The sequence below is a fragment of the Cryptotermes secundus genome, unplaced genomic scaffold (genome assembly GCF_002891405.2).
Source record: "Cryptotermes secundus unplaced genomic scaffold, Csec_1.0 scaffold724, whole genome shotgun sequence".
NCBI classification, from domain to species: Eukaryota; Metazoa; Arthropoda; class Insecta; order Blattodea; family Kalotermitidae; genus Cryptotermes; species Cryptotermes secundus.
This window is the reverse complement of record NW_019727403.1, coordinates 196,164-268,252: the sequence shown is the minus strand read 5'-3', so window position 1 is coordinate 268,252 and position 72,089 is coordinate 196,164. Positions and strand designations below refer to the sequence as shown.

At 39.1% G+C, this 72,089-nt stretch overlaps 3 protein-coding genes across 4 annotated transcripts in view; 1 reads left to right on the top strand and 2 right to left on the bottom strand.

The window, feature by feature from the left end:
- Positions 1-2,633, bottom strand: part of LOC111864733 (nuclear pore complex protein Nup107) — a 68,060-nt gene extending 65,427 nt beyond the window's left edge. For both annotated transcript variants that reach the window (XM_023852218.2, XM_023852220.2), the window contains exons 1-2: positions 2,307-2,633; positions 570-734 (exon numbers count right to left, since the gene is read on the bottom strand). In XM_023852218.2, coding sequence (XP_023707986.1) covers positions 570-734; positions 2,307-2,469 — 328 coding nt within the window. In that variant the 5' untranslated portion in view covers positions 2,470-2,633. The remainder of the gene's footprint in view (positions 1-569; positions 735-2,306) is intronic.
- Positions 2,634-21,030: 18,397 nt separating this feature from the next.
- On the top strand, positions 21,031-39,144 carry LOC111864735 (D-3-phosphoglycerate dehydrogenase). Its single transcript, XM_023852224.2, has 9 exons — positions 21,031-21,478; positions 27,673-27,824; positions 27,949-28,014; positions 29,338-29,491; positions 31,765-31,897; positions 32,935-33,041; positions 33,638-34,004; positions 35,772-35,984; positions 38,139-39,144. The coding sequence occupies exons 1-9, from the start codon at positions 21,344-21,346 to the stop codon at positions 38,402-38,404; spliced, it is 1,593 nt and encodes a 530-aa protein (XP_023707992.1). The 5' UTR covers positions 21,031-21,343; the 3' UTR covers positions 38,405-39,144.
- A 1,422-nt stretch (positions 39,145-40,566) lies between these two features.
- On the bottom strand, positions 40,567-58,068 carry LOC111864740 (cation-dependent mannose-6-phosphate receptor). The gene is made up of 6 exons (XM_023852232.2): positions 57,876-58,068; positions 50,603-50,705; positions 45,596-45,714; positions 43,302-43,386; positions 41,832-42,074; positions 40,567-40,844 (listed from the first exon to the last, which is right to left on the bottom strand). The coding sequence occupies exons 1-6, from the start codon at positions 58,064-58,066 to the stop codon at positions 40,785-40,787; spliced, it is 801 nt and encodes a 266-aa protein (XP_023708000.2). The 5' UTR covers positions 58,067-58,068; the 3' UTR covers positions 40,567-40,784.
- Between the last annotated feature and the right edge of the window lie 14,021 nt (positions 58,069-72,089).

Sequence of the window (72,089 nt, the reverse complement as noted above, 5' to 3'; positions counted from 1 at the left end):
GATAAAGTCGTGTCTTATTTATACTCTGTTCTACTGACAACAGGCCAGCGAAAAATCTAACAATCTACAGCAAAACCATCAATTATTATGGGCGTTATAACATAGGTGTGCAGCTGGACGAAACATACACGTCGAACCCCCCCAGACGATTTAAATACCTGACGAAACATACACGTCAAACCACGGCAACGGGTTAATAGTTGTGTCTCACATAAGATATAAAGCATACAAGAATATACCGTCTACACAACAACACTCTGTATTTTAAAACAAAAAAAAACTACTGCGTCAACATTTGTTTTATTAAAGCTTCTATGGATGCGACATGTTTTGACCCCTATATCAGAACATCATCAGGCATACACTGTTTGGCTTTAGGCTGCTGAACTGCATCCAATTATCATTCAGTTCACTAAATGAGGATCCTTATTGTAATTTTGGACTTAATTCAAATACATAAATACGTATAAAATAAGTCTTGGTAGACAGTATATTCTTGTATGCTTTATATCTTGTATCTTGCTTTAGTTATTTCGAACATACCATGACATAAAAAACTAATTACTCACCATTTTTCCATGGCTCTTGTTCTGTAAGTAATGCACCTCCTCTTGAGACATGCAGCAACTTACTGAGCTCATCTGGGCCAACAGTGACAGATATATCATGTATATTATGGAGGAACTTACTGGGGGTACCTCCAGTACCATAGCGATCTGAACCATAGCCATCACCTGCAATAAGAAAATGAAATGCAGCCATAATCTTAATGTTGAAAAGCAAATCATTTATCTCCTTTTAGTGGGTCACTTTATATCTGATCAAAAAGAGGTTCAAGCAACATTATCTCATCACTTGCCACTGGATCCTGTTCGAATCCACTAAAACCTCTCCACACCAAAGAACCCATTTCTAGGTTGAAGTAGTATCATAAGAAAATATTCACCTGCATGTAAATAGGAATCTCATTTCTCTGTCATATTTGTTATTATAGCTCTACCCAATAAAATTAAATATTTATTTCATGACACATTTCTGAGAAAATACATATAAAATTATTCCAGTCCAAATACAGCAAAATCCTGTTAACCCTTTAAAGCAAAAATTGCATTCAAACAATATTTAAAAATGTAGTTCCCACCTCAAAGAAAGCACACTACATCTCCATTACAAAGATCTATTTAGGGAAATATTGCCATCCGTTTCAGAGAATCATAAGAAACTTATACACATATTCTATGGGAAAAATGCACTTTCAGTGTCCTTAATGACTAAAATCTGCAATGGCAACAGCTTTGTGCATCCACAGTCTATGATAACTTTCAATGCCAGCATTGCTAAGAGAAAGAAATGCACAAGATATTTTACAAATCCCTAAAGCAAAAGTATCATGTTAAAAGTTCAATAATGCTAATATGTGAAAGAATATAAGATTTGATGCTCTTATAGCAGTGGTTATTTAGGGTTCTATTTTGTGGAATGTAACACAGTGTAGTCCACTGAAAGTCAACCAAGGTTTTGGAGGAACATGTCCCCATTTTCATGGTCAAAGTGTAATCCAAGCAAGAAACCGGCATGACGCAGGTACAAGCAAAGGATTACACAGCTGTTTTGGAGGAACATGTCCCCATCTTCATGGTCAAAGGGTAAGCCAAGCAAGAAACCAGCATGAAGCAGGTACAAGCAAAAGAGTACACAGCTCTATATCCCAGAAGAGAGAACTCTTCATGTGAAAGAATGTTTCATCAAAATAAAGCTGTACTGTAGGCCTGGGTTGACCTTTATACATCATACCTGTCTTTGAGGCTGGCACGCTACAGTAAGTAGTCTGTGACTGCAAGACTCTTCAGTACACTAATGTATGACAATATTATTGTACAGCAGCAATTTGACTGGTCCACCATTACCATACACCCATATTTCTCTAGCAAGAAATATAAAAGTTGCGACTATAGTGTAGTTCCACCCAAACTCAGGGCATGAGTTTATGTTTGTTAGCTCAGTCCGTGAAGTGACTAGGCTATGGGTTGGATTATCAAGGAGTCAGTATTCGAATCCTCGTACAGGCAAGAGAGTTTGCTCTTCTTCATTATGTCCAGACCGGCTCTGGGGCACTGCCATCCTTCTATATAATAAGTACGGGAGTTGTTTCCCTCGGGGTAAAGTGACTGGGTCGTGAAGTTGACCAATAACAATCTAGTGCAAGTTTATGAATGGAAGAGCTCTCGCTAGGAGACTTTATGGTGCGGTCATTAATCAATCATGGCCAGGGATAAGTTTACCTTTACCTTTACAAATATACCAACCTCTTCGCAGGCTGCCTAGAACTCTTCTCTGAGGAATGTTCCTCGATACACGAAGCAAACTTTTACCTGTAGAACTCAAAGCATCATCCAAAAGTCTTGCAGACTTTTCAAGGTCTGCATTTGTTTTCTTTACTGTACTTGAAATACGTGGTGAAAATTCCATTTTCAGTTGTAGAGCTATGCCATTCGACGATAGTAATGTTAGACGACTATAAATGTGCTATCTTCGATAACATACTTAATAACAAAATTGATACAAAACTTCCACACGCGTACCGTTTGTACTCATACACCGACAAGGACGACAGGGCCGACAAGCACAAATAACTACGGATAACAAGTTTCAACAGCTAACTTACACATCTGTGATACTTGATTCGATAGCTGAATGAACAAATACTCATGCACCTCGACCACGGATCTCTCTCACAATGCTGATTCCATGCAATGACCAATGGCCGACATCAATGCACAGAGATACTCAGAGTACAAAAGTTACTTGAACCAGGTACGGGCAAGTAATTCCAATTATTTACACGGATGTCGCATAGTAGCATATCTGAACGAGAATCAAAGTTTCACATTCATACAGAACCACATGCAGAATTATGGTTCTGTATATTCCAAATTTACATTCTTATACAGTAGACGTGAAGACAAAAGGTTCTGAACTGAGTTGTATCAATTCATCACGAATCAAATTTTGATTTCTTACTGCCGCCCAAGTATATGAACTTCGCCACATTTTCGAAGGATTTATTAACCATCTTTATGTTATGATCTTTCCCTGTATTCTGCAGATGAAACATCAATATGTACGTTTTTTCTCTTTTTTACTTCTCGACTAACCTCATTACTAACGTCAATTAGAGTTTCTACGTGTTCCAGTACAAGGAACACAAAGCAACACTAGGTACACACAACTAAGAGAGCGGCACACCCAATGGGACACGAAAATAGCCGCAATATTTAAGATAGAAAGAAAATCAGCCTATAAAAACATCCTAAAATATCAGAATTGAAAATGAAGTGCCTTAATGAATACTATTTGACCAAGTGCACAAGGCAATAGACTCCTTTAAAAAGTGTTTTGTCTGAACTCGGCCTATGTGGCTGAAACATTTAGCATAAACTCCGAATGTATATACATTTTAGTGATTTTTATGACACTTTAAACATTCAACGAACAGTATTTAGTGAATTAAGTGTCAATTAATGTTGTTAAATTAACATTAATGCTTTATGGACGGAAAACAAGACTGCAAGACTCACTGTGCTCGCATTGTTCCTCAGTATTTCAAGAGTTCAAATTACTTGATAGATAGTTGACCCGTTACATCAAAACCCCCACTATCAATCCACAATAATTTCACCTACTTGAGTGTTTAACCTTTAGAAAATAATATTGGATACAATTTTGTAAGAAGTTGATAACAGTGATGCGAATATGCCTCGATAATTACTGCACTCGGTTTTATCGCCCTTGTAAATTCGCACAATAACAGGCTACTTGAAAAACTCAGTCAATTGTCCCTTATTCTGAATGGAATTCAGTCCATGATGTTACACCTCATGTTTTAATCAGTTCCTCCAGAATTTCGTCAATATCTAGCGATTTATAATCTTGAACATTGCAGTAACAATTTCAACCTCAAAATGACTAGGCTCAGATATTAATGGTTCAGCTGTTTGTATTTCTGTCTGCTGAACACCAATAGCTTTATGTACATTCAATTGCCGAGAGAAATAATTCTTCCACTTATTCAAAATGCCATGGGAATCTGATAGATCATCAGCCTCATCTTTTACAGAGTTAGTTCTACGTTGGTAAACCTTCCTAAATTCATTTACTCCTCTATACCAGTCTCCGGCGTTCTTGTTGTTACTCTTTAAGTTGCTAGTTCATTAATTTTGTTTTTCAGATATTTCCTGTTATTCTTCCTGAAATATCTGCTATCCTCATGTCACTCAGCATTTATTTGTTCCAGATCCCGTAATATTTAAAATTCGGCTTGTTTCCTTCGATATAATAATTCTGACTTTTCTTCATCGAACTTTGGCTTATGCTGCTTCTATTCGTAATAACTCTAGACCCTCTTTGGATGAAATTTATCTGTTCTCTCCAGTCGTTTTCCAAGCTCTGTTAATATCCACACACTGTTCTACATTTTAAGAAGCTGTGAAACTTCTTGAAATTTAACCTGATACTCTTACTTACCCTCGACCTCATTCAGTTTCTCGAAACTGAATCTCTCCATTAACATTTTTTGCAACTTCAGTAATTCCCTTTCCTCTCTTCCTTCTTTCCTTCTTCTTCTCTTCCTCAATTCATCTGCTTCTTATTCGACTCTTATTTATTATCCTCCACTTACTTTTATTTTCTTTTTCTGACCCTCTTTCTGTTCCTTAGTCATTTTTCTTACAACCATTTTCCTCTTTCAGTGTTGCCACTCAACATCAGGAAGTGAAAGTTCTGTAGGAAACACGATACAGAGTGCCCATAATGGCACTGGTTTTTATAACAGTATATCTGATGCGATTTGCTAAACCAAATAGCGAAGAAATTACACGAACATGCATAAACTAACGGATTTTATGTAACCATATTTTGACAATTCTCATTGTAATAATTCCGATAAGAACCAAGGGCAAATTGACTTAATTTTCTGACAGAAATGTGCTGATCACTGAAGCGAAACTAGTTCCTTAGGTTCCTCTGTCCTGCTGCAGAAGACTGTATAAGCAGGAAGTGCATTCTCCCTGCCGAATACTCGACATTGCCTAGCTTATTTAAGTCTATAACAGTTACATTGGTTTAGTTTCTTAGGGTGGGGTGAGAATGAATCCACTTGGTACGTTGGCCACTATTTGGTCAATTGTACCAGCCCTGGATGACAGATGACGATGAGTGTGGAGAATTAGCAAGGGAAACCGAAGTACTCGGAGAAAACCTGCCCCAGCGCAACTTTGTCCATTATAAATCCCGCATGACCTAGAATGGAACCCAGGCCGACTCGGTGCGAAACCGGCGACTAACCGCCTGAGCTACGGAACGACCGTATACCAGCTATATTCTGTATGTGTTGACGAATTGTCCTTATTGAGTATATTCACTGAAATACTGCGTAACGTGCCTGCTGACTGAACACTGGGCTTGCACAGTTCACATAGCGATTACTCCGATCTAACCGAGCAGGTTGTCCGTAAGGAAAGAGGAAGGATTTTGAGACGTTTGACTACCAAACTAAATAATCAATTGGCTGTGTATGTGACTAGTCAACTAACAACTAACTGACTGCCTAACTAAATAACCAGCTACCTGACTCTTTGGAAGCAGAATCTGAAGGTTTAACACGGCTAATAAAATAGCCCAACTTCCCCCACGGAATTAAATCCGGTTCATGTCTAATGTGCCGTAAAGTAGTCCCTATGCTTAATTAATTAAGCACCACACCATGAAGACATATGAGGGAGTGGAGGTATAACTCTACACCATTCTTGATCTCGGCACGAGGCGCTGGACGCTTTACCCCCGATGAAAGTGCCAACGGTACCCATTTGATGGGAGGCTGGGTGAGTCCTACAAACTGTTTGACGCTGCGGACTGCCGGCAATGAACCTCGGCCTTCCAGCCCGTAGTCCGTCGGTAATATATTGTGGTTCTTAGCATCTGTTCACCTTCTCCTTTTCGGTCTTCAAACTGATTTATTTCAAATCTGTTCCCATACCAGAATTCTGTACGCTTCTTAATTTCTCTCATCCAAGCTACGTACATGATACATGCAGCACAGGCAGCCTTTGAAGTTATCTGCTGATGCTGATAGCAGCACGCGGTCATTCCGACGTTTGTCCAAATACCAGTGAACACGAGTTGTCTGGTCTGGAATGATCTGGTTAAGGATTTAACCTTTCAACCTCTGAGTTACAGTTCACATCCAGACTATAATAATTACGTATATTTATATTTAGAGCGCACAATTTTTGTGGATTACAGGAAATACCGTGCATGATTTTCCAGGAATATCATGCCTGTACCTTTTGTTTTAACCTATAGAAACAGTTTTATTGGACCATATTTCTCACTATAAAGTTCTCAGAATTTAGTTAAACATGACAGATATGCTTTTGAAGGGAGTTTGAAACATGACGTATATAGGCTGTATCTGCTACAAACTCAGGCACACACACAAATTCAGGCAAAGAAATAAAATATCCGTTATTTCGGTATACAATGACGACAAAAGCAATTCCACGGCGTTTACTAGAAAATTTCTGCCCATTTGCCTCCAATGAAGACCACCTACCTTCCAGCTGCACAAGCAGGTTTCACCCAGTGTAAGCTATTATTACTCGTAAGTTACCCGGACGGTTGAAAATTATAAGCGGTTTAGAACGTTTAGAAGTCTCATGCATGAACCTCATGGGTGAAGCACAAAGGCTCATATAGGCTCCTATAACTTATATAATAGCAGAAGTACCCGTTCTCTGTTTGAGACATGACTGCTTCCCTCGTCAGTATTATATTACTGTCGCTGAAATTTTAAAGAAGGAATTACACACAAATATTGTATTGCTTTTAATTAAGGTGGTTTATATGTGGTCAGATTATAATCATTAGGAGCAGGATTGGCAAAAGAGCCCTTTTTGAGCCATAGTCTACGTTAGAAGATTCTGGTAGGCTTATGGCTACGTGTCGTGAATTCGACCATCCAGTTTTTGGATTTCGCAATAATAACTTTCTTGCAGAGCAACGTTTCGAGCCTCGCGTCCAACCCGCAACCTGGAGAACCAGGTCCCTGGATTTGTGTCCCCCGCAATGAGAAAGTGGTCCAGTTATATTCCAATGCTTCGGGTCCCATTTTCGCCGCCTTCTACGACTCGCAGGGGTAACTGGCCGCCACGTGGGGATGTATGGTTTTAAACTGATATTTTACTTCTTAGTAAAAATGCGAAGCAAGTCAACAGTTGCATATATTTCACATTGGCACTACCCTGAACAACTGATATCATGTATTTTTGTGAAATATTCTAATCCTCAGAATAAGCACGCAGCCTTTTAGCCGGCAACACGTGGCATGCCCACGAAAGCGTCCTTGTCAATGGCAGAATGGCGATATATAATGAAGGAAACTGAAAAAATATATATATACTTTTATAAAGCGTAAATATGCCACACTAACAGTTTTAAAATGAAATTAAAATTCATGCACAGGAAAAGGAATAAATTATGCAGCAAACTCCTTGCAAGCATATGGCATATTCGAACTGTTTTCTGTACTGCAGAATATAATGGTTACGGAATCACATCTGCAGGAATATGTTTCTCACTGAAATATTTATGGATAAAGGTCAGATGAAATTAAATTTTAAATGATGAAACCATAATTACAGTTGCGATTATGAGCCGTCGAGAAGCCCACGCGATATCGTATGAGAACTGGAACTGTCCCAGCTGAGGATCATCTAAATACTTCAAGACGGTCGGCTGCATTCATACCACTAGTCGTGGAGAGCACGTGTCAGGGCGATCGTCCTCTACGAATGCAATTTTGGGAACAGTCATGAATCGACACACTATGGATGAGCTATTTTGCCTCATATTCCGTGGACAGAAGAGGCGTGTTTCACGGGTGACGGTGTGTTAAACGTCCACAACAGTCGCCTCTTCCACAACAGTCGCCTCTGTGCACGGGATAATCCTCATCATATCCGTGAACCTGGATATCAGATCCGCTTCAGCGTCAGCGTTTGTGCTACAATCGCCGGGGACATTGTCGTGGGCCCCTGTTCACTGCCTGACAGGTTGACTGCTCAACAATATCGCGATATTCTGGAAAGTATTCTATAGGGGCTGCCAGAAGTTTTGCCCCTAGGTGTGAGGCAGGATTTGTGGTTTCACTGCAACAGAGCTCCTGCCCTCTGAGGGGAAGTGTCAGGCAGAGGTTGACTGCGATATATCCAGGACGGTGAACTCACCGTCGAGGCACATTGCATGACTTCCTAGGTCGCCCTCTGTATCTCTGATTAATTTCTATTTCTTGTGGGGCTATCGTGTGGAGCACATTTATGCAGTCCCTCCCACGAGCAGCGAAGATCTCACGGCAAGATTTTAAGCAACTGAGACAATGTTCGATGCCAAAATGTTAAGGCTTGTTAGTGAGAATGTCGAGAAAGTCACTGCTATTTACCTTGAAAAGAAGAAAATCGGCTCTAGCCTCTAAACCGGAGCAGGCATCGAAGTTTGCTCCGATGTAATATGTTGCGTAGTAAATTATTAAAATTGCTGGAAAGAGCACGTGCATCTACAAGCGGAAGTCAAAATGATACAATCCAATTTGAAGGCATATAAATATAAACTGAAATAATTCATAAACCAGCAAGCCAATCTAACATGAATTAACCTATAAATTCACACCCTAACCTAACCTAATCATATCTAAGTAAGTAAGTAAAGTAAAGTAATCCCTGTAACAGGCCATGAAGGCTCATAGGGTTGTGAGACGTTGAGGGTTCCACATTATAGGCTCAAAGATGGCTGTAAGGTTGTCAGCCTTACGCGCCGGCCGCGCTTTACTCCCCAGGAAAATTATTTATTTAATTCCTGGTACTCATTTCTGTTAGAGGCTGAGTGAACTCCAGGGCCATAGTGCGGCCGGAAGGATCTGTATTTGAACCCGCGACCTTCCGACTTGTAGCATAGTGCCTTAACCACTACGCTACCGCGTTCCCCCAACCTAATCAAATCTAACATAACCTAATCTAATTTTACCTAAACTAATCTAACATAACCTAACCTAACATAATCTAGTCTATCTGGCCTATCTTATCCTAATAAATTTAATGCTGCATCCGATTACGCTTAAAATGACTGATAGTCAGGGCAGCTAATCAATAGTACATTTACTTGGAAAGTAACTGTAGATATGTGCCACCATGCGGTACCAACCGAAAAATTTGGAAGGGGTTCGACTCTGCTCATCTCGTTTCCTTCGATGTAGTGTGCACCAGAATTTATACATTTTTTACTATTATTTGAGGCTAACGAACTGGATTAATCTGGCTCAGGATTTGAACCAGTGGCTGGGACTCTTGAACACGGTAATGAATATTCTTGTTCCGCAAAATTCTGAGAATTTCTTGATTGGCTGAGCAACTATTAGCTTCTCAGCAAAGAAGGACTCTGTTTCGTTTATTTAGACAGTAGTTAGCTAAATAACAGGCCGCGCCATAGCTCTAGCGGTTAGTCGTTGGCTTCCCACCGCGGCGGCCCGGGTTCGATCCCGGATCTGGTCAAGTGGGATTTGTGATGGACAAAGTGGCGCTGGGGCAGGTTTTCTCCGAGTACTCCGGTTTCCCCTGCCAATCTTCATTCCACCAATTGCTCCAAAATCACCCTCACCTATCATCAGGTGCTGGTACAATAGTCCATAAGTGGCGGCAGTACAAGGGACTTAGTCCCTCCTCAGTACCAATAAAAAATAGCTAAATAATTAAGTGCCTCAGATAGCAAACCGAATGTTTGATATCGCTGTTTCTAAAGACCTTCGATGACACAATTGGAAAAATAAGACCATACTTTAAAATACTTAAAAATTAGGTTTCTGCATTACTTGAAAACTGTTACAATTCTCTCAAATGTTTCTACTATAAGGAGCAGGATCTATTGCAGTATTTACTTCGGCTGAGAAATTCATGATGTTCATATGAAAAGTAGGAAAACAGTTGCAGTATCCTGCATGGGTCATATGACATGTCAAAGGCTGCAATATGGCCTTATTTTGTAATTACTGTGACCTTAGGTACTGCGCTATCATAGTCGACGTCAGAATTCCGCACTACACACGTCACAGTAAACAAAATTTCAGTAATGAATTGTCGAGGAATATGTTGCATCATCCCCACGTGATCTGCCAAAATTTAAAAGCATGGAAATCCAGTCAACCGCTTTGCCTTGAGAGAATTTTTTCAACAAGTACTGCCACTGCCGACAGCAACTTTGGTGGGTACATCCATCGCGCAACATGTAAATTACTGCATTGATTTCTTCTTTCTTGGGGCACCTGAAAATATTCAATATTTCAGTCGGTAAACCTGAAAGAAATACAAAGACTGAGAGATCTAGAAGTAGATAGAACAATGTTAACAATATTGCATAAGACATGAAGGTGTGGATTGGACTCAAATTCTTTCCAGCTCATTAATCACAACGATTCTACTATTCGACCTTACTTACTTGCTGAGGGCCGCGCCATGGCTCAAGCGGTTAGTTGCTGGCTTCCCACTGCGGCAGCCCGGGTTCGATCCCGGGTCTGGTCAAGTGGAATTTGTGGTGGACAAAGTGGCGCTGGCGTAGGTTTTCTCCGAGTACTTCAGTTTCCCCTGTTAATCTTCTTTCCACCAACTGCTCCACAATCACCCTCACCTGCCATCTGGGGCTGGTACAATAGGCCAGAAGTGGCCGCAGTACAAGGGACTTAGTCCCACCCAACTAGCAATAAAAGAAATACTTACTTACCTGTGGAGCTGAGCCCTTCTGGAGGAGCCGCTAATTCTGCAGCTACTCAAGAATTTCCCAGCATTTTATGGAATCCGAAGGTTCATTACCGTGTTCACAAGAGCCCTCCACTGGTTCCTATCCTGAGCCAGATCAGTCCAATCAATCCATCTCATCCTATCTCTCTAAAATCCATTTTAATATTGTTCAACCACCTACGCCTTGGTCTTCCCAGTGGTCTCTTTCCTTCTGGCTTTCCCACCAATAGACGAATATAAGGGTCTGACTGATAATTAACCTATTACAATGAAATCGCGCTGATGATCTAAAATAATTCCTAACGCATCGGTAGAATAATATTAAATTGAATTCTCAAAGTTCGTATTCAGTTTAATTTCCAAACACTAAAATTTAAGTTAAAATATTACCAAAATTTTGTATGGTTGTGAAAAATTACATCTTATCTCAAGGTAAAAAGTAAATTATGGGATCTAATTCTATAAAAGCAAAATACGTGGGAAAAATATTTGGACGTAAGTTGGATAACGTACGTGGAAAGTTTAGGACGTTACATAACGACAACCTTCGTAATTCATGAACGTCATATAGTAGAGCCTACTAAGTAGACTGCCGTTACGACAGTGAAATGAAGGTGGTTACGAGGGACTAGACATGAAACTCTCACGAGGAAGGCAAGAAGTACAAGAATTTTGGTGTGGGTGCGTTTATAAAGCAGATAATGAAGAAACTATGGAGATGTGGTGCAACAGACCCTACTAAAATCAATATTCGAAAAGCTGTTGTTGAGATGTTAGTTGGATAAAGTCAGCTCAGGATCTATCCAAAAGCGAGTTTTATAGAGTTAGTTACATATTATTTCGGTCTTCATAAGATCCTCGCCGGAATTCGAACCATGCACCTCTCGAATGCAAGTCAGACTTATTATAAAATGTCGCCATTTTATCGAAAATGATTAATAAATTATTAATTAGGGTCATCGTATTAGCTATTTTGATGCAAATGTGTGGAGAGAACAATGCGTTGCCATAGGACGCAAAGGAAAGAGGAAAACATGCTGATGTGTCCACTTTAAAGAAACAATATAAACTGACCGAATTTCCACTTCGAAAGAGGCAGTCTCAGCACTAGGAAGACAACAAAACCCGTGCCACGGTCCTGACGAAGTTGTTGTACTCTGTGGTGGATGATACAGCTATGATGAAGTAAAGTGTCGGTTTCAAGGATCCGAAGCCATCACTCCGATATACGGTAGTCGCTTTCTGTTGGACTTGTTTTGCCACCACTGCAGGCCGTAGACGTTAAATGCAACTACGGCCTTCCTTGGAAGATTCCTCTGCCTGGGGCGATGTCCTAACCTCTTCTCGCCGTTGCAGGAACAGGCTAAGAAGGTAGAGGAATGGACGGGCGCCAGTAGACACCTGTCTGGTAGTTATGAATTTGTATGTGCAGTTCTTCGTGTAAGGCGAGACAGGATGGTGAGCAGCTTTGGCTGAGATCGGTAGAGCTGGAGATCTGGTCTCTAGGTCTTAATGAGCTTGGCTTGAACCTGGTTGCATCCTCACACGCCATGATCACGCAGACGTACCTCAGAGAACGACTTTAATAAGTAACACATGTGTACCGGCTCTGGTAATTACACTTGTGTTTATAGAAATCCACTCGAATAATGTAATGTACGAGTACTTCCAACAAGCAACTATAGCTAAATAAATTGTCGTGTTTCATACTGATCACTAGTAAGTAATATATACCAGTTGACCAAATAGTTAAGTGGTTGTTAACTTGGAAATTACGAAGAGTGCAGATTCTGCGACCTACCACTTGAAGAGACTGAGAGCGGATTCCGTGTAGAAGTGGCTCATTCTGTGACGATAGCTTTCTCAGGGCCTTCAGCTTCGGTCCCAAGTTGGCCCATTTCGGAGAGAGGAAGTCTCAACATTTTTGCATTTCCCAATCGGCTACTTTCTCAGGGAAATCTCGACTTTAAGCCTTCAACGGCACGACAGACAGGCCCGTTGGGACTAAGCAACTTCTGCTCCAGAATTAATGACTGCAAGAATCTGTCAAATCTCAGGTGCCCAAAACGACCAACGTTTCCGCCCTTCTCCGCAAAGAATTGGCCTAAGTCACCCAGATGGGTGCAAGATGCTATCCTCTTTTTTCTGGAGTCCCAACAAATGCAAACACATATTAATCAATCTAATTAATATTACTAATAATAACAGCCGGTCATACTGAGCTGTTGCAATACCGGTATTCTCATATGTGGCATTAAGTGAAGGTCAGCAATTTCAAACTGAATCAATAACCAATGGCTGGCTAATGTTTATTTCACTGCATTTTCTCGATTTAATGATATTCTTGAGTGGGATAAGAACAACAAATATGTTTACGATCCATCACAATTAATTTTTCTCAACAAACTTAATCACTTGTTACGTCAGGTTAATCTCTCAGAGAAGCTAAACAAGATCCAACGTCAAACGACTGGAACATTTCATCATTCTATCATTTCGTAATGCATGGAACATCTTTCGTTAGTATCTGTCTACTTCACGTGTTGCCATGGGAACTCAGTTTAATGACTTAACATCTGTGTTCGGTTCATGGGAGGTCTCTATCTGCAGTTACTTCTGACGTCATATCTTATCCGATTATTGTTATGAATAGCTTCAGTCAGCTGAGCGAACAGTTGCTACAAATGTGAGGCAAGAGGTCAAACGATTCGTAAATGTGCACTGAGGGGATGTATAAACTGTGGTTCGCGGTACTTCATAATGAACTGGAAATATCTTGGTTTTAAGCTTCCAAAAAAATACGGAAATCACTGACATGGAGATAGAATGAGTGGTAACATGCACATATGTACAAGAGACCACGACTTTCCACAATCGATGTGTGAGGATGAATTTGGCCCAACCTACCGTGATTTTGTTATCATGATTTCTTTCATTGTTGCACTCACAGCGGTTAGTAATTTTGCTTACAACATTCTTTCATTTTCATAAATTACATGAAAGGAAAGACAGTACAATTATCGATACCACCGCTATTATCTGACAATAACAACATAATCCGGCCACTGAAAAAATTAAGTACGCTGATGTACATGTTGGGAAAATAACGAAGGGATTTTCCGTCACTGAATACTTAACAAGTCAACAGGAATGTTTCCAGAAGCAACTGCAATTTCAACGGTATCTGAATGAAGGAGAAGTCAATTCTAACCCATGAACTGCAATAAATATGTATATCAAGGCCAATGAATGGCCGCGCCATAGCTCAAGAAGTTAGTCGCTGGCTTCCCACAGCGGCCGCCCGGGTTCGATCCCGGGGCTGGTCAAGTGGGATTTGTGGTGGACAAAGTGGCGCTGAGGCAGGTTTTCTCCGAGTACTACGGTTTCCCCTGCCAATCTTCATTCCACCAATTGCTCCACAATCACCCTCACCTATCATCTGGGGCTGGTACAATAGGCCAGAAGTGGCCACAGTACAAGGGACTTAGTCCCACCCCACTAGCAATAAAAAAAAGGCCAATGAAGCTTTAAAATCCCAAACACATTTGAAAAACAAGTGCATTGCAAATTAAAATACAGATTTCGATTCCTGTTATCTCGTACACGAAGTACGTTTTGTACGGCAGTGTTGGGCATGCGTTTTCGTGTTGTTGATTAACCAATGAAGAAAGCAGTCTTCTGGGATGTGGCGCCGTGTAGAACTTGTGTTAACCGACGTTTCGGAGGAACGTATCGCATCCATCTTCAGGGTAGAAGAAAATTCGCGAGCGAGGAACCAGCGTGAGCAGGTGCTAACAGACTAATGTCGAGTCGAATAAACCCAGTTGTATAAGAGCAGGAAGAGAAGAGAGAGGGGCTACATGGGAAATCAGTAGAGAAGCGAGGGGAAGAGTTTGGGGAGGTGGGCCAGCAGGTAGCAGGTATTATTTTATTGCTAGTGGGGTGGGACTAAGTCCCTTGTACTGCGGCCACTTCTGGCCTATTCTACCAGCCCCAGATGATAGGCGAGGGTGATTGTGGAGCAATTGGTGGAATGAAGATTGGCAGGGGAAACCGAAGTACTCGGAGAAAATCTTCCCCAGCCCCACTTTGTCCACCACAAATCCCACTTGACCAGACTCGGGATCGAACCCGGGCCGCCGCGGTGGGAAGCCAACGACTAACCGCTTGAGCTATGGCGCGACCCAGGTAGCAGGTATAGAATACCTAATTAACCAACATCGGATGGCATGAATGTTAGGCAACTCATGTCGATCTTCAGTATGTTGGGTCACCTATGTCGAAACCGATAACTGTCTCTATGCAAATAATATCCCAATGCAAGAGCTATTCTTAAGCTTCGATGCAGATAGTCAATATTTTATTTCAGAACCAATGCCTCAGTAGCAGACAAAGTATTACTAAGCGGTGATTTTTTAATTTGGAAATTACATATAAATGTCAGTCTTTTAAGAGTTCTGACGATGGTGTGTAACACTCAGAATTACCGGGTCTCTGAACTTTGTCCGTTCTATAAAGTAGAAAACACAACGTTTCGGAACGTTGATCTATTTCCGTCCTCAGGTGAACGGTGGGGGGAGACATCTACTCAGTTTTGATTTCTCAGAAAGATCTAACGTCAATCACTGCTGGAATATCGGACGATGGACAAAGCCCAAAAACCAAGTAATTCTGAAATATGAGTCTTTTTTATTTTCCTTCTATCCACTTTTTTGCGACACAATTATGATTGAAATAATCATTACAGACTCTTGAGACAGGGAAGTTATTATTTGAAATTAGTTTTCTTAAGTAGAGACTAATAAAAAATATTTCAAATAAAAGTTATAAACCGTAATGAATTTTACATTTTATGTCACTTACTAATTATGCGTAGGAAGAGCCGTTTCCGACAAGAATGTAAATACAGGGTTTATACTGTAGCAATACGGGCCAAGATCAAGTATGACCAACGACTTCTAGTATAAAATCCAAATTCATTCATTCATCAGTAATCTGTCAAGACGACAGGTCCACAGTCTCTTCCAAAACAGTTCCTCCACTTGATGCGATCTAGAGCTTTCTCCTTCAAATGAAAATATCCTCTTCTGTCCCCAAGGTCATCCAGCATCTTCTTACGTCTTCGTCCTCGTCTTCTGGTCACTTCTATCCGCCCCTCTATCTTTCCTTCAATAACTTCATTTAGGAGGCAATTACTGCGTAAGATATGACCAATCCAATTAGCCTTCTGTTTTCTTATTTCGTGTAGGATATTCCTCTGCTCACTGACTCTAAATAACACTTCTTCATTTCTCACATAATCGGTCCAACTGATCTTCTCCATCCTCCTCCAGCACCACATTTCGAAGCCTTGCAGGTGTTTCTGATCTACTTCCCTAAGTGTCCAAGTTTCAGCCCCATACAAAGTTCAATATTATATCCGCATAATAATTTCGGAGATGAAACTTTCTGACCATCAGACCACCTCACCTTATGCCTCCATTTTATGCAATTCGTGGAAAGAACGCGCTAATACTACACGCTAACATGCCCGCGGGTGTAGTCCCACAAGGACAGCAGGCTTTGAAGCTAAGGATAATAAGTAGATTCGGTCCCGTCATAGATATTCTAACCACACACAAGAGTCTTGGCATGTGGTAGGAGAAGCAACTTGCAATTCTGAGAGAGGAGCTGGTTCCTGAACAGAGTTGCCTGTTTCCTTTTGGAACATATCCACATATGGCCAATGTATTATTATTATGATTATTATTATTATTACTTATTGATTCCTTCTTGAAACTGCGGGAATGTCATCCTCGAATTAAATAGAGACAAACTTGGGTCCTATCACAATGCACAGGCTGTCCATAAAAGAATTCAAGCATTTCAATTGTAGAGATGTATGATTGCGACAAGATAAATAAGAAAACAAATGGGGTCATACAAATGACAAAGTAGGGCCTACATTTCGTATTTTGATGTATTTTTTTCAGCATAAGTTTCATTTTTAAAACTCGCGCATTCTCTCTCCTGCCTTAATATGTACAAACACAGAACAAAATATATACCGGTATCAGAACAAAATCGCCTCTTCTGGCAAAGAAAATATCCACATGTCAGGGACTGTAAATAGGACATAACTGTTGCCGAATTTCGGATTATAGTGATATGCATTTACAACCACAAAAAATGGTAGGTAATAATTTATTCTTTGAAGGAAACGAAGATTAAGTCAATTTGTATTCAGACTTGCTATAAATTTAGGCTATTAAAATTTTTAGGAAAGTCTTAATAACTCAACAGGAGTGCGTAAAATATTGTGTGGCAGTCCCTAAATGTTAATTTTCTGATTAAGTAGATGGATGGAAACTGACAGATTTCTTAACCTCTCCTTTCACTAGACCTCTTTTAATTAAATTTCTTTCATTCATTCCCTATTTCTTTATTTACTTTCGTGAAGAACTAGAAGTGCAGTTAAGTTGGAAGCCACAACTACATTTATGCAAGATGATCTGGCGCGCACGGGGCAATACGGGTTGGAATAGGCAGCGTTACAAAGGGATGTCATATCGAAATAAAATACCAAATTTAATAACAAGTTATAAAATGTACTCACAGTAGAACAATTCTGAACTTTCCGCTACGTTATAGCCTCTAGACATCATTAGAAACCCATTACTTTAATTGCCTAGAAAGCAGCAAGACCTAGGCGTACGGAAAGTGTATATTGATCCCGAAATATATATTCACTCTCCATTTAAATATTTTTAAATTGGCAGTGGGTAAACAAACAACGCACAGATTTCATGTGGAGAAGTTCAATCTCAAGATATTAATTGAAGCAGAGGGTAAAAACAGCATCGGATTGAAATCTCAAACAGGTTCGCAATTTGGGAAACTTAGACGCTGAAGTGGACTTTAATAGAACCCCGGAAACTATTAGAGAGAATAAAAAAAAAGGGCAGTCAAAGAGAGTCTAGGTTATTATGACCTGAAGAAACATAAGCCACGGTTAGACGAAGGATACTCAAAATTATTAGACCAAAAAAACACAGCAAAATCGCAATGGTTAAAGGAACCAAACACAATAAACGGGGATAATCTTAACTATATAAGACGTGAAACCAGCAGGCATTTCAGGAACAAAAAGAGGGAATATCTGAAAGACAAAATTAATGAGCCTGCAACGAACAGTAAGAACAAAAACACTATTGACCTGTATATAGGAATAACTGAATTTAAGAGGGGTCACCAGCCTAGACGTATCTAAGTGAAGGATAAGATTGGTGATCTGCTTGCAGATTCCCCACAACATTTCGAATGGGTGGAAGAATTATTTCTCTCAGTTATTGAATTTCCATAGTATCAGTGATGTTAGGCATATTGAAATATATATACGGCTAAGCAGTTAGTATCTGATCCTAGTATTTTTGAGGTTGAAATTGCTATGGGAAAGTTCAATGAGTACAATTCGCCAGGTAGTGATCAAATCTGGCGGAAATTATTCAAGCAGGAGGTGAAACATTGAGAGTCTGAGATCCATAAACTCATTAATTCTATTTAAAATTAGGAAGAACTGCCTGTCTAATGGAAGGAATCTGTTACTGTACCAGTTTACAAGAAGGACGATAAAACTGGCTATAGTAATTATCGTGGGATATCAGTGTTATTAATTTCATATGAAATTATTTGGGATCATCAGTGTGGATTTCAACGTGGCAGATAAACTACTGATCAGATTGAAGAAAGTCGTCTTCTGGGTTTCGGAGGAACGTCGACCAAAACGAAGAATACACGGCGCCTAAACCCAGAAGACGACTTTCTTCATAGTCATCGCCGTGAAAACCTCAAAACTTACATAGTATTCCTCTATGGGGAGGCTACCCATCGACGCATTCGTAGACTCGAGACGCTGCGTACCAAGAAGTCCAAGCTACTGTGCAACCTTCCCTTCCTCCTTAGATGCAGAGACCATGGCATCATACCTCACTGCTACTGCTCTCTGCATTCCAAGCCATTCAACTGCTCTGAAGATGGACGCGATACGTTCATCCGAAACGTCGGCCAAAACGAAGAATACACGGCGCCTAAACACAGAAGACGACTTTCTTCATAGTCATCGCCGTGAAAACCTCAGAACTTACTGATCAGATTCTTTTTGCATTGGTCAGATACTGGAGAAAAAATGGGCGTACAAAGGGGCAGTGTATCAGCTATTCACACACCTCGAGAAAGTTCACAATTCATTTAGTAGGGAAGTACTGTACGGTATTCTTATACCTAACTAGTTCCTACGAAACTAGGTAGGCTGATTAAAATGTGTTTAAATGAAACCTATAGCAAATTCCGTATAGGAAACATTTGTCTGATAATTTTCTTATCCTGAATGATCTAAAACAAGGAGATGCTTCATCGCCACTGCTTTTCAACCTTGCTTTTGTATATGGCATTAGGAAGGTCCCAGAAAACCATGTCAACTGCAATTAAATGGGATACATCAGCTGTTGGTCTATGCCTACGATATGAATCTGTTGGGTGATAATTTAGATACCATAAAGAAAGACGCAGGCTTTAATTAACACTGCTAAGGATGTTGATCTAAAGATAGACACAGAGAAATCTAAGTATATGTTGTGGTCTTGTCACCATAATGCAGGGTAAAATAATGATAGTCAGCAGGTGTTTTGAAAATGTGGCACATTTAAGATATTTGGGAACGACTATAACAAATCAAAACATGATTCAGGAGGGAATTAAGAGGAGATTGAACTCGAGTAATGCTTGCTACCATTCAGTCCAGAACGTTTTGTCTTCTCGTCTGCTGTCTAAAAACATATAAATTACGTAGAACATACAGAACTATAATTTTGTTTGTTGTTCTGTATGGGTGTGAAATTTGGTCTCTGATATTAAGGGAGGAACATAGACTGATGGTGTTCGAGAACAGGGCGCTGAGGAGGATATTTGGATCTAAGGGGGCTAAAGAGAAGAGAGGTTGGAGAAAACCGCATAAAGAGAAGCTTCATAACTTGTACTCTTCGCCAAGTACGTGTATAATTAGAATGATCAAGCCGAGAAGCATGACATGGGCGGTCATGTAGCACGAATGAGGGAGAAGATGAATGCATGTAGGATATTGGTAGGAAAGCCACTAGGAAGACCAAGATATAGGAGAGTGGGTAATATTAAAATGGGTCTTAGAGAGAGGGTATGGGTTGGTATGGACTGGATTGATCTGGAACAAGATAGGGACCAGTGGAGGGCTTTTGTGGACGTGGCAATGAATCTTCGTGTTTCATAAAATGTTTTGAAATTCTTGAGGAGCTACACAACAGACGGCTTCTCAAGAAGGGCTCAGCTCCATGGACTTAGCACAGTATACGATTCGTGTATATTAACACTATGCAAAGAGGATGTTGCCTTTACCTGGAAAGCACTACCAGAAGTGGCGAGTTGGGTGAACCGCATATGTTGAATAATGAGAGGTGGACCCGACAGGGGGCCAGTTACTGAGGGATTTCAAAATCTTGGAGACACAATCCCAAGATATAATACATACTGTGGAAAGTCTGTCCGGAAACCTAGAGATGTCAGTCCATCTATCTGCGCTGGTCATATGGAATGGAAAGTTTATTCGACTCAGAGCATATATTGTTTGAATTAATTTCCAAGTAAGTATTTCAAAAGTCCGGTTTTCTTTTGCTAGAAGTAGGGAGGCAGGTCTACAAAGAGAAACAGAACTCTACCTTTCTAGAGGTTCCCGGATTTAAACTCGATACAGAGTCATGGAAGATGGATTATTTGCGGTTACTAGCAGCGAGGGATGCATGGGAGAAAAACGGATTGGAAACAGGGTTTGGTGGGAAAGCTGGAAGGAAAGAGACCTCAAGAAAACCTAGATGTAGATGGGAGGATAATATTAAAATCCATCTTAGAGAAATAGGGGCGGGAAATATAGACTGGATTCCTCATTCCCAGGACAGAGACTAGCGGCGGGTTTTTCTGGACACAGTAATGATCTTCAGGAAATTTCTTGAGTGGCCGAACAACAGTTGGCTTATCAAGAAGGACTCGGCCCAGTGGAGTTACTTTGCAACGAGGGACAGTACTGATTGGTACTAACATGAGCCGTCTGACTTCTTCGAAAGGGGGTGGGGGGAAGAAGTAGGGGCATGCAGTTCGCGGACGGACATTAAAAGGGAGAAGCAGCGGCCCAGTCGTCACATAAGAGAGAACGGGAGTAAGCAGTCAGGTTCAAGGAAGCCATTTTGGACGGTTCCTTTTCATTCGAGGTCAGGTGATTCAAGGTTACCTAGTAGTAAACAGAAACGGAAGAAATCTACGTGTCGACAGAAGCTCGTGTTTCTGGGTTAATAGAGAATTAATTGGAATTGTTCTAGAAAAGATCATAGAAGGTTGTTTTCCGGTCATTAGTTCCGTGAAATTTCAGACGTTTAATTACTGAAATATATTGAACAAAGAATACGGGTTAATATTGTTGGAAGATAAACTGATTTAGACAGAGGATGTCCGTGACTCTGAGAAACGTGCTAATCAGTGACGCTGTAGATTCCGCTTGCGTGGAGCTGTTGCAGAGTCATGGCATCAACGTCACCTGCAAGTACAAACTGCCTAAGGACCAACTGCTGCAGGAGATAAAGGTGAGTCCGGTAAACAACTATAAGATCCATATTTCCTGCTTGTAGTGGCAACACTGTCACTGCGCTTAACATTGCGCCTTGACGACGTATGGGGCTGTGGAAATAAAGCTTCACACATGCTAACTCCCTGGAGCTGAGCCCTTCTTAACAAGCCGCCAGTCGCTCAGCCACTCAAGAATCCCCCATTTTAGGGAATCCGAAGGTTCACAAAAACCCTCCACTGGTCCCTATCCTGAGCCAGATCAATCCAGATCAACCACCCAATCTTATTTCTCTAAGATGCATTTTATCCCATATACATTCCCCTTAGCTTAGGTAGTTTATTCAGAGAATCCGTTTAAGTTGAGCCCCTTTGTAACACTTGTAACAAACTTATTTTTTACGGTGAGGAGTTGTTAGCCCCATGCCCAACCCCCAAGCTGGAGGGCCACCCCTTGTCGGCTGTCCGCGACTGCTTATTCCATATGTTCGTAGCTACCCTCCACTTCCAGACGCCGTCTCCTCCATCCGCAACCTGAGGATGCGCCATGCCGTGGTGGCAAGGGCCCACTCAACACGGTCACATTTTCTTAACTGTGGAATTGATGGAGATGAGGGGGCATCTCGACGTTCCAGTTTTATCGCTGTTATGCACTGAATGTGAGGCATGGTGAGTCTCAGAACCAGTCTGGACCGTCTGGACATGGTGTCAGACATGTAAACTTCTCCCCTTGCTGGGAGTCGAAACTCTGTCTCCAGTTATTACCCAGTCACTTTACTTGCTGAGCTGTCACTGCTCAGTTATGTACCTTTTTATTCGCACAGTGTTTTCGAAGAAGAGTCAACAAAGACATACGTATATATATCCTACTGACACAAATGTGGGTCCCTTCGCTAAACATGTACACTGAAACCGTCCTTAAATCAGTAAATACATAATGGCGACCAAAGTATTTGTCAAAAATGCGGCGGAGAATGGACTGCGAGACAACACAGCGACCTACACAGTGTCAGGTAGAAATCGGTATTATGGTGCGTCACATGGCTCTTTGACGTCAGAGCTCGCTCTAACCGCATTCCTAGAGATCAGTTAACACCACTCTGACGTGCTTCAGTTCATCGGTAATCCTACACCTTTTTCGAATGATACAAAGTTCAGTGTGGTCAGCATTATCGAGTGCTTCTGACCCAGAAATGGCGGCCAAGTTAAAAATGGCACGGGTTTATTTTAAGTTTAACGCCTTAACACACTGGGAACGTTATGACAGTAGTCACAATGGAAACAAACAAACTGGAGTTGTGACCGTCCTGTTTATGTAGGTCGAATCAGTTTTTATTTATAATTACTGTATAACGTCAGTCTGCTTATTTGTATGCATAGGTTGTTTTACGTTATTTACCCTATTTTGAAAAAATAAAAGTAGGCTTGTGAAATCACCTTGCTGTCTGTATGTGTGTTCCCCTCTACCGTTGCTGGGCAACTACTCGGCAAACACGTTCCCGCTGCAACGAATAAACGCAACAATAGAAGAATTTTTGGGAGCTTCATTTTCTATGCGGCCCATCTCGCATCGAGGGTAAAGAGGCGATTAGTTCTTCACAGAAGGGGCTTTATACCGCCTCTGTAGCTGAAATTCTTTGTTTAGTTATAGTTTAGTTAACAACGATTTCAGTAGCTCAAGTTACGGAACATCGATGATTACTGAACTATTATTTGGAAGGTATGTGGAAGGACGAGATCGTGGGCTACTTTGTGGTACTATTCCTGTATATTCCTGGAGAAACGGAGGAAAATCACGAATATCCTCAGTCAAGATAGCTGATCTCCGAGCCAATTATCAACCCCAGACCTCTTGAACACGAAATAGGGGTGGTAATTACTCGAACCTGATATTCGGTAATAGGAAGCCGAAAGAATGCGAGGATATACAAAACCTTAATAGAAAAGAAAATGACGCCGCTTCTTCTCTATGACGTCAGAATTTACGCTTCTATGTTATGAACTTCTCACAGTATAATATTTCTGTTTACGCGCTCCTACACCAAATAATGAAGCACTCACGGGAAGTTTCGAGGTAAACAAGTTCCAAGCCAGTCTTCCTGTGCGGAGAAATAAACACGAGTTTTGTAACTAGCGCACGGTACTGTGAGGTACATGATATCGGTCGAAGAGAAACAGTCACATGGAAAGTCAGTTTACCTTTCTAAGAACCAGTCAGTCGGGAAGTCGGTTATGTACTGAATGCACGAGCCAGCAAATCTGAAACAGTAAATAGTAAATACATACGACATGCGTATCATAAAAAAAGTTTTATAAAATATCCTACGCATACATTATTGCATGCAGTCCTCGATTCAAAGAGAAGAAGTAGAATTTTCGTAAAATCTAAACTGGAATGTAGATACACAGCTAAAGTAATCAAGCACTTCAGTTAAAGAGGTAGGAAATTTCTCGCTAACCACTCAAAACATTTACGGCTTCAAAGGCAGGCGTTGTGACTTCCAACACCCTTATCCTCTGACAAATCCTTTACCATACAATTGTCACAAAAATAAAAAGAATACAAACTCCGTGGCCTGTAATCCACAAGCGAACTATACTGACCGAGTGACCGCCGCTTGTCATTGAAGTTAGTGCAAACCTTTGCGAATAGAGGGTGTCATGTGGTCTGCGCAACGGATCCCCAAGGCCGTTAATCTCGGTTTCCTAGACCGGAGCACCTATTTCCTTGAAATAGCTCCTCAATTATCTTCACGAGGCTGAGTGAACCCCGTTCCAGACCCATTACTTCTCAGAAAATCTGGTAGCGCCGGGAATAGAACCCGAGACCACTGGATCTGTAGCAAGGAACTCTGACCACTAGACCATAGCTTTTCGAATATCGATTTTTAATATGGTGTGACTTGTCATTGTTGTTCCAAATTATTTGAACTGTACCACCTTCTCAAAGAATCTGTTAGCTAGCCCTTTGTCGTGATTTTGCCCTGAGGAGACAGCAACATACGTTTTCTCTGTTTACTTCGAGACCAACCTCCTTGATAGCGTCAATTAAAGTTTATCTGTTTTTCTTTATGGTATCTATATTATCACCCAGTAGATTCAAGGTCTATATTTAAATGTTGGGATAAGATCGAAAGCTTAAATATCCCATTAACAAATCTTTGACACTGAAAATAAAGAGAATTCTAGGAAAACAGTTACGATAGTAATGACAGTAATTTCCCATTATGAAAACTAGTTCACACATGTAGGACTGAAATTGAATGGGACATATCAGGTGTTCGTCTATTCAGATGACGTAGATCTACTGGAAGATAACATATATACCACGAAGAGATTCACAGACGCTTTAACTAACGCTATTAAGGAGGTTAGCTTAGAAGTAAACACAGAGAAAACTAAGTATATGTTGCTATCTCCTCGTCAGAATTCAGGGCAAAATCACGACAAAGAGTTGGTTAACAGATCTTGTGAAAAGGTGGTACAGTTCAAATATTTGGGAACGATAATGACAAGTCAAAATTTGATTCAGGCGGAAATTAAGAGGAGATTGAATTCGGGTAATGCTTGCTACCATTCAGTCCAGAACCTTCTGACTTCTCGTCTCCTGTCTAACAACGTAAAAATTAAAATATACAAAACCACAGTAATGCTCGTGGTTCTGTATTGGTGTGAAACTTGGTCTCTGACATTAAGGGAGGAACATAGACTAAGGGTGTTTGAGAACAGGGTGTTGAGGAGAATATTTGGACGGAAGAGAAAAGAAGTGACAGGAGGTTAGAGAAAACTGCAAAATGAGGAGCGTTATAACTTCTACTCTTCTCAAAGTATAATTCGAATGATCAAGTCAAGGAGGATGAGGTGGCCAGGGCATGTACCACGAATTGGGGAGAAAATGAATGCATGTAGAATATTGGTGGGAAAGCCAGATGGAAAGAGACCACTGGGAAGACCAAGGCGTAAGTGGGTGAACAATATTGAAATGGATGTTAGAGAGAATAGGATGGTTTGGATTGGATTGATCTGGCTCAGGATTGGGACAAATGGAGGTGTCTTGGGAAATTCTTGAGGAGCTGTACAACTGGCGGCTTCTCAAAGAAGGGCTCAGCCCCATGGAGTTGGTCGGTTCAGATATATATCCCTTTGTACACCGAACGCAAAACCCACGACCTTGCAGTGGTCATATGGATGAACTTTGCAAGACCCAACTAATGCGGTCCACCTGTAATGGTCTCTAAGGAGAATTGCATTCTGCTTGGCGACATCAGTACCTCAGCAAGCATGTAGTTACACTCATTAACGTTCGAATAAAAAACAGAGTGGACACATATCTTGCTCTGTCCACTTGACAACCGGTTTTAACCAGATTCAAAGTTCATGCAACAGCTGTGACTGGTACACTCGCGTACTATCCACGTTAAAGGCGGAGTCCACAATCTCGGCTTTACAACTGAGCTCATAATTATGTAACTGAGGAGAGCCTGTCATAGCTTACGCATGTCGCGGCTAGAATTACGAATTCTGCCATTACTCATTCAGAAATCAGTTTAAAGGAAGGATTATTAGAGTACAATCTGAACAAACACGTGTCTCTTGTAGGGAAGTTCCGACATTCGAGGAAACATTGTCTTGCATGTCAAGTTCTGTTGTTGCGTTAAGTACCATACCTAATATCCTGTTCATATAATCTCTCTAGTGTCTGTATAACGTGTTACCTGCATGCTCTGCCAGCATTCGTTTAACTCTCTATAAGACGAAGCTCGTGCAGTTAATATTTTGAAAATAGTTCTTTCCTCCCAGAAAACACACTTCTCCTCCATTACAAAGACCAGTTGGTTAGTGATGTTTATGAAAATGAAAGCTGTTTCTTCCTGAGAGCAAAACGAACTTCACATTTTCTTTAGACGAAATGTTGCGTTATTTAATGTGAAAGCATACGGTATGCGTAGTTACCACTGCCCTATAAAGTGTTGACATGAGCCTTATCAGTTAGAAAATTACACCGACAAATCTGTTCTTCAGGGAGCACGTCGTAAAGAAAAGAAAAGATTTTGCAAGTAAACGCCAAGAGCCAAAAGAACACACACGCCCTGAATGAATACGTAATTAGATATTATAAAGAGGGAAAGGATCACTTATAATATTAAAAATTATTTTACAGGGCAAGTTATCACCCATTTTTAATTACAAAATCAGTAACCAATCTTAGTATTTAAAATTCGTTCTTACATCCACTTATCTCATTCACTGAGCTTGGTTCGGACGTTTTCACCGTGCGGCCACTGTACTCGGCAAAATATAGGCCTGCGTCTGAATTCTATAAAAATATACGGATTTAAATTTAAAAAGTCGCGTGTAAGATCTAAGGTGGGCATTGATCGCGTAATTCCTTAACTACATTTTCTGACACAAAACACACTACTTAGAGCGCTGCTAGTGATTTCGAGACGGAAATCTCACATTCAGATCCTACAGAACAAATTAATTTTATAATTAAGAAATAATTCCCACTTGCAAATGAGCATGCCTACCTCCAAATCCACACTTGTATGAATCATGTTCCCAAAACTAAGAATCTCCTTGAAATGGTCTAATTTTGAATCCGACCGCCTCTGTGGATTCGTTGCGCTGACCACGCGACACGTTCTATCCGCCCAAGTTGGCATTAACTTCGCCGACAAGCGGCGGTTGCTCGGTCGGTATAGTTCGCTTGCTGACTACAGGCCACGGAGTTTGTTTGTATAATATGGCCGCGACTTAATGATCTTTCGTATTAGCGGTAAGCTCTGTCAACCCCGAAAGACTCTACAGTGACGTCAGCTCTGCCTGCCTCGAAATATTACTGCCCGAAAATCACGTGCTAGTTGGGCGCGCAGTCAATTGTGTTTTTTATTGTAACCACTTCTTCACTACCACAGTGTTCTTGATTGCATTTTCACACTATGACATGTGGACATAAGCAAACATCTGACAGCAGTGTTAGGATTCTCTCGCTCGATTTAGGGGCTGCTAAGGCACTTACATATAGGCGGGACCACGGATCATTAAATCACGACTTCACTGCGAATGCAAGAACATGTAGTTTATTTATTCCTAAGTTTCGCTACCATAGTGTACACATTGTAGATACCAACAGATATTTACTAAGTGCAAGTCACATCGAAAATCATAAGAAAAAAGAAGCTGCCGGTATACTAGATATTATATGTTTCAGAACTATGATGGGCTGATAGTGCGTTCAGATACCAAGGTGACAGCTGATGTATTTGCAGCTGCTGCAACTCTCCGTGTAGTTGGTCGTGCAGGCACAGGTGTTGACAATATTGACATTGAAGCAGCCACAAGAAAAGGTGTGATAGTGCTCAAGTAAGTAACACTGCTGAATCATACCATGTTGTCAGTGTTCATATGACTTAGAGGTCTTTTAAAGTGTATCTATGATTATATATAATCTAGGAATGAAATTAATGTTCCCTTGTTTTTTTTCTAGTACTCCTGGAGGGAACTCAGTCAGTGCATGTGAGCTGACATGTGCTCTGATATCAGGTTTAGCAAGGTCAGTATAATAACGGGCCCAAAATCTGTTTTCTTTAATGCTGCCAGCATTCTATAGTTCATACAATTTACACTGAAAATAGCCTTTGTGTAAGCACTGTGCCATGGAGGCATACAGGGACAAAAGGTAAAGCTTGATACATTTTAGATGATGGCAATAGATGGAGCACAGTAATCAGCTTCACACTCTAACTACATCATCCCATGGGAAAGAACACCTACTACAGCACAATACAACGCTGAATGCACCCTAGATCCTTCTCTATGTGCCAATACAAAGAAAAATTACTGCACATCCTGGCTAATGGAGCTATAAATGTTAACACTTTGAAAAGGAGTACACTTCTTTGCTTATTTTTCCAATCCTCTAGATAACATGCTCAATTTTAATAGTTAATATACATCCATCTACTGTTCTAAACAGTGGATTTTATTGAGTTTCTTACAAGTTTTGTAGGACTACTTTCACCCTTTAAAGCCCAGTGGTTACTGTATGAACCACCTCCTTTAGATTCTGACACTCTACATTCTGCCCACAGAGTGTATTTGTGTTTTTATAGTTCTCACAATAAACAGAAATTGTTCCCCCAAACAGCATTGACCCTTTAATCTTTGTAGCAGAGATGTAACATGTTTTCTATGAGGTACAAATTGAATTTTTACATTTTATTTAGAAGAAATTCAGTCTTTAATAAATTAATAGGATTTCAATACATTGACATGTATAAAAGCAAGTAGGATTGTACTTGTGGTTGCACTGCATGCTGGTTCTGAACCACGCAACACATAAATCTGCAACCTACCAGACTGTAAAGTAAAATCAGGTAATGAAACTCTGATACTAATTATGATTACAATATTTCCTTACTCAGTTATAGGACAGGTTGATTAGAACTGGAAGGATGGGTTGTGGTAGTAATAAATTCATTCAAAATGCAATTTTTTTAAAGATTTGTTGCCAAAAATAATTTTTAACCATATATAAAGTGATATGAATGTCACTGCCACTACACAAGTATTTGTGTCACCATGTTCTTATTAGCAGTTGTAGGAAATAAGAATGTATGAGATTTGGTTAGCTTCTAATAGCATAACATCCATAGTAAATTTTGTGAAAATATCATCTGGCTTGAGCATTGAAATCGCTTGTGCGTCCATGCAGATGCAGACACATACACGCACACACAATGAACTTGAAAGCTTACTTCAACAGTCTGGCTTGATAGACTAGAAGTGGAAGGCCCTTTTTTCTTAATAATCACCGTTTTCAATGAAGGCTTAGAGAAGAACATTATGACAGTAAATGTATCTCTCTATTATACAGGAATGTAGCACAAGCCTGCCAGTCTCTCAAAGAAGGGCGCTGGGATAGGAAGCTGTACACAGGATCAGAACTATCAGGAAAAACCCTGGCTGTGTTAGGCCTTGGTAGGATTGGACGTGAAGTGGCTACAAGAATGCAGGCATATGGCATGAAAGTGAGTGAACCGACATATCTTGTGTTTGAAATGCAGAGACTTAGGTGTAAACACTGGTAGCAGCAACTTTCATCAGTAATACCAAAGCCTGTCACTGGGCACAGTCCTCATCCAGTACCATTAAGATGATAATAATTACACTAAAACTTCTATGTGGGTCCAATCTCTCAAGGCAAACACTAATGTAGTACCTTACTTGCCCACTTTCTTCCATATCTTTTCTAGGTCTTCATTCACCATCACCCTATCATTCAATGCTATACAGTCTAAGATCCTGACAGCATAAATAGATGGTGTTTAAAACATACTATGGGAGATATCTGAACCAAAAACAGGAGAATGAACAAACTGCATAATTACGAGGGGCTACCCAAAAGAAGCCGAACTTATTTTTTTTTAACTTATTTATTCAAATTTTAAGCACAAACCTTCAATCCCCTTCAAAGTACTCTCCACTTACACTAATACACTTGTCTAGTCTTTTATTCCATTTTTCAAAACATTGTCTAAATTCATCTTTTGAGATGCTTGACAGCGCCTCCGTCGTTTTTTCCTTTCATGTCTCTTTTCATTCGAGGAAACAAAAAAAAGTTGCATGGGGTAAGGTCGGGTGAGTATGGAGGGTGAGGAACAGGGGGCATACATTTTTGGTCAAGAATTGTTGTACAGACAGGGCTGTGTGAGCAGGGGCATTGTCATGATGGAAAAACCAGTCACCCGACTGCCACAAATCTGGCCGCTGAGCTCCAAGTCACTCCCGACAGCTCCACAATTTCTTCAATGATCCGTCGTCGATCTTCCTTGATGATTTCACGAATTTTTTCACCATTTTCATGTGTTCGGGCCGTGGAAGGACAACCAGAACGGGGTTTTTGACATTTCACCATTTTTGAAACGGGAAAACCATTTCCCCATAGCATCATCCTTGTACGCCGTTTTTAACATTTCAAGAGTTTCTGTTCCACTTTTCCCGAGCAAGAAGCAGAATTTCACTGCCGCGCGCTGTTCACGAAAATCAGCCATTGCAAAAACAACGATCACACAAAACAGTTGTCACTATAAACTCTGCCGAAACTAGTCCTTACCTTCTGAAGCAACGGTAGTCGGCTTATCGACTCAGGAATGTTAGCTCTATGCGCTCATAGCGGCAAAACACGGTACTACAAAAGCTCTGCCCACAAAAAAAATAGTTCGGTTTCTTTTGGGTACCGCATCGTATAGTTTCATACTTCTCACTCTCCCACAAACATTATTCCCGTGATAAAATAAGGGGATGAGATAAATAGGCCATGTAGCATATACTGGGGATATGAGAAATGTATACAGAATTTTACTCAGAAAAACTGAAGGGAAGAGACAACCTGGGGGATCTTGGTGTGTATTGGAGCATAATTATTATAACAGATCAAATAATCAGTCAAGAACAACTGTTCATCACATCTTTAGAAAGAGAAGAATGGAGTTCCATATGTTGTGCCCTGATAGGGGGCATTGACTGTACTCACCCCCTATCGGACGTCCGTGAATATTATCACTTAACCCATGCTGTGGAAAACATGCTTCACTAGGAGGGTCACAAAAACTCGAGTTCTCCAAACAACAACAAAAATGGAATATATAATCAAATTAAAACACTTATACACCTCTAAATTAAAAAAAAACACATTAACCCACCAAAATAATTTGAACCAGAAGTTCTAATAAGCCATCAGTGACCCGACCACGGGCAAGTACTCACTCGCGCTATACATGATGCACATGAAAAACACTGGCGCCATCCCAAGGTTTTCCACAGGCACACTTTGCTTTACTCATCCATTTCTGGCAACTGCTAGAAACAGAGTGCCTGAAACGGCCTGTTTTCCCAATTCCAAGATTCAACTTTTTTCCCAAGTTGTGAAAGCTGCGCGTGCAAAATCCCTGAGGTCCGCATCTTGCCGGACATGCCTTGTCGCGCGAAGCGAAACCTGACCGGGTCTTTCCACTGATGTGTAAACAGTCATTTCTAAAGACAATTATATCGACTGCCAAGGAATGCGAAGAGTCAGCCGCGGCTGTCTCCACCACGCCTTCCGGCCAGCCGTCTAACATTTTAACCTAGGCACACAATCTTACAAAAATTATACTTAATAACTAATGAAATGGGCTGAACACATAATACCCTGAGTATCCACACCAGCAGATCAACATATCGATATTGATTACATGATCCTTGATAAAATAACAATTTTTTATTTGTTAGTGCAATAATATTTAATATTTTTCTTCTCTAGACGATTGGTTTTGATCCAGTGGTTTCTGCTGAGTCTGCTGAACAGTTTAATGTAGATAAATTGGAACTGGAGGAAATATGGCCCCTTGCAGACTATATCACTGTCCACACTCCACTTATTCCACAGACAAGAAGTGAGTGTAATACCTAAATGAAATATTAACATTGTATAGGTTCTTGGCAAACAATATGCAATTGGGACCAACAGTAACTAATCACAATAGCATCCCAAAGGAGTTAAGAGAAGGGGAATGGGGAATGTTTGCAACTGCTCAGTAAATAATCTTGTATCTTCCAATATCCTACTAAACACCTACAGACTAAAATACATAAAACTGTTGTTTCTACTTGTCTTAGATTGTAATGGAATTTTGTTTTGTGTCCTAAGGGAAAACAGAGACAAGGGGTACTTAGAAGTATAAAAACTAAATTTAATGCAAATGCAGTTTGCTGAAAATTATTTTGATGATAGTAACTTCAGGATATTTAGGTTTAAGAGATATGTATTTGTAATTCTTCACCAAATCAGCAAAGTAGGAAATGGTTGGGATGCTATTAAAATGTAACTTAAATAAATAACTTGTGAGGTAGTGAACTGGCTTCAGTCAGCTCAATGGTGGGGTCTTGTGAACACAGCGATGACAGTGAAGGTTCCACCAAAGGCAGAAAATTTCTTAATCAGCTGGGTGATTACTGGTATCTGCTTCTCTAGGACTTTTTCATGAAGTGGTGAATTAGTTATATAAGACTTAGGATAAGTTTCACCGTCTTACGTGCAATGTGTCCTTCAGAAACTTGTTTAAAAGTTTCTTACATCACACAATGCGTCTTTTTAAACCTTGTTTAAAAGTTTAAAAAGACACATTGTGTGATGTAAGAAACGTTTAAATAAGTTTTAGAAGGATGCATTGCATATAAAACGAATCGGTGACATTTGTTGAATAATAAATGATGTGCGACAGGATGCTACAATATAATATTATGAAGTGTAACATACTAACATAATGTTTTCAAGTACGATTTTGGGAAGGGGAAGTTAATATTCAGTGTAATTTCAACAAGAAAGGCTTAAAATGTTAAAATGTTAGCATGAAACTCTTGACTTCTAATCTTAGACATTTTTATGACACATTTCTGCCAGATGCACATCACAGTTTTGTTGTTGTTTCAGATTTAATAAATGAGACAGTACTGAATAAATGCAAGCATGGAGTGAGAATAATTAATGTAGCAAGAGGAGGCATTGTAGATGAAGCAGCTCTACTTGATGCACTTAAGGTATGTACTTCTTGGTACTGAAAACAAATTATTAGTTCTGCACACTAGCCCAATAAGAACAAGAGAAGAAAAAGGGTTTACAAAAATAATTGAGCTCTTTTATGAATATGAACATATATGTACCAGTACACAAAGTATGCTCAACAGGAGCCTAACAGTGGACCAAGATATACCAAAATGAAGTTCTCTTACAGGTTTTAGTGTATACGTCCCTACCCTCCAGTATAAAATTTGGAATAATGCTGGAAAATGAACATAAGGTCGTAACCTTCACCTTATATGATAATTATGCATTCTCTGCAAAGGATGAAATTTGTCTAAAACGTCTTTGAATGTATGCAGCCTTGATTAGGCAACCTTACAGAAGAAAAGTCCTGTGTGTTCAATAGTATCTACAGTATGACGATTTTGGTTTCCATCATACATCATGATTAAAATCTAGTAATTTGTAATGATGATGAACAATCTGTGTCACTACCTGAAGGTGATGCACCCTTTAAGATATTTCAGACACACTATAGACGCCATACTCTTGAGATTCAAGCAGATGGCAAATAATTTTGTTATTGAACTGAAGTTGGAACAATTTGCTGTAGGATGGACGATGCGGTGGAGCGGCACTTGATGTGTTTTGTGAGGAGCCACCAAAGTCTGCCATCACTCTGGAACTGATCAAGCACCCTGCTGTCATTGTAACACCCCACTTGGGTGCCAGCACAAATGAAGCTCAACAAAGAGTAGCAGTGGAGATTGCTGAACAATTTGTGGCACTGGCTACCAACTGTTCTGCTGCTGAACGGGCTCGTTATGTAGTGACAGGAGTGGTCAATGCTCCTGTACTCGCTGCTGCCATGATCCAGACCAATGCACCTTGGATTTCACTGGCAAATGAACTGGGCAAAGTGGCTGCTAAAATTATTCAAGGTGCAATACCTGGGACAAACATATGCATCAAAACTAGTGGTGAGCATGTTCATTGACTCTTGATTTACTGAATGATGCTTTCTCAACTACTTAATTTGCATGATATATACTTGCCTTATTTCTAAATGAGGAATTGGAAAGAATGTAGAAGGAAGCAGTTGTGGCATATTTTAACACATTATCCTAGAGGTTTCATGGTGATGCTGTGAGAAACCATGAAAACCATCAGTCATGATTATCTATTTACAGAGATTGGGATCTCTTGAAAATGCAGCATCATGTACTAACAACTCTACTGTTCAGAAGACCTCAGTGAATTCATGGATAGGCCAAGTTACACTGTACCCTGTTGTATGGGGCAGTCATTTGTTTAGGCTTGGTTCTGTAGCCATCTTGCAAATTGTTTCATGTATGGAGTGACTATAGACAGGTTTGGATTTACTGAACACTTGGTGAACATTTTTGCTGTGCAAACACACTTGTTTGTGAAGAGGTTACTTAGTAACGGCTGTGGTACATTTCCTTAGGTTGCAGCTGTTGCCCTGCAATAGGTCTACATGCTGAAGTTTCCTTTTTTTAACAGCTATTGCTTGACATGTTGCCTGTTTCCTTCTGTAGCTGGAAGTACTTCTGTGTAGCCCTGTGCTGGTTTCTGTGTATTTCAGGCAGTTTATTTTTTCATCAGATTATTTGATTGTTCCTTATTTTAAGCTCGATATTTTGTAACTCTATCAGTATTATTCTATAATTGTTTTTTTTATGCCGCATCACATGGTACCTTTTGTAGTGTTGCTACTTATCATCTGCAAACATCTGTCCATGCCAACCCTATAATTTCTGGTCCCCATTTTCTCCTTTCTCTGCTGCAGTTACTATTGGTTTTCATTCTTCGCTGCTTGTTGTCCCAATATCCCAGCACATCACAGGGGAAGCATGCATACCCATGACAATTCAGGACTGATCGGTTGAGCCCTCCTGCACTCCACACACCAAGGATGGCTCACTGTTATGTTCAGTAGTCAGATACTCTTGTTTGTTAGATTATGCAATGGTCCTGTATCAACTGCTGAAGCTGTTTAGTGTCATTCATCATAACTCCTGCATTCTGACAGCAATGTAAATACATATAAGTAACACACCCCATGTAATGTTGTCTATAGAGTCCACAGTTAAAAATAATTTTAGGTGAATCTGAGGTCTTATGAAATTCTCTCTAGATGTTGAAACTTCATATCCAAAATGTACATGTTATACTGAGTTACACAGCACCTAGTATACTGGTATTATTAAGCATTTTGCTCCCTACATGCTTGTATTAACCCTAAGGCAATATATATATACATATAAAAAAAGTAGAGCTATCCCTGTAACAGGCCCTGGAGGCCAACAGGGTTATGAGAGGTCGAGGCTCTCACATTTTATAGACCATCAGCTCACAGATGGCAGTAGGGTTGTCAGCCTTGAGCGCCGGCAACCTTTTACCCCCAGGAAGATTCCTGGTACTAATTTCTGTTAGAGGGCGCGTCAACCCTGGGCCATAGTGTGGCTGGAAGGATTAGGTCAACTGAAAAATCCAATGGCCTCATCAGGAATCAAACCCGCAACCTTCCAGCTTGTAACATAGTGCCTCAACCAACTATGCTACCACGTGCTCCAAGGCACTGTATGTAGAAAACATTAACCAAGCAATCGTAATGAAATCTAGACGGAAATTGTTTAATTTTACTGTTGTAAGGGTTACTCATAACAGCAAACTTTCACTGTATTCAATATTCACCTAAGAATTCTATATTTATATCTTGTCAGGTTCTGGTATGGAGAAAAGAAACTTCTTGGGTACTGCAGTTCTGGTTGGGATGCTGACAGGGCACACTAAGAATGGACTTAATCTTATCAATGCCCCAGCCCTCGCTAAGGATGCTGGAATTGAAGTGTCTCAGTCCCATGAAGGCCATAGTGATGTGCCCACAGTCACTGTGAAAGTGTCCCAGGGCAAGAGCATCTCACATTCACTGCAAGGTATGTTAAAATGTTCAACAGCAGTTATCTCATCAGTCATGTCCTTTACTATGCAGTATGATTACATTTAGTTGTACTGTGTTCAACAGCTATCATTCCACCAGTCTGTTACACCGTATGATTATTTTCTGAAGCAAAACAGACCACTGTAGGTCACGGTGCAAGGGTCGAGAAGGCCCACCCCTTATACATTCATCATACATGATTATTTTTGTTATATTGTCCTGCAGCTCTTATTCAACAAAACATGTCCTCTGCGATGCAGTATAATTATGCCTGGTCAGCTGTTATTCCCTCAGCAATGTCCTCTATTATGCAGCATAACTGTATCTGATATATTGTTTAACAGCTTTATTTCACTAATAATGTCCTCCAGTATGCAATATAATTACTTATTCATTCATCTGTAATCTGTCAAGATGACAGGTCCACAGTCTCTTCCAAAACAGTTCCTCCACTTGATGCGATCTAGAGCTTTCTCCTTCAAATGAAAATATCCTCTTCTGTCCCCAAGGTCATCCAGCATCTTCTTACGTCTTCTTCCTCGTCCTCTGGTCACTTCTATCTGCCCCTCTATCTTTCTTTCCTTCAATAACTTCTTTTAGAAGGCAGTTACCGCATAAGATATGACCAATCCAATTAGCCTTCCGTTTTCTTATTTTGTGTAGGATATTCCTCTGCTCACTGACTCTAAAAAACACTTCTTCATTTCTCACATAATGATCTTCTCCATCCTTCTCCAACACCACATTTCGAAGCTTTCCAGGTATTTCTGATCTACTGCCCTAAGTGTCCAAGTTTCAGCCCCATACAAAGCGATGCNTTACTTTTGTTTTCTCCACATTCATTTCCATGCCATAGCACCTTCCAATTTCAATTAGTCTATCAATCATGCCCTGTAGCACAGTTTCTTCCTTAGCCATTAACACAAGGTCATCTCCATATTTCACAGTTTGAATAATTTGAAGCCTCCAAGCACGTCCAGAGCTTCTTTGGTAAGGCATTCGCTGTACAAGTTGGACAAAATTGGTGATAAACAGCATCCCTGTCGAACTCCTCTTCCAATCTTCACAATTCTTGTCTCCCCTCTGTCCAGTCGCACACTAACTTTCTGATCCATGTACAATTTACTAATCAATCTTCTTTCACGCCAATCGATACCTGTTTCCTTTAGGATCTGCATTAATTTGGTCCAATTTACACGGTCAAATGCCTTCTGCCAGTCTATAAAGCAAGCACACAGTTCTTCATCTATCTCCAAAGTTCGTTCTGCTATAATTCTCATCCCAATTGCATCCCTGGTTCCTTTTCCTCTTCTAAATCCAAACTGATCCTCTCCAAGTATATCCTCTATTTTCCTTTCGATTCTTCTTTTGAGTATCTTTGCTATTATCTTTGCTGTATGTGCAATAAGGCTTATTGTGCGATGGTCGCTGCATTTTGTAGCTTTTGTCTTCTTCTTTAAGGCAATCATTGTCACTTCTGTAAAGTCTTTGGGCCACTCCCCAGTTTCATATATGGTGTTTATTAGTTTTGTCATATATGTTAACATTTGGTAAATTTTTTACCAGCTCCTATTCCATCAGTCACATGCTCTGCTGTGTAGTAAGATTACAATAGTTACATTGTTCACCTACTGTTTTTGTGCTTGTTGTCTCATCTGTTACAGTGTAATTACATTTGTTGCACTATTCAAAAACTGTTGTTCTATTCTTCCCAGTCATGTCCTCTGCTGCATATGTTTATTACATTGCTCAATAGCTGTTATTCTACAAGTCATGTCATGTCATGTGTTTACAAAATTCAGATGATTAAATCTGCATTTCTTGTGAAACAAGACCACTAGTGTTACACTCCATCTACCATGGAATTGAGGGTATGTCATCATCAGTTAATGATGTAGGCATTATTAGGCAGTTCCTAGTTTGTATTTTTAATGTACTTCGAGTGGGAAATTAAAACATACTTACACACACGACATTCCTTCACTAAGGGTGTCTAGAGAAGGCATGAAATACCCTGTAGATGGACTATACCAGGTTTTCATATAGACTGACACTTGAAATACACTTCAAACAGTGCTTATTTCCCTTTCATTTTCGTAACCAAAATTTAATTCAAATTACTATTTAGATGTGTATTTCAATATTGCAGGAACTGTTCGAGCAGATGATCTACCATATTTGTTAACCATTGATGATGCAAGCTTCGGACCAACTGGTGTGCTGCTAAGTAATAACATTCATCTCTTCCAATGCCAGGACCGCACAACAAATTTATCTGCTATAATCACACAACTTGCATCCAAGGGTGCCAACATTTCAAGTGTTGCAACAGCAACTGGCAAGAATGTGTGGGTTGCTGTTAGGACTGCTGAATTCACACACAAAATTTCTGTTCCTGAAATAATTTCATTTTAATTGCCAACACAAGTCAAGGAAATTAACTTCTGCTATGTAGGACTTCACATACCACAAATTGTATATTCTTGAAAATTCAGTGGTAATTTACATCCCTACCAGTCCATTCTTGCAGACTGAAATGTCATAAACAATGTGTGTGTTAAAAAATGACATCCTCACTGATGAATTCACCTTTTCCATTGGCATAAACTTTCTATGAAAGAGTGACAAACTATAGAATGTGTACACTTACCAACTTCAAAATGTTTCTGTTGTAGTACCTATAATCACATTTGTAATTTTATATTAACTGAATGTGTCACATAACTTTAGCTCTGGAACAAGCAAGAGTTTCTCGAATAAAAGTCACACAATATCAGAATAATTTGATAGAAGATTGCAAGCAGTATGAACCATTAACTACAAATATGTCAAAAATACTTTCTAATCAAGGAATTGTTGGTTACACAGTGTTCCTGAAGTATATTGGTTTATTTTGCAGGTTTTTCATCTGAGAGACAAATGAAATTAACTGTGAAGTTATTCATGCTTAAAGCCAGTGAACAAAAATCATGGCCCGGTCTAAAACGATTCAATAACAAGTATTTTTTGTGTACTGTGCTGTCCTATTTATCACTTTATAGTTATAAACACACTTTCATGTAATTAAGGATTATTACTATCAAGTTTTGTATGACAATATATATGTTGCTGTATTCTTCTCTAAATAATAAAATATGTTTAAACAGTTGTAATAAGAGACTGGTTTTGACTATATATAGAAATAAAACTTAAATCTAAAGCACAACCTGTAACAGAAGAAGAGTGTGAATTAAACTGGGGGGGGGGGACAGAATGGTAAGGTAGGGAGGCACAGATGAGAAGACATTAACATGGGCCTTCATGAAACGGTGTGGACTGTGCTGATCTGGCTCAGGTCAGAGTCCAGCGTGAATGATGTAATAAACATTCAAGTTCAATAAGAAGTTGAGAATTGCTCAACCTGTTGAGCTCACTAATCTTTTCCAAGGATGCCATAAAACTGAAAGTGTCAATACAAAGAAATATTGAAAAAAATCATAATACATGATGCAGCTATGGTTTATGAAAGAATTTGGTGGTTCTTGTAATGAAGCTGATGCAGATACCGACATTAAAACTGCATGAAATGAAAATTTAATATCACGTAATTTTGTACAGTCTACAATGGTTCAACAGCCACAATGTGATTCAGAACCACTTTATATAACATTTAGCTGTTTCATTATCACAATGTCAATATACAGTAAACAATATCAAAATAAAATCTCCATTCTCACAAAGGTTGCAGTAAGCTGCAAAAATTACCACTTTTCTCTCCTTAAGTTTATTGACAGTCAACAATATAGAAATTCCACACACGAATATAACAAGGCACTGCTCAATTAGAGGCCAAAATATGACTCAGATCTCTCTACACATCAGATAAAATAACTCAAGAAAATGATTATCTTACAAGGTGGTTATTACACTGTTATTTTTAAATATAGCATTAAACCATTACATGTTGTGGAGATATTGGGTTTTCAGACTTTATCCATCGTCCTGGTTTTAAGATAACTAAGAAAAACACAACGTTTCGGAAACTGGATCTGTTTCCATCCTCAGGTGAGGGAAAACACCTATTCTGTTGGGTCCCTTAGAAAGAGCTAGCCTCAATCACTGGACTAGGTCACTCACCTGAGGACAGAAACAGATCCAGTTTCCGAAACGTTGTGTTTTTCTTATTTATCTTAAAACCAGGATGACGGGTAAAGTCCGAAAACCTAATATCTCTGTGTTATACACCATCGTCAGAATTTTATAGTAACTACTTATTACATGTTGTATTTCCTTCTTTCATCACCCCTTTCTCTATGTGAGTAATTGTAACAGACTGTTTACGTCTGTCAACAGAAAAAATATCAACTTCAAATGTTTCAGATATTTCTTCATGGAAAAATAATACAATGAATAATCTTCAATTCATGACGCTGCAAATGTGCTTGGAAAGTGGTTAATGAGCTGTGTTTATCATGGAATCCAACAGGCATATGGTGGCAAAGCAATGCCATATAATAAAAACCCAGTACTTTCGCATATGATTCCCACTAGAAGAAAAGTTTCACATGTGATTAACAGTAAAGGAATTTAGCCAGAGACTCTTTAACACATAACTACCAACAACTCTTCATTTCACAATTAAGCACATACAAAGATGAACTGCACAATGGATATAAACACAGTACCTTTTGTTTATCACACCGGATGATATGACAGGTAAACATAAATTCATATAATTTTATTCCAACCTTTAGGTTTAAGGGATAATTTAAAAATGTAAGTATCTTTGAGCTACAAATGAAAGATGTCCTGAGATTCAAATCCGATCATAGCCAGGGGTGGAACGGCACCCATTTATCACAAACGTCATTCCATCCTGCAGAAAGACATATTAAGCAGTTTTTAACACATTTAAAACAAGATTATAATATTCATATCATTGGGGGGGGTCAATACCTTAAATATTTCCAATGGCAAAAGATAATAACTATTCACAAATTTGATTTGTTTCATTCTGGTCCGTCACACTAATAGTATTATGTAAAAGTCAAACAGTTCCGTCCAGTGTGACTGGTTAAGATTTTTTTTTCTTATTTGAATTATTCATGCCCTTACACGTTTCGGTCTTAAGAAACCATCTTCAGAGGGACATCTTTACATCAATAAAGTTAGAAGCCACTATTACAGTACATGTTCTAAAAGTTAAAATATATACATACAATATAAATAACACAACACAGTGAGCCTCAAACACATACAGGACAACATTACAGAACCCTCTTCTCGAGAATGACAAGGTGGCAAACATTCGACTCCCCGTCAAAAGAAATAATAAGGGGGACAACACGAATCAGCTTGGTTTACAAATTCCAATAGAATGTTATCAAACTAACCATAAATATTTGAATGTACTGGAACAGCCGCTGTAGCTGTAAAGACTTTAGATTTTACACCCAATTGTATATTATTTATATTGTATGTATATATTTTAACTTTTAGAACATGTACTGTAATAGTGGCTTCTAACTGTATTGATGTAAAGGTGTCCCTCTGAAGATGGTGTCTGAAGACCGAAACATATAAGAGCATGAATAATTGAAATAGGAAAATAAAAATCTTAACCAGTCACACTGGATGGAACTATTTAACTTTTTCATAAAACTATTCACAAATTTCATGCAATTCTACACTGATAAGATTCTTTCCATCAAATTTAGGTTCAGCCCAGATTAAAAAATATATCACAGAAAATCACTTTACAAACAAACAAAGATACATATCAAAATCATTTTTATTTTACTCCAAACAATGCTCTGAAGACACTCTACAAGTGCAATGTGTTTAAAATAAAAAGTATACTTACTTTGACAAGATTTGGCAAATCTACCCAGAAGTCATAATTAGGAATCATTTCTCTTCCTGCAGCACCCCGAAGTAACCGCAATGCAACTGCCCCTCCAACAAAATACAATGTTGCAAACACAACAAATAGAATAACTAGCACAGAGCCTGTAGACAGACCACTGTTACTGGAGTTCTGTGAGGCAGTTTTATTTATTGTTAGTTCAATGACTGGACACGCCCATTTACTTTCAAGCCTCAATTTCTGCAATAAAAGCAAAAGAAGATCAGGTCACTGCCAACAACACTGCTGTGACACAAGCACATGTAATGAGGATGCCTGTGCATTTTATTGCAGTGAAAGCCATTCCATGGAAAAGGAGACTGACAAGTTTCCATGGTAAAGAGCTTGTATTAATTCAACAGAAAGTTTATATTAATGAAATTAAATTTATCAAATTGAAGATTTTAACACAAATGAGAAATAAATAGTATGGAATTTTTAACAGAATTCCACTTGAACACTCTGTTTACTTTTACCATTATATGGTAAAATGTGACTAAAACACACACTAAGTTTACAAAAATTTCAAATACACAATACATTTCCCACTCATCTAACTCTTCATATATGGACTTAACATGTGGTAACTAATTTAAAAATTATAAAATTCAACTAACTCTGTGTAGAACAGTCCACCTTGAAGAGCTAATGGCAACTCAGCTGGTCAATAAATTTTCTGCCTTTTATGAAACTCAAAAGATTCAACAGTCCACCAAGCTGGGATTTGGGGTAAACAATAATTCCTCAGCACAGAAGAGGAATGTGTTCCCTCTATCTTCAGGGCCTACCTCAAAAACGAAGTAATGCATCCCTCTAAAACACTGGTAAACATTTGTCAGATGACATGGCATCATATCCCACATGATATCTTTAGTGACCAATGTGTCAGGGCAGTCATGCACCCAATGTCTGACTGCCCCCATTTTCAGATGATTACAGGTGCACTGTCATTCAGAGATGGGTAAGTACGTGTATTTTTCCTTTGTTAACTTTAGCACCTTCAGGAATAAACTTGTGATGCCAGTTAAAGAAGCCTTTTGATAACATCTCCTCTTTCAAGTAATCTTGTCACAACTTCATGGCTTAGTGATATAATGACTTCTGTATGGAAGACTGTCATTCACTATCTGTCAGAGAAAGTCCAGATCTTATATGCTATAATTATAAAACTGATCATCATACAGTAATTTCACTGTTGACGCTACTCAGTCACCTTGTTGTCCATACACCATCCAAAACTTCAGCATCTCCATGACTGATTTTGCCAACTGGTGGCAATATTTGATACTAGCATGCTGCTTGAGATGATCCATTTCTCCACTTTAAAACCTTCCATGCATAACACTTTCAATGCCTGCTATATTAACTGCAAATGGATATCAGTGTGTACTGTGTCTATTTACTCTTGGTTAAAACTATATGACTTACATGAGTAACTTCCTTATCTTGACCATCTACAACACTGAATGAAGTCTGTGTACTGTAGACACATTGTAACAGAATTGCAGTTGTGCTGGAACAAGTAAGATTTATTTTCTATAATATTATTTGATATAAGGTACAGCATAAGGTAAAGTTGCATCTGGGCTTCAGCACTGGACGGAGGTAAGCAATCTCCTTTATACTCCGGTCACTTTTCCCCAGGCTGAAAGTAACCACTGACCTGATAGGCCCAAGAACCAATATGAAAACTGTGGGAGAACACTACCGCTGACCCAACTAGAAACAAAATTCTTGTCAATCAGTACACAGCCAGTCACTATATTGACTGAGCTATCTTAGCTCATCATTTGCTATATGCTCCTTTCATTGCTACCCATTTAAAACTAAACAGATGCACTGAATTCCTAAGTGAATAATGCTCTTCAGCCTGAATTTTTCTCCATTCATTTGATTCACTGACTATACTGCAACAGTCAAAAAGAAAACAAAGTGCCTTCAAATATTTACCTCAGCCAAAAAAGAATGCATGTTTGCAAAAGGATGAAGTGACACATAAATTATGTCTAATATTAGGCCATAAATGAACAGAAAAGCATAAGGTTTTCCATTATTGCTTGGCCAATACAGTTTTAATGGGCAGCACAGCAGCTTTGCTGTTTCCAGAAGCATAACTGGATAAGTACAGGAAAAAGTCTGACTGAAGCACCTGGTGCAATATTAGTTCTACAGTTGAGCCCATTGTGTTTCAATTGAACTGCGCACTAAAAGTTGGCATTTCAATAAATTAAAAACTGAACTGCAATACTGTTGTAAATAATAATCAGAGAATTAAAAAGATATTTTCTTACTTTCATGTCACCACCAGTAGCTAAGATTATACAGTGTAAAATGGTAGGACGGATGGATGAATTAGGAAAGATTTTGGAAAGAAGCTGCCATGACCTATTTGAGGTCTTACCCTTGCATTTATCTGGAAGAACTGTGGAAAAACCTAAGTCAGGATAGCCAGATTTGAACCAAGCACCTTTTGAACAGAAGTGTTACCATTACAGCCATCCACTCAATAAGAAAGTTACTGTTGCGGTCTCTTTCAGAGATACTGCATGAGCATTGGTTTGCAAGGTACAGGGGAAAACTGTTAAACTTCAATCAGTCTTGACAATCAAAATATGATTCTTGCTTGATGGCACTGGGAGTGTACATAAACTAAGTACGTACAACACATACTGAAAAGACTTGAAACCAGGAGCACTATCAAAGTAACACAGGGCTGTGGCTTCTGCTCAGCTACCAATAATTATTAAAGACAATACTTTTATGCATGTATAAGTTGGCATGCATTCATAGAGCAAGAACTATATTTTTACTGTTGCTTTTCTAGCTCAGTTTTGAGTAACACGCCCAGTTCATCTACTGATTTCCAAACAGTAAGCACATTATCACCATTTGGGCCTATTTTCTGCATTTTAATCAGTCCTTGAGTTTGTCATTGACAGAGCACTTCTCATCTTTAACATCTTCAGTCCTTTCTAGATACTGTATCTTAACCCAGAAAGCTACATGGTCCTTATACACTGTTTCATCTCCATAAATTTTTGACATATATCATAGATGACCCTGGCACTTATGGCCATTTTAACTTTAAACATAAACACTGCTGCTGTTAAATATTTACTGCTACTGCAAAAAAAAAAAACTGAATCAAAATGATATTACATTAACTTAGTATTCATGCAGTTGCATGTTTCAACATACACTGCCAAACAACCGCTACAACCTGTGGGATAATAAGATCAGACTAGTCACTTTATCATATTGTGGCACATAGACCCACTGCTAAGGCAACTCTGTACACAACAACCATTTCTGGGCAACAGCTTGGTAAACACATTCCTGTGGCAATGAATATGCATGCAACAACAGAGTTACTGCTGGAAATGGGATGTACCTACATGGTCAGTGCTGAGATGTTATAAGCAAGGGACAAAGTCAGTTAGTTGCAAGAGTGCTCAGTTGAAAGAGAAGACTTTATGTGTGATATTTGGAGTGTGTAATTCAATGACACTTTTATAGTAATTCCTGTGTTAAAATTTCTTGCCAGAAAACAGCTGGTGAAGACTGTAATAGACTGAGGGCACTAGTCTGGCAGTGTAAAGTGTAGTCACGAATCATGAGTATATAAGTGGCCAATCAATCGAGTCACCAATTCAAACCCTGTCTATAGTCACTCATGCAAATAACAATACTAGATAATATACTTACAATCCCAAACTACTTACATGTTTCCATGTTTATAAAGCAGGACAGGAGGATCTTTTAAATTATCAAATAAAAAACTGGCATCTTCAGTGGTTCCAAGATTCTGATATGCACTTGTTGTTCTGTTAAACAAACAGACCTAGAAAACCAGAACATAAAATTCTGTACAGAACTAGACAAAGACAGTTCATAAATACTACAAATATCTCCACATGGAAAATGATCACATAATTTAATTTATTATAATTAGGAAACTACTAGGAACCAAAACACTTAAATGGGGGAAGACAGCTAAATTCTGTTCAGTAGGATATGAGATTTTTGATACTTGGAATGTTCGAAGTGTGTACAGGGCAGGTTCGCTCAGGACAGTGGCAGAATAAATCTTAAAATATAAGTTAGATTTAGCAGGAGTACAGGTCAGATGGGATGGAGGTGGCATCGCACCAGCAAGAGACTATACATTTTCTATGGAAAGGGGAATGAAAATCATGAATTAGGGACAGGTTTTTTCATACATAAGAGAATCGTATCAGCAGCTAAGAGGGTAGAGTTCGTTAGAGATAGGATATCATATGTAATACTAAAAGGTTGCTGGTGAAATATCGTTATGAATGTTCACGCCCCAACAGAAGATAAAATTGATGACATAAAGGACAGGATTTATGAAGAACTAGAACATGTATTTGATAAATTCCCGAAGTACCCTATGAAAATTTTGCTATGAGATTTCAATGCCAAAGTATGGAGGGAAGACATTTTCAAACCAACAATTGGGAATGAGAGTTTGCATGAAATTAGTAATGATAATGGAGTTAGAGTAGTAAACTTTGCCACATCAAAAAGTCTTACTGCCAAAGTACATTGTTCCCACATCGTAACATCCATAAATTTACTTGGACATCTCCTGATGGGAAGATACACAATTAGATCATCCACATTTTGATAGATAGGAGACGGCATTCAAGTATAATTGATGTCTGATCATTCAGGGCAGCAGATTGTGATACTGAGCACTACCTGGTGGTGGCAAGGGTTAGGGAAAGACTGGCAGTGAGCAAACAAACAACGCACAGAATTCGTATGGAGAGGTGCAATCTCAAAAAATTAAATGAGGTAGAGGGTAAAGAGCATTATTGTGTTGAAAACTCAAATAGGTTCACGGCCTTGGAAAACTTGGAAACTAAGGTGGATGTTAATAAAGTTTGGGAAACTATTAGAGAGAATATAAACATTTCTGTCAAGGAGAGTATAGGATATTATGAACTGAAGAAGCATAAGCCATGGTTCAATGAAGAATGCTCAAAGTTACTAGACCACAGAAACAAGTCAAACTGCAATGGTTACAGGATCCAAGTGAAATAAATGGGGATAATCTGAACAATATAAGACGTAAACCCAGCACACATTTGAGGAATAAAAAGAGGAAATATCTGAAAGACAATATTGATGAACTTGCAATGAACTGTAAGAACAAGAACATTAGAGACCTATGGGACCCTCAACATCTCAGAACCCTACAGCCCTCCACGGCCTGTTACAGGGATAGCTTTACTTTTTTTTTTACATTAGAGACATGTAGAGAGGAATAAATGACTTTAAGAGGGGTTACCAGCCTAGCCCCTCGTTGGTGTCTCCACCTTATCGTGGTGAGCTATACCAGCGGTAGCGTAGCTACTGGCAGGGCCTCCCTTGCTGGACAGGTCAAAGGGTAGGCATCAGACGAAGAGAGACACCGAAAACTGATGCCGGAAGCAGCGTCATCAGCGGCGACTTGAAGCACAGAGAAAATGATGCTCGAGATGGTTCAAGTTCGTATAGCAACAGGCGTGACCAGAGTGGTTTGAACGGCTGTTGTACTGCGATGTGGAAAGCAAATGGAAAAACTACCACATTATCACTTTTCCTGGATAGTCTCTTTCCAAAAACAGAAGATCGCATTAAGTGGAGAAACTGTTTTGGAAGAGGCTGTGGACCTGTCGTCTGACAGATTACTACTAACTAACTAACTAACCAGCCTAGCAATAACTTAGTGAAGGATGAGAATAGTGATCTGCTTGCAGATTCCCATAACATTTTGAATAGGTGGAGAAACTACTTCTCTCAGTTATTGAGTGTACATAGGGTCAGTGATGTTAGGCAGACAGAAATCCATACAGCTGAGCCATTAATACCTGACCCCAGCCCTTTTGAGGTTGAAATTGCTATTGCAAAATTGAAAAGGTATAAATCACCAGGTAGTAATCAAATTTTGGCAGAACTTGTTCAGGCAGGAGGCGAAATATTACATTCTAAGATATATAAGCTAATTACGTCTATTTGGAATAAGTTAAAATTGCCTGATCAGTGGAAGGAATCTATTATTGTACCAGTTCACAAGAAGGGTAATAAAACTGACTGTAGTAATTATCAGGGGATATCACTGCTATCAACTTCATACAAAATTTTATCCAATATTCTTCTCTCAAGGTTTTCTTTTTTTATTGCTAGTGGGGTGGGACTAAGTCCCTTGTACTGTGGCCACTTCTGGCATACTGTACCAGCCTCAGATGATAGGTGAGGGTGATTGTAGAGCAATTGGTGGAATGAAGACTGGCAGGGTAAACCGAAGTAGCCAGAGAAAACCTGCCCCAGCGCCACTTTGTCCACCACAAATCCCACTTGACCAGACTCGGTATCGAAACCGGGCCACCGCGGTGGGAAGCCAGCGACCAACCGCTTGAGCTATGGTGCAGCCTTCTCTCAAGGTTGAGTCCATACATAGATGAAATTATTAGGAATCATCAGTGTGGGTTTCGATGTAAAAGATCAACTACAGATCAGATCTCTTGCATTCGTCACATATTGGAGAAAAAATGGGAGTACAATTAGACAGTGCATCAGCTATTTATAGACTTCAAGAAAGCCTATGATTCAGTTAGGAGGGAAGTACTGTACAATATTCTGATAGAGACTGGGATACCAACGAAACTAGTTAAGATGATTAAAATGTGTTTAAACGAAACTTAGTAAAGTCAGTATAAGTAAACATTTGTCTGATAAATTTCCTATGCAGAATGGTCTAAGACAAGGAGATGCTTTATCGCCACTCCTTTTCAACATTGCTTTAGAATATGCCATTAGAAAGGTCCAGGAAAACCAGGTGGGACTGAAATTAAATGGGCACAACAGCTGTTGGTCTATGCCGATGATGTGAATATAATGGGTGATAATATAGATACCATAAAGAAAAGCACACAGACTTTAATTGATGCAAGTAATGAGGTGAGTCCAGAAGTAAATACAGAGAAAACTGAGTATATGTTGCTGTCTTGTCACCAAAATGCAGGGCAATATCACGGCATAAAGATAGGAAACAAACATTTTGATAAAGTGGCACAGTTCATATATTTGGGAACGACGATAACAAATCAAAACCTGATTGAGGAAAAAATTAAGAAGATATTGATCTCGGGTAATGCTTGCTACCATTCAGTCCAGAACATTCTTGTCTACTGTCCAAAAACATAAAAATTAGAATATACAAAACTATAATTTTGCAAGTGGTTCTGTATGGATGTGAAACTTGGTCTCTGACATTAAGGGAGGAACACAGACTAAGGGTGTTTGAGAACAGGGTGTTGAGGAGAATATTTGGACGGAAGAGAAAAGAAGTGACAGGAGGTTGGAGAAAACTGCATAATGAGGAGCTTCATAACTTGTACTCTTCTCCAAGTATAATTAGAATGATCAAGTCAAGGAGGATGAGGTGGCCAGGGCATGTACCACGGATTGGGGAGAAAAGGAATGCATGTAGAATATTGGTGGGAAAGCCAGATGGAAAGAGACCACTGGGAAGACCAAGGCGTAAGTGGGTGAACAATATTGAAATGGATGTTAGAGAGAATAGGATGGTTTGGATTGGACTGATCTGGCTCAGGATTGGGACAGTGGAGGTGTCTTGGGAAATTCTTGAGGAGCTGCACAACTGGCGGCTTCTCAAAGAAGGGCTAAGCCCCATGGAGTTGGTCGGTTCAGACATACGAGTATATCCCTTTATACATTGAACGCAAAACCCACGACATTATAGTGGTCATATGGATGAACTTTGCAAGACCCAACTAATGCGGTCCACCTGTAATGGTCTCTAAGGAGAATTGCATTGTGCTTGGTGACATCAGTACCTCAGCAAGCATGTAGTTACAATCATTAACATTGGAATAAAAAATAGAGTGGACACATATCTTGCTCTGTCCACTTGACAACCGGTTCTAACCAGATTCAAAGTTCATGCAACAGCTGTGACTGGTACACTCGCGTACTATCCACGTTAAAGGCGGAGTCCACAATCTCGGCTTTACAACTGAGCTCATAATTATGTAACTGAGGAGAGCCTGTCATAGCTTACGCATGTCTCTGCAAGAATTACAAATTCTGCCATTACCCATTCAGAAATCAGTTTAAAGGAAGGATTATTAGAGTACAATCTGAACAAACACGTGTCTCTTGTAGGGAAGTTCCGACATTCGAGGAAACATTGTCTTGCATGTCAAGTTCTGTTGTTGCGTTAAGTACCATACCTAATATCCTGTTCATATAAGCTCTCTAGTGTCTGTATAACATGTTACCTGCATGCTCCGTCAGCATTCGTTTAACTCTCTATAAGACGAAGGTCGTGCAATTAATATTTTGAAAACAGTTATATAGTATAATTAGAAAGATCAAGTCAAGGAGAATGAGATGGGCAGGGCATGCAGCACGAATGGGGAGACTAGGAATGCATATAAGATATTGGTGGGAAAGCCAGAAAGAAAGAGACCATTAGGAAGACCAAGGTGTAAGTGGGTGGACAATATTAAAATTGACCTTAGAGAGATAGGATGGGATGGTATGGATTGGATTGATCTGGCTCAGGACAGGGACCAGTGGAGGGCTCTTGTGAACACGGTAATGAAACTTAGGGTTCCATAAAATGCAGGGAAATTCTTGAGTAGCTGCAGATTTGGCTTCTCCTCAAGAAGGGCTCAGCTCCATGAGTAAGAACTTACTGAACTTCCTGAAGTGCAATCATCGTTGCCTGTGTGATTACCAAATGGAACATTTGAACAACTGTGAAAAAAGTATGACACATTTCCCAGTGAAGCATTTAACCTGAAATTAATGCAAAACACTAGTATTAAGAAAATTTCATGTAAACTGAAATGCCTCAAGATAAAATGTTCATGTGCTTGGATCAACGTTTGTTTTTCTTTTTTATATAAATAACTTACCTAAAGTAGTGTAGGGCCGCGCCACAGCTCAAACAGTTAGTCCACTGGCTTCCCACCGCGGTGGCCCGGGTTCGATCCCGGGTGTAGTCAAGTGGGATTTGTGGTGGACAAAGTGGTGCTGGGGCAGGTTTTCTCTGAGTACTTCGGTTTCCCCTGCCACTCTTCATTCCACCAATCACTTCACAATCACCCTCACCTATCATCTGGGGCTGGTATAATAGGCCAGAAGTGGCCGCAGTACAAGAGACTTAGTCCCAACCCACTAGCAATAACAAAAATAAAATAAAATACCTAAAGTAGTAAATAATAATTCTAAGCCGGTCTTACCCGCTGATGATACCAGAATTATTGTTAGTAACCCTAATTTACTAGACTTTAAAAATGATCTTATTTCTTCAATTGATCAATTGAATGTATCATTTTACACCAATTTGTTATTATTAAATTTTAATAAAACCAAGTATATACAATTTAGAACTACTGATAGTCCAACAATTCAATTAGATATCAGTTATTCAATTCTTTATTATTTATGTGCCAAGTCAACAGCCACAAGGCCAATTACAGACACAGCACAGTGTAGATACAGGTAATTACATTATGGACAATCACAACATAAAGTCAAGGACAAATTACAGGCAAGCACTGGAGGAAAAACACATTAATGCAGACAAGTAAATAAAACAACAACAATAATAATAATAATAATAATAATAATAATAATAATTCATTAACATAAGTCTAAGTTGTTACTGAGAACTGAAAGGTATAAATATTTAATTGTGAAATGAAACATATAGATATTTAGAGAGGATAATAATAATAATTCAGTTTAATTATTTTCATATTCATGCAAATAAAAATAGCAACAATTATACTATATCTGAAAATCGTCTGGGAGAAATTTCCTGGCTCCGAATACATCAGCATCCCTGCAGATAACATTAGCAGCTGCTGCACATCTAGCAGAGGGACAATTTTTAGTTGAGGGGCAAACATTGAACAAAGCAAAGTCTCTGATATACCGAGCAGGAACTCGGAGACCACCAATTCCCAGAACAGAAGGGCAGAATTTCGGGCCAAAGTAAACTTGAGTAAGAAAGAGAGCATCAAGACGATGTCTCCTAGTATGTAAAGTGTGCACTTTTAACTCCTCCAGAGCAAGAGAATAATTGTAATGGACTTGATAGAAAAGATTAAAACAAAAGGCCACAAACCGCTGCTGGGTGTGTTCCAGCTTCTTGGCATCAATTGACGTAATCGAATTCCAAACTATGGACGCATATTCAAGCCTAGATCTAACTAATGCAATGTACAATTTGAGCATACAGTGCAGAGATGAGAAATAATGTTACGAACTAGACCCAACAGTTTAACACAGTGAGAGAAAATGTACTTGACCTGGTCATGGAAATATAGTTTAGCACCAATAAACACTGATAATATTTCCTTATTTAAAATAAATTTGGAGTTATATGATATCAATACCAGAAGTAAAAATAATTTTTACTGTTTACAACCAAGGTTGTCACTTTATATAAATGATGTTTATTATATGGGTATAAAGGCATTTAATCACTTACCTTCTTACATAAAGAAATTGTTAGATTGTTAAACGATAAGAATGAGTTTAAAAATACTTAAAAAAATTACCATCCACTGAATTCTTTTTATTCACTGAAGGACTTTTTAATAGCAAACACTACTCTTAATGGTATATTTTTATCCATATGTTTTATGCAACATTAGGTGCTTTATTTTTGTATAAAATATATAACCAACTACTTCCCAGCATGAAGACTTGTATTAAATTTAAGACGTTGCCATGTGCAAAGTACGAAGATAAATCAGTTTGGTTTATTGTTTCATCTGACCTTAATTTCCATAAAGCATGTGTATTTTTTACTAAATTCTCTAATTTTCTAATTGCTCTGCTACATATTTATTGTACATTTTATTGTATAGGTTATCTGTTTGTGACTGGTTTTATATCCATCAGGGGTACTCTGTGGACTCGATTGGATCGATGGAATTTTACAATAAATGAATGAATGAATGATGTAGTGTAAGTGGTGGAAACTGAATGTAGAGTAACACGCTGGCATTCAGGAAGATGAGGATGCTCCTAACACTCCAACTTATACTGAATCCTCTAACAAGATGCTGAGGTGCTGGCAGATTTGGATCACTGCTCATCTATTCTATAAAGGTTCACCACCATACACAACATACTTTTCATTTTAAACCTAATACCCATAAATAAACAAATAAGTTACAATTAACCATGGTTTATGAGTTTTTACTATACCTAAAAATTGCAAGAAGAACCCATTTACTGCTAAGATATCAATGATAAACCACTGCAGTGATGTCGTTTGTTATTGGGTTCTCCAAAGAAGGATTACAAAAGTGGAAAGGTATAAGCCAGACTGGGGTGCATGTCTTTTATGACTATATGTACATACCTCATCATTGATACAAATCTTACAGCAGGACAATAAAATGTACTTCTTCATATCTTCAAATGTATTGTGGCATGTAGACCCACTGTTAGGCAACAACCGCGAAATAAGCAACTATACGACAGCCGTTGATATGTAACGGCTCCACAAACAAGCATGCTTCTACAGCAACAAGAGAATACAGTAATAACGGAAGAGGTGTTTTCTACATGGTCCATGCCGATATGTCGCTGTGAGAAGATGGAAGACGAGGCTGGGGACAGTCCATGAACACAGAGGAAGGGGAATATCTGCTGTTGGAAGCTGCTATCAAGCAACAGCTACTGAAGACTGTAACTGACTCAGAAAACCTAATGTGTCCTATACTGACCTGTGAAGTGTGTAGAACAGTGACAGCATAATCCTTATTTGTACTTATGGGCTGTAGGAGTTTAATAAATCTGATTACCAATCCAAACCATGTCTTTAGTCACAAATACCATGACAGCATAATTTCACTGATTTAAGTTTTGTATACAGTAAGGTAAAGTTGTCCTTGTGCCAGTCATGGTAGCCGAGCGGTCTAAGGCATGCACTGTCTTTGCTCGCTCGGAAGCCGCGATCGTGGGTTCGAATCCTACTCAGGGCATGGATGTTTGTGTGCATTTTTCTGTGTTTGTTTACAGGTATAGGCCTTGCGATGAGCTGATCACTCGCTCAAGGAGTCCTACCGTATGTGTTAGATCTAGAAAAACCAAGTGAACGGAGAAGTTCATGGAGGTAGGCCTCGGCCCACTGGGGCTGTAGTGCCAAGGGGGAGGGGGAAAGTTGTCCTTGTGCTTAACCAATTAAGCACTATGCCATAAAGGCGTATGGGGGAGTAGATGCATAAGTCCATATTTTCTTGACCATGGCACTAGTTGGAAGTGAGTGGTCAGCTTTACAATCCTGTCGCTTTACCCCTGGGGAAGAAGCCCCTAGTACCCATTGAATAGCAGGTTGGGTGGACGATTTGGAGAAGAGAAAATTCTTGCTCCCACTGGGACTGGGACAAATTCCAGCCCCTCAGTCATCCAGCCCGTAGCCAGTCGCTATTACGACTGCACTATTCCAGCCTTATTTTGTATACAGTACCTGTCTGAAATATGCTGAACTCTTTTCTTCAAGAATCTTCAAGTTCTTCATTGTGATATTCATTCTCCAGCCATTATAACTTATATTTAAATATTTATAGAATCCTATAAATGCAATGACTCACAGTAACCTTCAGTATGTTTTCATGAAACTTACTTCAGTTACAACTACCAATATAAAATTATCTATTTATTTTCTCCCAATAATTTATATTATTACCTTGCTATTAGAACACTCCTTTTATACAACATTTAAACCAACAAGAGAAAAAAAAACAACTGAATTCTGATAGTCCAGGGTTCCCCAAGTTCTATGTTTCCATGACAGAGTGGCAGGCACCAACCAATTAACATCTGACCAGATAAATATATGAGCACTACATAATACATAAGACCCATGTGGAGGCAGGTTAGAAAACTTCACTGTAGCCCTGCGAGTCATCAAAGATGACAAAATAGAACCTGGTGCCTGCGCATATATTTGGGCCACTCTGTCACTAGGCAACATGAATACAGAGACCTGGTCCTCCAGACTGGGAACTGGGTGCAAGGCTGATCACCTTGATCTGTAAACATTTTTTTAAAAATCCAAAGAAGTGAAAATCAGATGATTAAATTCTAGAGAAATCTGCACGATCTTCAAAGGAAGGCTATGACCCAAAAAGGACTGCTTTGTCAACAATGATAATACACAGGGCAACACATTTAATGTTGCAGGACACCACAAAATAAAAAAAAAATGCTTTCCCATGTAGAAGTTATAAACTAAATCCTTTGACAAGTTGGTCCATGATTCCATCTGAAATCCACACTCACACGGAAAGTTAGTTAGCGTGAACTTAGGTAATGTATTTCTTCGGCCAGTTTTTCAAAGGTGGGAGGGTAGGATGACATCCCTGTTCACAAGCAGTCATCAAAATAATATATATTGATTTAATAATATTTGCTGTTGAAAAGACTGATTTGCACAGGCAAGTGGAACCACAATAAGATTTGATCTTGTACACTGCACTTTTTAAGGAAGGAAATGTTTCTTCTGACCATACTCCAAAAGTTCTCATGTGCTGCACTGGATGTCAGAAGAACATAAGGTCCAAAATCTGTGGTTCCACTTCTTTCGCCCTTGCCAGAGGGTGTCTTCCAATGGATGCAGCAGTCAGGCAAGTAAAGAGACTTGCAAAACAGGCTACCACTGATAATGAACTGTTGAAATCTCTTTCAGACTTTTCCAAAAGTATTCAAAAGTGACCAAAACAAATGGTAATGAGCTGAAATCACTCTTACCTATCACATATTTCATATTTGAGAAGATGCTTCATCTTCATATTAAGACACCCACAAACTGTTTTTGCTTTGAATGGTAATTCTAGGTTAGTGTCCGAACACCTGTGTATGTAAGAAAGACACCAAGGGAAGAACATGGTTTTCAAATGTTTGAAAACAAAATGCTCAGAATAATTTGTACCTGAGAGGGATGCAGTGGATTATTAAGGATATTAATCCACTGCATCCCTCTCAGGTACAAATTATTCTGAGCATTTTGTTTTCAAACATTTGAAAACCATGTTCTTCCCTTGGTGTCTTTCTTAAGTACACAGGTGTTCGCAACTTCACGTCATCCATTACGAGGTTAGTACTTAGATCATTTCAAGTGAAAAATGTTACACCAACATAGGTATATTTCTGAACGGTTACAGAGTTATAGGTAAAGAAAGTTACAATGATCTGAATATGACAAATATGTTACATAAGACGGATAATGGTTGTACATTATTTTATATATAATATTATATTTTGGCATCCTGTTACACTCACACAATATATATGGATAAATACCGTCTTAAGTGCAACAAATTTTATTGTAGTTTTTACTACAAAAGGAGGAAAAGAAGTAAAAACTACAATAAAATTTGTTGCACTTAAGACGGTATTTATCCATATATATATATTGAACCTTCACTGCTGTAATTCACGAGTCTTGGCCACTGATGAGTGTGTTCTGGGAGTCCTGAACATGACACCTTCTAGTGTCCCTTGCAAGTATAGGGGAGAACATGGGGTATAACAATGAGAGAAGCAAAGAGGGTATCAAGATTTGACACTCACTCTGCAAGAAGCTCCCTTGCCATACATGTCCACATACATAAATTTTAATCAGAAATGTGAAACAGAGATCTTCAGATCAGAAATCTTGTTGCGAGAGAGTGACATATATTTTGTACAGAAAAGCATGAAAACCATTTGAGACCAAAGTAAGACACTTGGTTCTGGGCATGTTATAACCTTGTATGTTGATGACCCTTTCTTTTGCAAGACGGAATATAGTGAGATCATCTTTGAAAGAGCAGTGCATGTTGGATGAAGTCAATAAATGAAAGAATACTTTCAGGCAACTGTGGAACACAGAACATCAGAAACATTGCTTCAAGTTCTCAAGTAGAAATTCCTTTAGAGAAAATATACCGATATTTAAAGGCATATGATTTTGGGCACCTGCAGATTTCAACACCTACCAGTAAATCTCTCAGTAATTGTCAAGGTGAAGAGCATGGGATGATATACGAATATTACTGAAGGAATATGGCAGCATACTATGCACTGCAATAATTACATCAGACTACTGACTACTGTATGTGGGGCTCTCTACCAATACAGTGTACATATATAGATATCACAGTCATATATGTATCACATGAAATAGACTAGGGTATACTCAGATTTGTCAGGTTTTTGTGATTCCCTTGTGGCACTACGTGTGAATCTTTATTTTAAAAGAAACCAAGCCATCCATCATTTATCTGCAATTCAAGGAACTCGGTACTTCAGTCTGACTGGTTCTCTGATTGAATTTTTTCAGTAGATACTCATGTTATTAGTCAATGCACATGCTGGTGATGTACAACTGTGAATTGTGTCCAGTACTGCCCAGTCTGAATCACTGGTGAGTTTTCCATGGTTACATGGAGAAAATGAGCAAGGCATCACTTGCAGTTGGAGTTATATGTGGGAAATAACAACTGCCACTTTTGGTAACGTTTCTTTAAACCATTTCGTATGTGAACTGTAAACTGGTTTATGAGACAGGTTAGAATGAGTGTTCTTCATTTCATGCACCAAATATTTTTTTATTATGTTGAAACGTCCACTCAATCGCAAGGGGGAGCAAAGCAATTTTACTACAGTAGCATTACATTTTATCCTACTTCTCTTATACTGCTGGACTGCACTGATTTTGTCTGTTCTACACGTGTCCCACTTTTAACCCCAGGTGGGTAACCGACAGTAAAAATAGCGACGCTGTTCAACTTTTCTACATTTACGGAAAATGAGCATAAAACGGGCCATATAATGGGTAAATGTGTCCGATCTGCCTACAAGTACCACATTTTGGCAGGTTCATTTAGCAGTTAAGGGACTATACATCGTCATTGGGAAAAACATAAAAATTACTTAATAGGTTAGGTTTCATAAACTCACCACTTCGCTTCATTATTGAGTCGAGTAAGATCTATACGTATACCACCTGACAATACACATTTGCACCCATTAATCTTTGTACACTTAATATTTTCATCAGAAAAGCTCAGAGAGCACAGACTCAAAACACATAAATAGACTAGCAACCCCTGCAAACCTAACATCAACTTCATCGTCGCATGTGGTCCCATGATCATAGCACTGTCACCATCATACCCAGAACATATTCCCCTAGGGCCTCCATGAAATTTCTCTCCCAGTTTCCAGTTCAAAAACTGAATGGATATGAAGATATTTCGATTGCGAAGATTTATTTAGTGTACAGCTGTCAAACATGAGTCCTTCAGAGGATACTGACTTTTACTTTCAATAGGTGAAATGGAAGAATCAAAAGGTGAAATGGATGAAAATGAAAGTGTGTGAAATGGTAGAATGCAAAATGGACGCTTGCGAAGCATTTAAACGAAATGAGAACGTAATGAAAAGGCTCCAGCGCTCTTGAATTTATGAAGAATGTGTCCTGGGGTAAAGCGGCCGGAACATCAAACATCAATATAATGTCGAAACTACAAAACGAATGTTCCTAAAAGAACTAAACGTTAGCCTACTGTAGCAGTCAAAATTAGGAGACTTTAATTAATTTGGTCCAATTAGGCCCTTTGGAATTAATTATATTCAGCCTTTAATTGGTTAATTTGTGAGACTGTTGGTTGTATTCTTTGTTTAAGGAGGAGGTTTACAGCACATCTTGAATTAAACTGCAAAACAGAAAGCTAGCCCGAGTTAACTGCAAATATGAAACCAGGGTGAGTGACCACAGCTCTTTCGAAATTCTAAACTTTGGCTTCAGCAGAAGTCGTAATTCTTAGGAGGGATGTTTTGTGGACCCACACTATTCCATATATTGGGAATAAGTACTATGCAGCCACGATGTAGTTTCAAAATTTAACATATTTCTTAACATCTTCAGAATTTGTGAGGCAAGTTTTTTCACCAATATGGAGAATAGGATGACTAAAAACAATAAATATGTAGCAAAATGGATCGAAGTATCTTTTAAACATTAATGAAATGTATGCTTAAATATCCACCCTAGTAAGAAACAAACAATGACAATTCAGTACAGTATTTATTGCATAGTTATAACTCAAGTCATTAAAGAGGCAGAAAATATTCATTACAATAAACAGATATTGGAATAAACAATAAATAATAGCAATCTGGAAAATTGAGAAGAAGATAAGAGGAAAGTAATTTGCAGAAGGAGGGAAAGTGACAGCAAACATAAAAGATAACATAATAAAACATTCTAAACACACAGCACCCTCTTGAAATATTTACTTATTACGATTATAGAAACAATGAACAATACTACTAACAATGGTGATGCTTCTTTGATATATTATATATAATATATTGTCACGTGAGACACACCCAATATGTGACAATAATATTATTATATTATATATTGATATATTGTAATAGTATTACAGATACTCATAAATTTATGCGACAGTTGTATGCTGTTATGGAAATGAAGTTGCAGAAGGTGAATTCACATAAGTCACACTTAAATTTCTCTACAAGAGTCAATGAAAATGACAGAGATATGCTACAGATCAATATTCTTGCCATTACTTAAACTGATTATCTTGTGCAGTACAGTAGAGTGAATCAATCATTCATCTTTGGTTGCTTCTATCCTCTGATTTCTCATGTAACAGTAAATGTACAGGAGAAGTTAAATGACTGTGCCAAAACCCCCCTACTTCTTTTGCTTCTCCCCTTCAACTATGTCAACCAGTCAGCAAACAGTTTGCATTACAGCAGATGCTGTTAATTGAATTTTGTCTGAATTAGTTGATCAGATTAAAATTAATTCACATTTTATGAACTCACATATAACGTGAAATACCTGTACTTAGAGGTAATACTATATTATCGAAGATCTCTCTCTATATATTATATTTATATTTGTATTGGAAAGAAGAATTTATTTTATGACATGTTCTACATCTTTGGCTTAGACCTATGAAGTTTGTATGGACTGCAAATGAATTCTATCCTTTTATATTATATCAAACCAGCATTATTCCTAATTTTGGTAATGTGCTGTTTCTGTAATATATATTGTGCTATTGTTACATTAATTAAGTGAGTGTATAAGATGTGACATGTATAAAAGTACAACAATAACAATAATAACTGTATGACCTGCAATGAATCCTAATATTTTTAAATCCCCCCTGATGACAGGACTCTTTACAGGACTGCAGGTGAAAGGAAGAGAACAAAGCGTCAAAGAATAATAATTTATCTTCATTAAACATTCCCTAAATTCATTCATCAGTAATCTGTTAGACGACAGGTCCACAGTCTCTTCCAAAACAGTTCCTCCACCTAATGAGATCTAGAGCTTTCTCCTTCAAATGAGAATATCCTTTTCTGTCCCCAAGGTCATCCAGCATCTTCTTATGTCTTCTTCCTCGTCTTCTGGTCACTTCTATCCACCCCTTTATCTTTCCTTCAATAACTTCTTTTAGAAGGCAGTTACTGCATAAGATATGACCAATCCAATTAGCCTTCCGTTTTCTTATTTCATGTAGGATATTCCTCTACTCACTGACTCTAAATAACACTTCTTCATTTCTCACATAATCGGTCCAACTGATCTTCTCCATCCTTCTCCAACACCACATTTCTAAGCTTTCCAGGTGTTTCTGACCTACTGCCCTGTGTGTCCAAGTTTCAGCCCCATACAAAGCCATCCTCCAAATGTTCACTAGTTTCTTTCTCAAATTTAAGTCCAATTTGCTGGTAAAAAGATTCTTCTACTTGCTAATTGCAGCTTTTGCCATGGCAATCCAGGATTTAATTTCACAAGTACACCTTCCATCATCTGTTAATAAGCTACCCAAATATTTAAAACATTTCACATTTTCCAGTTGTTTTTCGTCTATCATTCCCTAGATATGAACAGTTAATTACAGTTAATGAAAATCTAGAAGGTTTCCTTGAAACAAATGCGAATCACTGTATTTGTGACCAAAGAGAATGCTAGTTCAAGTCTGATTCGAGGATTAAATTCATTATGCGTTGTTTTCAACATATTATATAATTAGAACAAGCAAGTCAAGGAGGATGAGATGGGCAAGGACTGTAGCACAAATGCGGGAGAAGAGGAATGCATGTAGGATAGTGGTGGGAAAGCCAGGAGGAAAGAGATCACTAGGAAGGCCAAGATGTAGGTGGATGGATAATATTAAAATGGATCTTAGATAAATGGGATGGGTTTGTATGGACTGGATTGATCTGGCTCAGAATAGGGACCAGTGGAAAGCCGTTGTGAATACTGTAATGAGCCTTTTGGTTCTGTAAAATTTTGGGATGTTCTTGAGTGGCTGCAGAACTGGTTGCTTCTCAAGAAGGGCTCAGCTCCATGAAGTTACTTTCAACATACTGTAATATGGTAGTTATACCTAACAAGATGCACTCTCTCTCCTAGGAGTACAGACTTTAGTAAGAAGAGAGCAGCAGCAGTAAGGCTCTCTGTTGTTAATACTAATTTTAAGTTAACAGTGTTACTGCCATTTTAATCCAGTTTTGGTAATGGTGATTCTTATTAATATATATGTATATATATTTGCTGTTTGTATATTTCATTCATATTGGCAAAGGCCATACATCTCTTATCATACACCATTGTGGGATGTAGAAATTTTGATTTATGAGCACAGAGTTGTGGGGCACTTCGTACTGGAATACTGCAGATAGAAATGACATGTTTTGGGATGAGGAAAGAGATGGAGGAGTGTGATATTTGACATAACTGGTTGTTGTTATTGTTTTCATTAGGCAGTAATGGCTGAGCAGAACAAATGATCTCAGTGTAACTCAGAAAAATTAAAAGGAGCTTTTGCAATTTGGGAATAAATAGTAGTAATAATGGCTTTCCTAGGAGGATATTCAGAAGTCACATGTCATTTGGAGTCATTTACAAAAAATTAAGCACCTGTTGTATTGAAATTCTAAACAGATATTCATAGGCTTGCTGAACTTGGTGTACCTGTAAGAAGCATAAATTTTAAAAGAAGAATGGATACGTACTCAATAAAATAAATATGATTCAATAGTACTGCACATGCATACCCACTGCCATCTAGTGACAAATGTATTAAGACAGTATGTTCAGATTTCCCATTGACGTACAAATGAATACAGGACATATGTTTAAAATAGAATCTAGTGACTTTTTAATGGGTAGAGTCGGTTTAGCGATGGGCTCGGTAATTGGGTTCGAATCCCGATAGGGCAAGATTTTTGTTTTCTCCATAATGTCCAGACCAGCACCGGAACCCATTCAGCCTCCTATGCAATGGATACCGGTGGGTAAAATGGCTAGAGCGTGAAGCTGACCACCCTAATATATCTACTGCCGAGTCCAAGAATAGTGGAGCTGTGTCGCCACTGCACCATATATTCATGACATAATTCTTAATTAGGCACAAGGACAATGTTACTTCTATTTTTACTTTTAAAGATTACGTCATTAACCGAAGATGTCGCACTCTGGTTCGTCCTCTGGCACAACTTTAGTAAGGAGGTTGCTTATTTGAATCCACATTTTTATCAGTTGCAAATTTCCTTAATGGGCACTGAACATAATATGCAGTGAGTTCTAATCACATGTACATGAATTTTATACATAAATTAGCACAATTTAATGCCGATGTATTATGACTCAAATTCTGAACTTAGCTAAGGTGTATGTTAATATGCATTTGTCAAATTAACTGAATTTCGTACAGGATTCGAGGTTCCCGCTCTGGTGGTTGTGAAGAGTTCTATCTTCTGGGATACGAGCATAACGCTTCGTAGTTAGTTGAAAGGCAACCGACCTTACGGAGGAACATGTCGCCTCTATCTATGCTGATAAGCAGACCATTCTTATTACCTTTTTCATGATATTTCTTGCCTGGATTGTTCTTCGACCCTGAATATATAAGCGAAATTTTTCTCCAAAATGTAAGTTGGCTCTCAACGGACTGTACGGCGTTACATCCTAGAAGAAGGAACTCTTCTAATTGAATTTCACATTAAGCAAAATATTGTGAATATATTTACAACTCCTAGTGTATAAAAATTGTTCGATGACAAACAGCATGTTAATGCATAGGTCTACAGATTGAAAGTTAGGATTCTGAAATCATCTTTACCAACATTTCTGGGTACGCGGTAGCGTAGTTGGTTGAAACACTATGCTACAAGCTGGAAGGTTACGCGTTCGAATCCCAATGAGGTGGATTTTGTCAATTTGCCTAATCCTTCCAGCCTCACTATGACCCTGGGATAAACTCAGCCTATAACAGAAATCGGTACCAGGAATTCATTAAATAATTTTCCTGGGGAGTAAAGCGCGGCCGGCGCGTAAGGCTGACACCCTTACCGCCATCTTTGAGCCGACTGTCTAGATAGTGTGGGACCCTCAACGTCTCACAATCCTATGGGCCTTCACGGCCTGGTACAGGGATAGCTTTACTTTTTTTTTACTTTACTTTACCTTTAGCTGACGTTTGCTGTTAATGTTCATACACATGGAGTATAATGACGAGCAAGCATACTATGCATTTAAAGAGAATAAAATAGTGAAGGGCGATTGAACAGTTTTACTTCAATCATAATATTGTGACGATTTGCTTTAACTGATTTAGCATTTGACAGAATCTATAGTCCTAAGCAGAACTTACCATCACGTTCGTCCAGAAGTGCAAGTGAAATTTTGTTAAGTAGTAGAGCTTTCCTTATTTTGAATAACTGGTAAATAGGACAAGAGTACGAAGAAAACCGCACTTCGTGTGAATGCTAAATGCAGCGCTGATGCACTTTCTGTCTTGGCAATGATTCATGTTTTGAAAGACAACATGAATTTAATTGTCATGACAGCAGCAATGCTAATTAGAATGCTAAGCATGTAGAAAGCCAAATACACTGCTCGTATATGAGTACAAATTCTTCTGTAGCAGAATTGTTAATGTGGGATCAGTCCGTTAGAAATCGTCATTATAGCTCTTCAGAGTTTCAATTTTGTCTGAATAGATTCGTAAGAAGCCTCATATCTGCTCATAGCCTAAAGGAAAATAAGGTTTGAGTGCGTTTGCACTCAGAGTACTGAGAATGAACCCAAGGCGAAGGGAGCCAAGAAGGTTGGAGGCACTTGCATACTAAGAAGGCTTCATGATTCTTGGGGGAGGTGAAGTATAGCTACACAACATTACATATTTTGAGAATCATAATTTCTGCTTTTCACGAGCAAGGACAGTATGAGCAGCGTATTTATATAGCATCAGGTAGTTAGAAAATTAGAGCATCGTTTTAATCCGAAGAGAGCACTTGAAAGACCTAGGATAATATTAGAACGAATCTTAAAGAAAACGTGTAGAAGATTGTGAATTTAATTTAACTGGCCCTCAGTATGATCAGGTAGCGGAATTTTGTGATTAATCTTCGAGTTCCATGAAATGAGCCCAATTTCTTAACCAGCAAATTTGCTATTAATTTCTCAAGATGAATTCTTCTTTACTTAGTTTGTTGGTAAGTATGATTAAACAATAAATGTTGAGCCTTTAGAATAGTACTTGCATATTAAATAAAATTCACGCAGTTCATCTGAACAACAAAATGAGCCGGATATTGTTATAAGTTTCCAGATCGAAACTGTAGTAGATCTGGCAGAAATCTGGAGCTGGTGAAGTGAAACATTGTGGTTGTAGGCGTATATATTACTGAATCACAAACATCTCGTTCCTCATGCTGCTGCTATCCCTCATAAATACAACATGTAAATCCCAATCCCCCTTATCTCTTCATTGCATAGTGATTGATTGATTAATTAATTAAGCACAGGGACAGCTTTACGTTACGTAAAATTATGAAGTTGTCCATTCGTCTTACGTCCAATTCTGATCATAAATGTCAAAGATACGAGAAAATGCAAGACGTCAACAATAAAGAAACACCCTCCTATTTCCTGAAGGACTGTTCAGATAGCATCGATCCAGCCTTTCTAAAGTTTTAGTCAACTCGTCACGAATAATCGACTTGCCAAAAGGTGAAGGATTCTCGCAACCTGCGACAACTGAGACAATTGTTGTGAAATGGCGCTGGTTCCTGTTGCATCCGGTCCAGCTAAACACATTGCTTCAACTTAGTTTCAAAGCTGTTTCTGAAATATTTTCAAATGGAATTAGATTGACATTGAAAAAATCGTTAGTCCAGAACAGTCTTTTTAAAGTAAGTAAGCATCTATCAAATTTTATTTAGAGCCTATGCAGAAAATCGCATGAACGCTTAACTCTCCTCTGGACATTCCGCGCTCCCAATTTTCATTGGGATTCCTTTCCACATAATCCACAACATCTGACATTGGATTCACTTCAGCTCTGAAAATGGTGGCGGCAGGTTCCTCTGAAATGTTACAACATTAGCAACCATCTGCCAAACTATTCGGTTGCATAACTCAAAATAGCACAGTTTTAATTTTTGTAGAGTCGTACACTCACAACACTGTATCAGATAAAGCCAACATATTTTTCACCACTATTTCAAGATGAATTTATAACTGGTAGCCATAAACATCCCAACTTACACACATTAATCAGTTATGTATAAGATATTTTTCGGGGTCTCCATATTGTCCTATTTTTCTAAAAAATGCATTCCCAAATATTTGAGAACGAAATTCTTGTAAAGTAATTTGAACCCAACAAAGATGATCCAACACAGGAGTGAAGAGGAGGAGCTTCAGTTCTATCCACTTGATTAGTGCGATTAAATCGAGAACGATTGCGCGGATGAAACATGTAGCATGCATGGGCCTGAGGAATGCGTACACGGTAATATAATCGGAAAATCTGAAGGGAAAAGGTGAAAAGAGCATTCAATGAGAGTATAATGTTAAGAGCAATTACAGAGAGAAAAGTGCGGATAGTTCTAAGTGGCAGAATATTATCCAGCACGACAAAATAAATCGGTACCAGTGACTACTCCATAAACTGCCATGATTCGAGGTCGACTGCCATGCTTGGCGCTAGATCTGGTGACATTTGCCTAACATTTCTCCAGGAGACCTTACCGATATGCTGGGGGTGGTTCTTTTGAAATGTGGTTGCAGCATGATGGCGCCCCGGCACACTGTCCTAATGTCGTCCGTGAGTATTTGGATGAAACCTTTGGCAACAGATGGATTGGACGTGGGGGCCCAATAGTCTGGCCCCCTCGCTCCTTTGAATTGACTTCACTAGTTTTTCTCTCTGGGGGTACATGCAAAGCCTGGTGTACGAGGCTCCAGTGGAGATCTTATGGCAAGAATTGCAGTAGCTGCTGAAACCATCCGGGAAATGCTCGGAATCTTTCAAAGAGTTCAGCAAAATGTGGCCAGGCGGTGCAGAACATGCAATGAAGTCGACGGCCGTCATTTTGAGCAACAATTATAATGTAAAACAACGATAACATCCCCTAAACTTATACATTCTCTCGGAAAATTTGTGGCACTTAGTGCCAAAAAGAAGCGTTTCCGGACATGAGTGTAATAACAAAATATGATCAGATTGAACCCATCTATCTACCACAGAGCGTTGTAACATATATTTATTTACATCCTGTATATAGAACCAGAATGGTTATTATCATGTTCACAAGACCGCAAGACTGGGCCCTTCCTTGAACGAGTTGAAATCACAGAAAATCCTCATGTAATAATACCTGAACGACATTTGCTTAAACTTTATACAGAAAAGTTTCTTGTATATTTAATTTCATAGACGTTGGCTTGAAATGAATGCAAGTAACTGCACTACAATAATGAGGTGAAACTGCCAATAACTAGATTCGATCAAGTTGCCTCGAGGTCCTCTCTTACGGTACTTTGGTGTGTTACGTATACACAGTTTCCTGGAGTCTACTCTCCTTGGGTAGGGACATCAGAATATAGTTGCAACGCACTTCATTGGAGGCTGTCGCAAGTAGTGTTGTACAGCTACATCACTGCATACAAAACCGAAAGAACTAAACACAAAATTAGTGTCGACTTATCACAGCTTCAGCCAAAGCTGATTATATGGAACTCTACAGCTGCTGGCTACGCTAATTGTGTGGAACTCTACAGCTGATGGCTACGCTAATTGTGTGGAACTCTACAGCTGCTGGTTACGCTAATTGTGTGGAACTCTACAGCTGCTGGCTACGCTAATTGTGTGGAACTCTACAGCTGATGGCTACGCTAATTGTGTGGAACTCTACAGCTGATGGCTACGCTAATTGTGTGGAACACTACAGCTGCTGGCTACGCTTATTATTTGGAACTCTACAGCTGCTGGCTACGGCAGCTTCGTCTGAGTTGCTTAAGCAACATCCTAATCGAAATTAGTGTGCCCACAAAATTAACAAAATTAATAAACTGCGAAGCGAAACACATTAAATCCATATAGGCAAATCCCTTCTTGATGCACTTGATATTCAGTGAACCGGTCGCTAGCGCATTAGTGCAGCCAAAGGCGGCGCCATAGCTCAAGCGGATAGTCGCTGGCTTCCCACCGCGGCGGCCCGGGTTCGATCCCGGGTCTGGTCAAATGGGATTTGTGGTGGTCAAAGTGGGGCTGGGGCGGGTTTCCTCCGAGTACTTCGGTTTCTCCTGCCAATCTTCATTCCACTAAATCCTCCATCATCACAATCACCCGGGGCAAGCTACAGTAGGCCAATCAGTGGCCGCCGTGCCGAGTGGACCCAGTTGGACTCCACCCCCCACTAAGCGAATTAAAAAAAAAGAATTATTAGTGCAGCCGATACAAGGTCCTAATTTAAGTATAAATATTATTGCAGCCAGGACAGCTCAGTCGGTATAGTGACTCGCTACGGGTTGGACGACCGGAGCTGTATTCCCGGCAAGAGGAAGAGATAGTCGACCACAGCGGCTGCGCAGTCTGAAGCATAAACTGCCTCGCTCGCTCGAATACTGGGATCGTGGGTCCGAACCCCACTTGAAGCATGGATGTCTCTGTGAGTTCATTTTGTATTTGTGCTGTCCTGGCCTTTCGAAGGCCGATCCCCCGTCCGAGGAGTTCTATCGACTGCGTAACAGATCAAGAAACTGAAAAAGTGGCCAAGGTCAAACAAAGGGCGGTAGATTCATAGGTAGATAAATAGGGTCAAGAGATTTTTCTCTTCTCCACAGCCTCGAGACAGGCTCTGGGGCTAACTAAACCTCCTATCCAATAGGTACCGGGATTCTTCCCGGGGATAAAGCGACAGGGCCGTGAAGCTGACCACGCACCTCAGTCTACTACCGCGTTCAAGAGTGGTGGAGCTATATCTCAACTCCCACATATGTCTTCATGGCGCGGTGATAGTTACGCGCAGGAACCTTACCTTTACATTTATTCCTTGGCACTACAGCCCCAGTGGGCCTAGGCCTACCTCCATGAACTTCTCCGTTCACTTCGGCTTTTCTAGATCTTACACATATGGTAGGACTCCTTGGGCGAGTGATCAGCTCGTCGCAAGGCCTCTACCTCTAAACAAACACAGAAAAACGCACACAAACATCCATGCCCTGAGTGGGATTCGAACCCACGATCCCGGCTTCCGAGCGAGCAAAGACAGTGCATGCCTTAGACTTCTCGGCTACCGTAACCGGCTACGTTTACATTTACCTGAAACAAATACGTGCATGCTTATGACCATTTTTTTCTCGACTTCTCTTCAGGCTATACTATTAGGTACGTCAGGGGAGGAGCGTGAAATTAATACCCCAATACACATTAATTCTATTCATCTTCTGCAAAGAACGCGTAACATAACAATTACCGTTTCAGCACCCTTCAAGAAACAAACGATTGAAATATGACAGTGATCACGAACACATATGGAACATATTTCTGAAGTACAGTGAAATAATTTTTAGAGATGAAATACCTCAGATTGATATACAACTCAATATGTCACATAGTAAGTGAAATTCAAAATATGGTGGCAAAAGAGTCCTCTGAAACGTCGATACATTCCTGCAAACTACTTATCGCCATATTTCAGAAAACCGCAATCTTGAAAACAAACAGCGTTTTGATAATACTCCATACAAAGTCAGTGACAATTGTGCTGTAGATATGTAAGTTAAGAATAGTTACAATAAGTAGAAATGTTGTATAAAATGAGAAAAAAGTAGAAAATGATTAGAGCAGACTGAGGCAGAGTTGTGAGAATACAGCCATGTACCGATCTTCACACTATTTCTGCATCTCATATAGTTAATTTTGAATAAATATTCTTGTTTACATAGATCTGACTTTGAAATTCGCATCAATGTTACGTATCGAACCCTTCCCCTTTAAAATACTCGTATGCGAGGGCGACACGTTGCGAACTATTTAAAAGGAAGAAACTGTTCGTTCACTAACCAATACTGTGGCAGCATTTACATCTAGTATGACTAGTCAGAAGAGTCAGTCGGTATAGCGATGAGCTCTGAGCTAGACGGCCGGGATTTGATTCCCAGCAGGGGCAAGGTTTTCCTTTTCTCCATAGCGCCCAGACCGGCTCTGGGACCCACCCAGATTCCTAACCAATAGATACTGGGGGCTCTTTTCCTGGGGCAAAACTGCAAGGGCGTGAAGCTGAACACTCACTTCCATCTACTACCGAGGTCAGAAAAGGTTGAGCTACACCTCCACTTCCCCGTACATTTTCATAGCCTGATGCTTAATAAATTAATCACATGCACAAATTTACCTTTTATGACCAATCAGATCAATTACTTTCGACATCCTGCAATCGATATATATATATATATATATATATATATATATATATATATATATATATATATATATACACACCTTATATCCAGTATACTGGAGACGAGAGTTCGATAAGCCATAGCGAAGCTACTGAGAAGCACATTAAGCCACTTATGCAGAAACTGACTTGTGCTTATTCCCTGGCACCAGTCTAGCTTTCACTTTCGATGAAGCAACCCACCGACTGGGTACACCCAGATGAATCAATAATAGTATTAAAATCTTGAAAGGGATGGTTTGTGATCTCTTTATTAAATGTAGCTGTAAAGACTCACCTCTTTTGCACAACTATACAAGTTCTTTGTAGGATCTTAATGTCTGTCGTTCACCAGATATTTCGAATAAAGTTGCCTAAGAATAAAAGGCCGCAGTTTGAATCATTGTATCATCGTTAATGTATCTGTTTAGCCTGACCATTTTGAATGTGGACATGTTTACAATTATATAAGTTGTTGTTTAATCACATTTGCGAAACTCGTCTTGCAATTCGAGCTTCTCACTTTTATAACGTTTAATGGCAGGATGATTAGGAAAGAAAGTGCGAAAAAATTAGTTGTCATGTATGAGGGGTTTGCGTGACGAATAATAATGGGTTCTGGATTGGATGATTGGATTTACTGGCACTTCTATTACAATTACAACCAATTATAACAGATCACAATCATTCTTCAACCGAACCCTTCTTCCTTGTCCGCCAAGGTCTTCTTCATTCTGCTTCTGGTTCTACGACTTACTGCAAACGACCTTCGTTGTTCCTAATAACTCTTCTGCACGGACCACACGCAGAAAACACATTGAGGTCACCGTATCCAAAGAAAAAATGTCTGCGTCGCCCAATAACGGATATCCTCTATTGTTTACCAGGCGTATTCATCGATATTTTGCCAAGCAATGGACCTTCTATTGCTGTCATACGCTTAAGCGGGAAGGTGTTTACCAGGCCGTTTCCTAGCAATGGGTATGCGTAACATTATGTTAATGAAGTTATGTTAAACAATGTGCTATCTTCTCATTGTTAGCTTCATATCAAAATATTCAGATTTGTAGATAGTTCAAAATATTCTTATCAATGAGTAAATGGGATGTCCTCTTTGCATCAGAATGTCGTACATTTATGTAGTGGTGGATGTAAAGCTACACGCATTCGTAACCTCTCTACTACACGGAGAAGAGCGATCAAATTCACGCTCCATCCGATTTAATCGTGAAAAACAGCGCCCATTGTCCGTTACATGGGATGAAGAAAAGTTTCAGACTAGGTATTTAAGCAATGGCGAAGAAAATGCCTCCCCTGCCAGATAACGAGATCATGTAGTCCACTTCCTTTACTATCGGAGCTCAACTGGCTCACCTAAACTGACATTTGTGTTTTTAATTGAATTTTCTGTATATATGCAATTTTACACATATCGCTATGGCACAGAATAACAACTTCTTAAAATGAACTGGATGCAGTGAGGTGAGTGAGATAAGAAATTCCATTAATTATTCGCGTGGAAGGCCCAACAATGTGATTTGCTTTGGAGTGAGGAATGTAGCACTCAGCCCTTCGCAGAAGCGAGGATGAGATTCATAATGAACTGACACAATTTAAAGATATATCACATAATGATTAAACTATTAATAATTATTTCAGCCAAGACATCTTATGTTCGCTCTGAGACTCCCAGTTGTGTCTGTGATGACTTCCATTTTCTGTGATATAACGCCGTAGAATGCGGGGAAAGTGAACAGACATTTCGGAGCAACATATCTCCTCCGTCTTCAGAGTTGAAGTGCAAGCCAAGAAAGAAGCAGGCAGCATGTAAAGCTTATCTTACTCTTCGACCCTGAAGATGGAGGAGAGATATTCCTTCGAATTTTCGGTTGATTTTTAACGGACCGCAAAGCGTTTTATTACAGAGTACAGAAATTTAGAATTTTCTAAGTTCCAGATTAGTGTCGTTAAGGTGATATTGCACTCATTAAAGCACAGTCTGGAGTGGACCGCACCCAACTTTCCGACATCCAGGCAGCTTTAAAGGAAAAAGGTAAATAAGTGTCTTATTAGGAATATGAATATTATCATTTCCATAAAATTCTAGATTCGTACCTACTTTCTTTAATTGTCCTTTATTGCAGTAATTTGTCTATTTACTGTGTGATAAACTAAAAATGAATTGGTTGCAATAATAATAATAATAATAATAATAATAATAATAATAATAATAGCAATAATAACAACAACAACAACAACAATAATAATTCAATTCAATTATTTATGTGCCGAGTCAACAGCCGTAAGGCCAATTACAGATAGAAGTAGATAAAAGTAATTATATTATGGACAAACACATTATAAAGTCAAAAACATATTACCGGCAAG

Excerpts from the sequence above, each read along its gene's own strand:
- LOC111864740 (XM_023852232.2), bottom strand. The coding sequence starts at position 58,066 with ATGGGACCACATGCGACGATGAAGTTGATGTTAGGTTTGCAGGGGTTG. Across the intron at positions 43,387-45,595 it reads CTTTATAAACATGGAAACAT|CACAACTGCAATTCTGTTAC; the intron begins GTAAGTAGTTTG and ends TACTTGTTCCAG. Across the intron at positions 40,845-41,831 it reads ATTTGCCAAATCTTGTCAAA|GATGGAATGACGTTTGTGAT; the intron begins GTAAGTATACTT and ends GTCTTTCTGCAG.
- LOC111864735 (XM_023852224.2), top strand. The coding sequence starts at position 21,344 with ATGTCCGTGACTCTGAGAAACGTGCTAATCAGTGACGCTGTAGATTCC. Across the intron at positions 33,042-33,637 it reads CTCTACTTGATGCACTTAAG|GATGGACGATGCGGTGGAGC; the intron begins GTATGTACTTCT and ends AATTTGCTGTAG. Across the intron at positions 34,005-35,771 it reads CATATGCATCAAAACTAGTG|GTTCTGGTATGGAGAAAAGA; the intron begins GTGAGCATGTTC and ends ATATCTTGTCAG.